The 51,864-nt window shown below is 47.8% G+C and overlaps 1 protein-coding gene across 6 annotated transcripts; it reads right to left on the bottom strand.

Moving 5' to 3' along the window:
• Nucleotides 1-11,420: 11,420 nt before the first annotated feature.
• PLEKHB1 (pleckstrin homology domain containing B1) lies at nt 11,421-27,323 on the bottom strand. Of its 6 annotated transcripts, none has more exons than XM_005579041.4 (8): nt 27,276-27,323; nt 24,858-24,933; nt 23,809-23,961; nt 22,611-22,713; nt 21,494-21,533; nt 18,628-18,732; nt 13,363-13,462; nt 11,421-12,735 (listed from the first exon to the last, which is right to left on the bottom strand). In XM_005579041.4, exons 1-8 carry the CDS (start codon nt 27,291-27,293, stop codon nt 12,599-12,601), a joined length of 732 nt encoding a protein of 243 aa, XP_005579098.1. In that variant the 5' UTR covers nt 27,294-27,323; the 3' UTR covers nt 11,421-12,598. The 6 variants fall into 6 exon arrangements, with proteins under 6 accessions (XP_005579098.1, XP_005579099.1, XP_005579101.1 ...); XM_005579042.4 differs by lacking the exon at nt 27,276-27,323 and adding an exon at nt 26,175-26,290; XM_005579044.4 differs by lacking the exon at nt 18,628-18,732.
• Nucleotides 27,324-51,864: the final 24,541 nt, after the last annotated feature.

The following is a 51,864-nucleotide window of genomic DNA, read 5'->3' as shown; positions in this document are numbered from 1 at the left end:
AAAAGCAGGGCAAAGCTCCCCTTTGCCTTCTGCCATGATTGTAAGCTTTTTGAAGCCTACCAGAAGCAAATGCTGGCACTGTACTTCTTGTACAGCCCACAGAACTGTGAGCCAATTAAACATTTTTTTTTTTTTTTTGAGACAGAGTTTTGCTCTGTCACCCAGGCTGGAGTGCAGTGGCCCGATCTCAGCTCACTGCAAGCTCTGCCTCCTGGGTTCACGCTATTCTCCTGCCTGAGCCTCCCAAGTAGCTGGGACTACAGGTGCCTGCCACCACGGCCGGCTAATTTTTGTATGTTTAGTAGAGACAGAGTTGCACCATGTTAGCCAGGATGGTCTCGATCTCCTGACTTCATGATCCGCCTGCCTCGGCCTCCCAAAGTGTTGGGATTACAGGCGTGAGCCACCACGCCTGGCCTTTTTTTCTTTCATTTTTTATTTTTTATTTTTTGAGATGGTGTCTTGCCCTGTCATCCAGGCTAGAGCGCAGTGGTGCGATTTCAGCTCACTGCAGCCCTTGCCTTCCAGGTTCAAGCAAGTCTCCTGCTTCAGCCTCCCGAGTCGCTGTGATTACAGGTGCACACCATCACGTCTGGCTAGTTTTTGTATTTTTAGTAGAGACAGGGTTTCACCATGTTTGCCAGGCTGGTCTCAAACTCCTGACCTCAAATGATCCGCCCGCCCCAGCCTCCCAAAGTGCTGGGATTACAGACGTGAGCTACCGCACCCAGCTTAAACCTCTTCTTTATAAATTACCCAGCCTTAGATATTCCTTTATAGCAATGCAAAATGTACTAACAGAAAATTGGTACTGAAAAGTGGGGCATTGCTATAAAGATACCTGAAGATGTGGAAGAGACTTTGGAACTGGGTAATGGGCAGAAGTTGGGAAAGAATTTAGAGGGCTCACAGAAGATGGGAAGATGAGGGAAATTTTGAAATTTCTTAGAGACTGGTTAAATGGTTATGACCAAAATGCTAATAGAAATATAGACGGTGAAGACCAGGCTGATGAGGTCTCAAATGAAAATGAGGAATTTATTGGGAACTGGAATGAAGATCACTCTTGTTAACACCTTAGCAAAGAACATTAGCATTGTGTTCATGTCCTAGGGCTTTGCAGAGGGTTGAACTTAAGAGTGATGACCTTCTGGCCAGGGATAGTGGCTCACACCTGTAATCCCAGAGGCCACGGCAGGTGGGTCACTTGAGGTCAGGAGTTCGAGACCAGCCTGGCAAACATGGTGAAACCCCATCTCAACTAAAACTACAAAAATTTGCTGGGTGTGGTGGCGCACACCTGTAATCCCAGCTACTACTATTGGGGAGACTGAGGCAGGAGAATCGCTTGAATCCAGGAGACAGAGGTTGCAGTGAGCCGAGATCGTGCCACTGCACTCCAGCCTGGACGACAGAGTGAGACTCCATCTCAAAAGAATAAAAAAACAGTGATGACCTTCAGCTAGGGTGTCTAGCTGAAGAAATTTCCAAGCAGCAAAGCATTCAAGGGGTGGCATTCCTGCCTCACAGCCTGCAATCAGATATGAGAGCAAAGGAATATCTTAAAGTTGGAAGATATATTTAAATGGGAAGAGGAGCATTAAAATTTGGAAAATGTATATCCTAGCCTTGTGGTAGAGAAGGAAAAAACATTTTCAGAAGAATACAAGCAACAGCTTGCTAGGGAAATTTGTATGACTAAAAGGGAGCCAAGTGCTAATAGTCAAGACAGTGGGAAAAGGCCTCAAGGCCATTTCAGAAGTCTTTGGTCAAGTCCCTCCCATCAGAGGCCTAGGAGGAAAGAATGGTTTCAGGGCCCAGGCTCAGGGCCCTGCTGCCCTGCACAGCCTCAGGATACTGCTCAAAGGGCCCCAGATATAGCTCGAGCTGCTATTCCAGGGGGCACAAACCATAAGCCTTGGTGGCTTTCATGTGATGTTAACCCTGCAGCTGTGAAGAATGCAAGAGTGAGGGAGACTTGGCAGCTTCCAATGAGATTTCAGAGGATGTGTGGGAAAGCCTGGGTGCCCAGGCAGAAGCCTGCCACAGGGCAGAACCGCCACAGAGAGCCTTTACTAGGGCAATGCAGAGGGAAAATGTGGTATGGGAGCCCCCACAAAGAGTCACTACCAGGGCGATGCCAAGTGGAACTGTGGGAAGAGGGGCCACTGCCCTTCAGACTGCAGAATGCTACAGCCACGAGCAGCTTGCACCCTGAGTTTAGAAAAGCTGCAGACACTCAACTCTAACCTGTGACAGCAGCCACAGAGGTGGAGCTGCCTAAGGACTTGGGAGGCCAACCTTTGCATCAGTGTGCCTTGGATGTGGGATTTGGAGTCAAAGGAGATTATTTTGGAGCTTTAAGGTTTAATGTCTGCCCTTCTGGGTTTCAGACTTGCTTCGGGCCTATTGCCTTGTTCTTTTGGCTGATTTTTCCCTTTTGGAATGGGAATATTTACTCAGTGCCTATATAACCCTTGTATCCTCAAAGTAAATAACTTGTGTTTTTGGTCGGGGGGTGGTTGGTGGTGGTGGTGGTTTAGACAGGGTCTTACTCTGTCACCCAGGGTAAAGTGCAGTGGCATGATCTCAGCTCACTGCAACCTCTTCCCTCCCAGGCTCAAGCAATCTTACCACCTCAGCCTCTCAAGTAGCTGCGACCACAGGCACGTGCCACCATGCCTGGCTAATTTTTGTAGTTTGGGTAGAGATGGGGTCTCACTATGTTGCTCAGGCTGGTCTTGAACTCCTGGGCTCGAGCAGTACACCTGCTTTAGCCTCCCAAAGTGCTGGGATTACAGGTTTGAGCCAATAACTTGTTTTTGATCTTACAGAAAATCATATGAGGAAGGAACTTGCCTTCAGTCTCAGATGAGACTGTGGACTTTGGACTTTTGATTGAGTTGATGCTAGAAGAGTTAAGCCTTTAGGGGATGATTTTTTTTTTCTTTTTTTTTTTTTTAGACAGAGTCTTGCTCTGTTGCCCAGGCTGGAGTGCAGTGGAGCTCAATCATGTTGAGGTCAGAAGTTTGAGACCAGACTGGCCAACATGGTGAAACCCTGTCTCTACTAAAAATAAAAAAATTAGCCAGGTGTGGTGGCGCACACCTGTAGTCCCAGCTACTCAGGAGGCTGAGGCAGGAGAATCACTTGAACCTGGGAGGTGGTTTCAGTGAGCCAAGATCATGCCACTGCACTCCAGCCTGGGTGACAGAGCAAGACCATGTCTCAAAAACAAAAAACAAAGTCGCGGCCGGGCGCGGTGGCTCAAGCCTGTAATCCCAGCACTTTGGGAGGCCGAGACGGGTGGATCACGAGGTCAGGAGATCGAGACCATCCTGGCTAACACGGTGAAACCCCATCTCTACTAAAAAATACAAAAACCTAGCCAGGCGAGGTGGCGGGCGCCTGTAGTCCCAGCTACTCAGGAGGCTGAGGCAGGAGAATGGCGTAAACCCGGGAGGTGGAGCTTGCAGTGAGCTGAGATCCGGCCACTGCACCCCAGCCTGGGCGACAGAGCAAGACTCCGTCTCAAAAAAAACAAAAAACAAAAAACAAAGTTGCTTGGTATCATTTAAAGTTAAATATGTGTTTGTCATATAACCCATCTATTCCATTCCTCAATATTTACCCACAAGACATGAAAGCATGTGTCCATACAAAGACTTGTACACAGGCTGAGTGTGGTGGCTCATGCTTGTAATCCCAGTACTTTGGGAGACTGAGGCGGGAGGATCACGTGAGCCCAGGAATTTGAAACCAGCCTGGGCAATACAGGGAAACCCCATCTCTACAAAAATAAAAATATTAGCCAGGTGTGGTGGCACATGCCTGTGATCCCAGTTACTTCAGAGACTGAGGTGGGAGGATTGCTTGAGCCTGGGAGGTCGAGGCTACAGTAAGCTGTGATTTTGCCTCTGCATTCCAGCCTGTCTCAAAAAAAAGAAAACAAAACTTGTGGACAAAATTAATAGTAGCTAGTATTAGCCAAGAACTAGAAACAACCCAAATGCCTGTTAAAAGATGAATGTATAGGCCGGGCGCAGTGGTTCACGCCTGTAATCAGCACTTTGGGAGACTGAGGCGGGCAGATCACAAAGTCAGGAAATCGAGACCATCCTGGCCAACATGGTGAAACTCCTTCTCTCCTAAAAATACAAAAATTAGGTGGGCGTGGTGGCGTGTGCCTATAATCCCAGCTACTCCGGAGGCTGAGGCAGGAGGATCGCTTGAACCAGGGAGTCAGAGGTTGCAGTGAGCCAGGATCACACCACTGTACTCCAGCCTGGACGACAGAGTGAGACTCCATCTCCAAAAAAAAAAAAAAAGTTACTCTTCTCACCTACTGCCTTTCTGTCTCTATTCTTTGAAGGATATCTGTATGTGCAGCCCATATTTCAGGAGTTGGGATTTGTTCTTCTTTAGGGGGGAATAGCTATGTAAATTGTTTGGAATTCTGCAAGGGAGATTTGTCTCTTCTCCCCCATTTATTTATCTGTTCAATAATTTATATCAGTATGGACTCAAAAGTATCCATGGACTCATGGATTCTTATTTTATACTTTGGGTTATAATCTAATACTACTTTATTTGGTTGCCCAAATTGTTCCAGCTCTTTCAGTTATTTTGCCCCTTTGATGTACCCCCCATTGATGTGCATTTGTTTTGGTCTTTTGAGTACTTCTTTATGGCAGTACATGATGCTCCAGAATCATCATGGATACCTCTTTATCCAGTCCTGTAATCAGCCATTTCTCTAAGGATCTCTGATTTATTTGACTGGAGAACTGGTATTAGAAATGAAGATGTGGGGCCAGGTGTGGCGGCTCATGTCTGTAATCCCAGCACTTTGGGAGACTGAGGCGGGCGGATCACGAGGTCAAGAGTTGAGACCATCTCTGTCTGACATGGTGAAACGCCAATCGTGCCCAAATACAAAAATTAGCCGGACTCAGTGGCTCACGCCTGTAATCCCAGCACTTTGGGAGGCAGGCGGATCACAAGGTCAGGAGATCGAGACCATCCTGGCTAATACGGTGAAACCCCGTCTCTACTAAAAAACACAAAAAATTAGCCAGGCTTGGTGGCGGGCGCCTGTAGTCCCAGCTACTCGGGAGGCTGAGGCAGGAGAATGGCGTGAACCTGGAGGCAGAACTTGCAGTGAGCTGAGATCTCGCCACTGCACTCCAGCCTGGGCAACAGAGTGAGACTCCGTCTCAAAAAACAAAACAAAACAAAACAAAACAAAACGAAAATTAGCTGGGCATGGTGGCGGGCGCCTGTAGTCCCAGCTACTTGGGAGGGTGAGGCAGGAGAATTGCTTGAACCTAGGAGGCAGAGGTTGCAGTGAGTCGTGAGTAGAGATCGCGCCACTGCATTCCAGCCTGGCGACAGAGCGAGACTCCGTCTCAAAAAACAAACACACACACACAAAAGATGTGGGGCTAGGTGTGTTCATTTCTTTTTGTTTTCTTTTCTTTTATTTTTTCTTTTTTTGTTTTTGTTTTTGACACAGAGTCTCGCTCTGTCGCCCAGGCTGGAGTGCAATGGTGTGATCTTGGCTCACTGCAGCCCCTGCCTCCCAGGTTCAAGTGATTCTCCTGCCTCAGCCTCCCAAGTAGCTAGGACTAAAGGTGGGTGCCACCACACATGGCTTGTTTTTTTGTTTTTTGTTTTTTTTTTTGAGACAGAGTCTCTCTGTCACCCAGGCTGGAATGCAGTGGCACGATCACAGCTCACTGCAACCTCTGCCTCCTGGGATCAAATTATTCTCCTGCCTCAGCCTCCCCAGTAGATGGTATTACAGGTGCACGCCACGTCGCCCAGCTAATTTTTGTATTTTTAGTAGAGATGGAGTTTCGCCATGTTGGCCAGGCTGGTCTCGACCTCAGATTATCCACTTGCCTTGGACTTCCAAATTGCTGAGATAACAGGCGTGAGCCACCGCGCCCAGCCTAGGTGTGTTCATTTCCACTGAGGTGTTTTCTTTGAGGCTCTCTCAGCTGGCAGATGAAGGAAATATATGTATGTACTGACATGTGTATAGACACATATCTGTAAATATTTCTGTATATAATCCCATCTCTATGTCAAGCTAGACATGAGTTCATACTGATGTCTCCAACTCTAATCCATTACCACATGAATCATTCTAGCTTCCTCCCTTTGCTTATCTGTAAATTTCTACTTCACCACTGAGAAACCTGGCTTCCAGTTGATCTAGGGACTCCAATGTGCATGTTTGACTTATTAGCGTATACTTAATATTGTACTACTTCACATAAGGTACAGGAAACTTGCCAGAGTATCATTCTATTGTCCCACCCCCACTCCCTGTCCTCTCTGCTTTTTTGATGTATTTTTTATTACATTCATAATTTTGCATATACTTGTAAATAATTAATTCTATTGACTATCATTCCATTTTGTGATTGACTGTCATTCCATTTTGTGAATACTACCAGTAGATTTATCCTGTAGAATTTAAGTTTTTTCCATTGCTATTATAAACACTTTTCTACCTACCTTTTGGTGAAGGTAAGTACACAATTCTGTTGGGTGCACCCTAGGAGAAGAGTTGATTGGTTATAATGTATGCATATGCTTGGCCTTACCAATCAGTTTCCAAAGCAATTGTACCAGTTTAACTTTACAGTTCTTCCAGCAGTGTATGAGACTCCATATCAGTACTTAGTGTTGTCTGTCTTTTTCATCTTTGCCCATTTTAATTCAAAACTTTTTAAAAACCATGTGTTGACTAGACAAAACAATGTTTGGGCCAGATGTCGTCCATTGGCCACCTCCAGATTAGACTGTTTTGTCTATGAGGATTAATGTCTGTCTTAATGTGTGTGTGAATAATTTAAAAATTGTCTGCTGGACAGCTGGAAGGATTAAAAATTCATGTTACAGTCCTACTAGTCGAGAGATTTTGAAGCAAACTGCATTGGGAACATCTATTTGCACTCATTGCTTTTTTCAGTGAGCTGACTGGAAAGCACACTGGCAGAAATGTGGAGAGGTTTTTGGAGAAAGCAAGAACAGAGGACAGGGGTTTGAGGTGAGGAAGTGGGAACTTCTGCAAGTGAACTAAAAACCTGTGCCCTTACTGAGGGGATAAAGAGTAATTTTGTTTTATTTTTTCATTTCCTTCTTTTTCCTTTGTTACTCCACCATTTCTATGAAGTCTGATGCACATGCTTTGATGGGGCTGGTGAAGACATGGAGAATGAAAACTAGGACAGTAAAGGAAAACCACCCCACATTGATCCCATACTTGGTGTCCAGTTAGAGAGAACAGGCATCCATTTAAGAGAATCTTGCTAAGATGTCCAAATGGTAACCAGTAGGGTGTGGGGGAGAGCAGCTGGCCAGTGGAGAAGGCCTCCTTCCTCCCCTGATATACTAGAAGAAGGTGATGTGTGTTTTGTTTGTTTGTTTGTTTGTTTGTTTCAGTTTGTTTTGAGAAGGAGTCTCGCTCTGTTGCCCAGGCTGGAGTGCAGTGGCACCATCTCAGCTCACTGCAACCTCTGCCTCCCGAGTCCCAGCAATTCTCCTGCCTCAGCCTCCTGAGTAGCTGGGATTACAGGTGCCCACCACCACACCTGGCTAATTTTTGTATTTTTAGGAGAGACGGGGTTTCACCAGGTTGGCCAGGCTGGTCTTCTACTCCTGACCTCAAGTGATCCACCTGCCTCAGCCTCCCAAAGTGCTGGGATTACAGACATGAGCCACCACGCCCCGCCAGAAGGTGACAATCTGAGAAGACAGAGGCTGACATCTGCTTTGCAGTTGGAACTTTCTATATTCAGCACACGTTCCTGCCTAAGCATATCCTGGCCTTAGCTTGTCCTCTTTTCATCCCCAAGGCTGGTGACCAACTTAGAAAGGGTCAAACCTCAAGGTTCTGTGCTTCAGGTTTAAGGGTGATAGACTGATTGGACCATGATTCTGACAATGAAGTCTCCTCATGACCACTTAAGATGTCTCCAGACCTCTGTGGGAAGTTCTAAGGTTGGGGAACACTGTGATATGAGGTCAGAAGTAAATCTGGGACCCAATCCTGGGAGGTCTCAGGAGGCAGATCTCAACTCCTGATGAAGGAGGTCTCACAGACTGAGCTATCCCACAAGGGCAGGAAAGGGAAAAGGTAAGAGTTCTCCCAGTCCCTATGGGTGGCAGAAGGCAGTAGAATGGTCCCTATCAGGTGGGGCAAAAGGGAGACAAATCTGTTTTAGAGGGCATCTAGGGTCATTTCCAGCCAGGTATTCTGAATGTAGGGCTCTAGTTCTGAGACTGAGTCATATACCTGATTTTGGAGAAGCGCTCACTGCCGGGATGCTCAGAGTGCCACAGACCCTCGCTGTCTATAGAATCTCCTCTAGTAGGGGCTGATGGAGGCAGGTGGTCTCAGGAATGGATGTGGAGTTGAGCACCCCCAGTGAGCTGGCTATGAGCAGCCAGGTAGTACCTGGGCTGCCCAGACAGTTTGCAGAGATGGTTTTGTCTGGGTTAAGACTGTGTTGTCTATGAGAATGAATATCTTTGTGTGTGTGAGATCGAACTTCCAGGTTCAACCATGTCCTTCCTTTGCTTCACATTTTTGGAGGCATTCCATGGCCTGAGAGTTAGTATATAGTTCAAGCTCCTTCCCTGGCATCCAAGGCCTCTGATGGTTTGACTCTGCTGACCCCCATTTCCACCCATCACACTGCAGATCCAGCCTCACCCAGAGACCTCTTGGCACTGACTGAGTGCTGCTTTAGTTCTTGTTTCCTCTTCATCTAAGTTAGCAACTCCCACAAGACCATAGTTGGAAAAGCATTTGTCTTTTCAGTCAGCTTAAGACACTTCCACCCATACCTGGGCTAAGGGCTCCTTTCTCTGTGCCCCTACAACCTCAGGACTACCAGTTCCCACAGCCCATGTTGTCATAGTCTGTGTCCATGTCTAGGGTAGACAGACAGACAGACAGACAGACACACACACACACACACACACACACACACACACACACACACACACACAAAGGCACATGCACAAACTCCTTCAATAGGGCCCAAATCTCATTCCTCTCCCAGTACCCAGCTCTCAGCCCTGTCTGCCCACAAAACCTCTCAGAAAAGCATTTGCTAAAGGAAAAGAGAAGAAATGTTTGTGTTATATAGTTGACCTCCTCTCTGGGAATTATTTTCCTGTCAGGTAATGAGCCACACAGGATTTATAGTGTAGAAGCAGTGTGCTATGGTAGACAAGGTTAAGTGACCTGCATTTGAATCCAGATTCTGACACAGCATGCATGACTTGGACAGTCTACTTTCCTTTTCTGCATCTGTTTCTTTGTAGGTAAAATAGGGATAGTAACGCCAGGCCCATGGGGTTGTTGCAAAGACCTATAAGATAAAACAGGGAAGCTTTGGGCAATGAATGGCAATGCCCCCAGCTCTGTCTGATCTCAAATGCCCTGCCCAGCCAGCTCCCTGATCATTGTTTAACCCACATTCTTGGGAAAGGACTCTGGACAGCTTGGGCTCTTCCTACATATTGATCTCTAAAAGTCCTGAGGCTGTGCCGGAGAGGTCATTCCCAGAGCCAAACTCAGAGATGTCCCTGCAGGGGCATGCAAGACACCCTCTAATGAGATGGCATAATGGGGATGCCACTAAAGGACTGACAGCATAACTGGGTCTATCTGGGAGAAAATTAAGGCTGAGGCTGGGCTGAAGGTAGTGAGTTATCTCAATTGACTGTTCAGTCAGTTACAGATCAAACTCTGTTCTCTCTCCCCAATTGCCAGTGCTGCCAAGGAAGGAAGGAAGGAAGGAAGGGAGGGAGAGAGGAAGGGAGGGAGGGAGGGAGGAATGGGGAGGGGAGGAAAGACAAAAACAGAAAACATTAAGGCTGTGGGGAGGGGAGGGGAGGGGAGCAAAACAAAAGAAAAGAAAAAATTAAGGCTGAGGTTCCAAAGCATGCACTGGGTCTGATGCACTGCTGGGTCCCCTGAACACAGTACAGGCCTTAGGACACCCAGGGTATGTAACCTCTGACTGCACAAATGCTAACAGACTTGGCCTTCTCAAGAGGCTCCTTCTTGCATCTATGCTTGTCCTTAAGCTGGTGCCACATATTGGACTATGCCCTGTGTTCAGTAGCCTGGCCCAAGAGGTTCTTTATAGTTTGACCTCATTCACCACCTCTCACCATGCAACCTGCTATAGCATGAGACTGGTTCCTGAACTTCATGGTGTTCTCAAGCCTCTAACGCCTTTGCTCATACCATTTTTTCCATTTGTTCTGTGTGGAAAGCTCACCCACCTTTTTCAGATTGGCAAACTCCTACTCATTTTTCAAGGTTCAGACTAAATTTGCACTTCCTGTCCCAAATCTTTCCCTAGTTCCCTTGGCAGAGTTGCATGCCTGCTCTTCAGAACTCCAACTGCACCACGTTCCTCTGTAACCTCATTCAATCATTGCTGGTTTTATATATGTCTTACCTCTAAGTTGGTGTCTCTGGAACTGTGGCTGAGGTGAATTCCTGATATTTTTGCCAACCAGCTTTCATCTATTCATCCTACTTCTGGGAACAGTGCCCTAAATTTCCTCTGGAACACCATCCCACCCCTGCTGTAAGCCCTGTTATTTTAGACCATCCGTTTCCAGACCACTGGGGTTGATGCAGGGATAGCCACAGGACCCAATTTAGACTGATGTCCACCAGGCTCAGGACTTTCAGTCATACTGTTAGAAGAAGAGAAATTCTCTTGGCTGGACTTGAACTCAGGAGGGCATTAGCCTGGAGCTGCTGACCATCACTGCAACTTCCAAATGAGCCAGCCCCGCAGGTGTAAAGATGGAAATGAAGCAAAGTCTAAGTGACACTGTTTAAGCCCCTGGATCACACAGCTTTTGGACTTCTCAGTTATGTGGCTCAACCTTTTCCCTTTGGCTTAAATCAGTTTGAGCAGGGAGTTTCTATCTTACAGCCCCAAGAGGCCTGATGCAGGATGGTGGTGTTTCCTTCCCTGGCCACCTGGTTTTCTATGAGAACAATTCATTGATTCAGCTCTAGAAGGATGGGAACCTACTGGAAAAGACCCCAACATGAACAGGATTCTCAGAAAGCAGGCAGGACCTGGCTTGGATCATCCATCAGCTCAGACAACAGAGACTCCAAGGCAGTCCCTCCTCTTGAGCCCTCAGGAATGGTCAACTGCAACCAGCTACCTTAAGTGTAGGGGAAACAAAATCCAGAAAGGTTAAGTGACTTGCCCCAAATGACTCAGCTAACATGCTGTCATCAGTTCCACCTGATCTCAGAATCCGCACTCTTTTCACTAGACCGGATAAGGCACTAGTAGCTGCTGGGTCACGGAGAGGGAAACGGGGCCTTCTAGGGGAACAAAGCAAGCCACAGTCACTGCTAAAGCCAACCAAATCTTTATTAGTCTCTGCAGCAGAACTAATGGAGCCCCCATTTACAGGGAGCTTTAGTGGGCTAGTCTGGCTACCAGGCAGGGATGTTAGCATTTCTGTTGGTGATTGGGATAGAAAGGGGGAAGAGACTGGAAGGGGACCAAAGGGGGAGACTGCTGGACCACCTCAGGGCAGGCACAGATGGGGCTTCCTGGGCTGGTGTAAAGGTGGATCAGGCCCCAGAGAAGAACACTGCCATCTCCCTCAGAATGAAGGATGAGACAAAGCCTGAGAGGGTGACAGTCACAGCTACAAAAAGGGGGCCGAGCTCCTGGTATGAGAGCCATTTCCGGACTGAGGCAGTTTTCTGGGGCTAGAAGTCTCAAATAGAACTCACCTGTTCCCCAACGAGGGGCCCCAAGGTTCAGCTCAATTATTATCATGGGTACCAGCCAGGAAGCTGGTCGTGGGCAGGGGTGTTTTGGGTATGGACATATGTCAATATTCACAAAACAGGCAATGTATTATAGATGCAATCATGAAACTTTCCTCCAGGGAACGTTCACATCTCCCCTTTCACCCAGGAAGCTCCTTATCTAGAAGGCCCACCATGGTCTGATCCTGGCCTCCACCCCAGGCCAGATGAACTCCCATTTAATTCCTTGGACATGCCATGACATTCATGGCTCTGCACACTTGCCAATAACTGTTCTTCCAGCCTACCTGCCTTGCTCTCTGCCCCACCTGTCCCTGTCAAAGGACTGATAACTCTGCAGCTTTGTCAAGTTCTTGTTTACTCCTGTTCTCCCCACCAGGCCTCGAGCTCCCTGACGAGAGAGCAGAGAGCCCGATTCATGTCGTGTCTACGGAACTCGAAGCCAAATGAAGTCGTATTTGCTGTGCCCTGGTGTGTTTAGAGGAAATGTATCCATAAATGCCTATAACAGATTTGGGGGTGTCTGGCAGTAGATGTGAAGACTTCAAGCGACATTTGTACCTGGGATGACAGCTTCTTCCCATGTGGGGAGTGAGGGTAGGGAGTGGGGGGAATGGTCCAAACCCGGAAGGAGCTAATGGAGAGGAGAGGGCCAAAGTGGGACAGGGCTTGGATGGTAGAGAGCGGGGTCCAGGAGGAAGAAAAGTCTAGCAGTCCAAGCGCAGGGGCCAGTGCTGCAGGTCCCAGGGCTCAGAACCAGCAGGGCGACCACATGAGCGAGCCAAGCGCCGCCCCAGTGGCGGCTCCCGCAAGCATGCCCATGGCCAGAGGGGCGCCGGTGCTGTAGCAGGGATCCTCCCGCACTATCACATGCGTCACGCCGGGGCCTGCAGAGTGAGACAGCCCATGAGGGTCAGCGACTTAGGAGGGAGTAGAGTGATCTTCGCACCCTTCCTGCATCACTCCAGCCCAACCCAGTGTAAGGCGCCGAGCCCACTCTTCTGCTCCCCAGTCAAAGGAACAGATCTAGACGCAGGAAGAGCTCCACTTCATGGCTCCCAGGCCTTGGATCTGCTGCGGATGTCCCGGAACCTACGGGTCCACTACGGCACGCTAGGGCGGAGCAGCGAAGAAACCCTGAGATCGCTAAACACAACCACCAGGCACCTAACGATTCCCAACCGCCAGGCGTTCCCAACCGCCAGGCCCCAGAGCTGGGAGGAGGCAGCCGTTCCCGCAGTAGCCACCAGGGGCCGCTACCGGCTCAGGAATGGGTACCGCCGACCGTAGGGCTGAGAAGCCAGTCTGGAGGGGTGAGGTCAGCTCGGGGCGAACACTGGTCCCAGGGCTCTCCCAGTCTCAGGATGGAGAGGGGCTTGCAGAGGGTTCTACCTGGGAAAATCCGTGCACGCTAAAAGGATGAAGCCTGGTCCAAAACTGACGGACCGTGGGCTGGGCCCAGCGCTGAATCGGCGCGGGATCAAGGCAAGCCCCGGGGCACGCTGGAGACTTACCTGCGTAGGGCGGTCCGTAGTAGCTGCGGACATACGTGGCTTCGTGTGCGTTGGGGGGCACCACCTCGTAGTAGTCTTGGTACGGGCTGTAGACACGCACCTGGGGAATCCAGCCACGTCAGGTGCCCAGGAACTCCCTGGCCTGGGTTTGGTCCCCTACCCACACGCCGGGCTCAGGCCTCTCTGGGATGCATGGAGCCGCCTCCCCAAGTTTAGAAATGGGCCTCCAGCCACTAGGAAGCTATTGGAGAAAGGCCCTGCCTTCCCCACAAGGTCCACGGTCCTTGTCCTCTAAAACTTCCGCCCTACATCCAGCTCCCAGTGACGCCCATTCTCCTACTCTGGCCTCCCATCTAGCTCAAAAAATTCTCTATGGCTCCCAGCTTCTCCTCATAGATAGTCTAATATTCGCTAGCAGCTCTACAATGATGCCACTTGGAAAGATCCAGTTCTACTAGTCACAAGGAGGGGAACATGGCTAAGCCCCAACCCAGGAAATAAACAGGGGTTGGAGAGGAAGAAGGGAAAGGAAGGATAGGGATGGCAAGTAACTAAAATACAGTTAAGCATCTTTTAAACAACAGGGATACAGTCTAAGAAATGTGTCCTTAGGCAATTTTAGTATGTGAATATCATAGAGTGTACTTACACAAACCTAGATGGCACACACCTAGAGTATGTGGTATATCCTATTGCTCCTAGCCTACAAACCTGTTCAGCAGGCTACTGCCCTGAATACTGTAGGCAAGTGTAACACATTGGTAAGTATTTGTTATCTAACTAATCATATATAAACGTAGAAAATGTAATGCATTGCCCTATGACATTATGATGGCTACAACATCACTAGGTGATAGGAAATTTTCAGCTCCATTACAATCTTATGGAACCACCATCTATATGTGGTCCATCACTGACCCAAAATTGTTAGGCTGCACTAGACTGTAACGATTATTGAGCACCTACTATGTACCAGGTCCTGAAGGAAGTAATCAAATGTGTTACCGCCTCTAATCCTTAAAGCAGTTATTAGCTCCACATGACCGTAGGGTAGGGGACTGAGGCTCAGAGAATGGTCAGTGTTCTCTCTGGAATGCACTCCCTGCCCTCCCCTCTCTCCCATTAGATTTCTGCCAACCCTTCAAAGCCTAGCTTAACGGTCACCCACTCCACTCCAGGAAACTCTCCTGGTCTCAGGAAGAATGATTTTTTTTTCCCCTGAAATCTCTGGAACTTGCTTGTGCCTCTTGTTGCTATCCTTTCTCCTGGCCTTTCTTGCAGCCCAAATGTGAGCTGCTTATAGGCAAGGACTCTGATTTGTTTGTGTCACCGGCAGGGCCTAGTGCATATCAGGAACCAAGAACTATGTGCTGAATTAAATGGAAGCTCCAAACCCCTCATTTTACCCATGGGGGAGCAGACCTGGAGAGGGGTCAGGATCCCCTTCTCTTCTGGATCTTTCCACTTAGCCTCCCTCCACCCTGTGTCTCTCTCTAACTGGGATTCACACCTGAACAGTCCAGCTCCCCTTAGAAGTCCAGGTGTCTCAGACACCACTCATCTCAAGGTGATTGCAGCATTTCTCCATCTGCTAAAACTGTTGCTCTTCCCATAAATCCATTTTTCTTTTTTTTTTTCTGAGACAGAGTTTCATTTTTGTTGTCTAGGCTGGAGTGCAATGACACTGTATCAGCTCACTGCAACCTCTACCTCCTGGATTCAAGCAATTCTCCTGCCTCAGCCTCCCAGGTAACTGAGATTACAAGTTCCTGCCACCACGACTGGCTAATTTTTTTGTATTTTTAGTAGAGACAGGGTTTCACCATGTTGGCCAGGCTGGTCTTGAACTCCTGACCTCAGGTGATCTGCCTGCCTCAGCCTCCCAAAGTACCCAGCCCCATAAATGCTTCTCTCAATACATGCCATCACCATGCACTCAAATCAAGAAAGGCTAGGCACAGTGGCTTACGCCTGTAATCCCAGCACTTTGGGAGGCCGAGGCGGGAGGATTGCTTGAATGCAGGAGTTCAAGACCAGTCTAGGCAACATCGCAAACACATGGCTCTACAAAAAATTAAAAAATTAGCTGAGTGTGGTGATGCATGCCCGTGGACCCAGCTATTCGGGAAACTGAGGCAGAAGGCTCCTTTGAGCCCAGGAGATAGAGGCTGCAGTGAGCAGTGTTTGCACAACTGCACTCCAGCCTCGGCAACAGAGGGAGATCCTGTCTCAAAAAAAAAAAAAAAAAAAAAAAACTGGCCGGGCGCGGTGGTTCAAGCCTGTAATCCCAGCACTTTGGGAGGCCGAGGCGGGCGGATCACGAGGTCAGGAGATCGAGACCATCCTGGCTAACACGGTGAAACCCCGTCTCTACTAAAAAAAATACAAAAAACTAGCCGGGCGAGGTGGCGGGCGCCTGTAGTCCCAGCTACTCGGGAGGCTGAGGCAGGAGAATGGCGTGAACCCCGGGAGGCGGAGCTTGCAGTGAGCCGAGATCGTGCCACTGCACTCCAGCCTGGGCAGCAGAGCGAGACTCCGTCTCAAAAAAAAAAAAAAAAAAAAAAGGAGAAAGAAGGAAAGAAAGCAGGTTGTTGCCCTTGTCTTGTCTTCACACATTCACTTTCCACACAACAGCCAACAGTTCTCGTGATTTTATCTTCTAAATACGTTCTTCTGTCCATTCTTTTGGTCAATTCCAAGAGAATAGGCCACTGGTTTTAGCAACTTGGAAGTTGTGAGTGACCTTGAAAAAACTTTTCAGAGGAGTTGAAGAAAGGCTGAGAGGTGAAGGATGCAATCCCCATGTCATGACATCTCTTTGAAGAAGTTTGGTGGTAAGGGGAAGGTCTCCAAGCACACCTTGTGATTTCAAGTCTCCATGCCATTTTCCTTTGTTAGGGATGAGCTTCTCACCTCATTCAACTACCCAAGCTGTCTTCCAGATTCAACTCAATCATCACTCTCCCTGAACCTCAGGTTCTGTTGGGGCCCCATCTGGATACCCACAGCCCTTGGATGTCCCTGCATTACAGCACCGATCATGCTGTCTTCCCGTTGTGTCCCTGTGTCTCTCCCATCAGATCTGGAGATGCCTGTGAGGGCAGAGACTGGGTCTAATCAGATCTGACTAGAATGTGGCAGGTACCTAATGTTTATTGAACTCATTCCAGTGAATCAAATACAGGGCCAGATTGGAACTAAGGTTGCCCAACTCTGAGTTCAGTTTCAAGTCAGGGAAAACAAATAGTCCCAAGAAAATGCAAGAGGCTCAGACGAGCAATGCTGTAGGTCAGTGAACTCTCCGGTGCTTCCTCCCCATCAGTGATCCAATACAGATTTCTGGTAGGCAGTGCCAGAATCCGGGCTCCAGGCCCAAAAGGGGCTAGAGGGATTTAAGCACTCAGGTCCAATTTTATTGGTGGGGAAGTTGAGATCTAGAGCCTCCACCTTGCCCTGCTGCTACGCAGTAAGCCAGTGGCCTTGGGAGGCCCTGGAGAGGGTGGAACACCCCATGTCCCTCTAGGGCACCTGTTTTTACTCTCCAGGTCTGGGAGGCCCAGAAGTAAACTCCTGTAAGTCACCTGGCAACAAGTAGGGACAGCCCAGAGACCCATGGGCAGAACCTGAGGGTTTGAACCTGCCTCTCCCTCTCCAGAGGCCCAGCTACTTTGTGGGTACAACCAGTGTTGACCAATCAGGGGGTCGCATGCAAATGACTCCCCTTAGCCGAGCTGTTGTGTTATTAGGTTTACAGTCTGTTAAATCCTAGTTTTTGGCTTCCCCACTTTAAACAAACTTGTATTCTAGTTTGGGCATGGAGAATACCTCAGAACGATGGGCTGGGAGTCCCAGACCTGCCACTGATGAGTTGAGTGATCTTGATCAAGTTAGGTAACCTCTCCAAGCCTCTGAGGATCTAACAGTGCCACATCTATACAACTTGGTGGCCCAAGCACTTCTAGGCTTAGTGATTCTGCATATCAGAGTCATCAGGAGACTTTTTTTTTTTTTTTTTTTTTGAGATGGAGTCTTGCTTTGTTGCCCAGGCTGGAGTGCAGTGGTGCAGTGGGGCAATCTTGGCTCACTGCAACCACCTCCACCTCTTGAGTTCAAGCCATTCTCCTGCCTCAGCCTCCCGAGTATCTGGGATTACAGGCACCCACCACCACATCTTGCTAATTTTTGTACTTTTAGTAGAGACAGAATTTCACCATGTTGGCTAGGCTGGTCTCGAACTCCTGACCTCAAGAGATCCGCCCACCTTAGCCTCAAAATGCTGGGATCACAGGCGTCAGCCACCAGGCCCGGCCAGGAGACAGGTTTAAACTACAGGTTTCCTAGGCCTAGGCCCCATGCCAGATTAGAACATCCAGAGGTAGAACTTGTTAGTGCTTGTAAGTTCCTAAGCAATCCTGACACATAGCCACACTGAGCACCACTGTGTAAGAAGAGCTCAGAGTTGACTGTAAGATCACAGGTACTCTCACTCAAGACCCCTCCCGCCACCCACCCCATGCCAGGCCCTGTGCTGAGCACTGGGGACAGAGAAAAGATTCAGGTTCAGATCCTGCCTTCAAGAAACATTCAGGTTGAGGGGAGACAGATCTAGACTAAATTATTTGACTATGTAGTAGTATTGCTATAACAGAGGTTTTTCACTCCCTCCTTCCTTCCTTTGCTCACTCAGTGAACATTCCCTGAGCCCCACTGTGTGAGAAGGGTCAGCACAGACTCCCCATCACTGAGCACTAAGTGAGCATGTGCCATTTGCCTAGCCTTGTGCCAAGCTCCATAGAGGCAGCGCAGTCAGGCCTTGTCCTTGCCTTGGAGGAAGTTCTAGGCCTCATGGAAGACGACACAGACCAGAATAAACCAGTTCTGAAACAGGCAGAATGAAGAAAGCACTAAGCCTTAGTGCCACTAGGCTGTGGGAGGGAATGACGATGGCTGGTGGTCTAGGATGTCCCCACCGAGCAGGTGGCAGGCAGCCTCTGAGGTGAGCCTTACAGGACGGGTGTCAGTCTGTCCGGTGAACGAGGAAACTGCAGTCTCGCCAGCAGCGGGAACAGCATGTGCGAAGGCTGGCAGAGGGGAAAGGTCTGATGTGGCTGGGGGCAGAGGGTACAGCAGAGCCGTTGGTTTTTGTCCCGTGGGTGATAGGGAGCCATGGAATATTTGTCACAGGGAAGGGATGGACTGGGCCTGGTTTTGGAGGCTCATCCTGGTGGCCAGTATGGAGGCAGGGAGGGCTGAGCCAGCACTTACCCAGATCCGCCTCTCAACCTTACAGGGGCTCCACAAGCGGGTCACACACCTGACCTTGGAGCAAACCCGGCGGCTCCTGGGAGGGACGGTTGCTCCAGCTGGGGCCTGCTCAAGCCACAGAAACCCAAGAAGGGGGAGGGAGGAAGGGGGTGTCAGAGGCCCTCTACGCCTAAAGACACTCAGAGCTCTTTCCAGACCCTACCAGAGCCCTCCGCCAGCTGGGTTGTGGCAGGGAGCGTCCTCTTTCTCCTCAGCTCATGGTAACAGGGGAGGCTCAGAGAAGGCTGACGACTGCCAAAGTTACGCAGAAAAGAAGGACAAGTAGTCTCTTTCCAGAATTAGCCCACCTTCCCCTATTTCATGCTGCTGGGGCTCCCAGTCTCCAGGGAGGACAGGGCAACTCCCATCTATCCTGTAGCCTACCTGGTTCGCTTTACCCCAGCCTCGTCCCTAGCTGTGCCCCCAGGCCCTGTGTTCCCAGTAAAGCTGGTGTTAGGGGCTCCTGGAACCTCCACCTGGAGTGAGGTATGAACTCCAGCATGTCGGAGGACAAAGGGCAGGTCATTCCCACACAGGCTACAGAGAGAAACCCATAAACACAGAGGTGAACACACAGAAACAGGCAGACACAGGCACAAACACACCCGACTCAAATTAGCCCGGGCCCAGAGGGATGTGTATATGTGCAGTAGTGGGAGGTAGAATAGAGGCCAGGGCAGAGAGAAGGGACAGCAGAGCCACAGGAGATGGACAGGCAGAGAAGAGCGAGGCCGCTTCATAGAGTCACAGAGTGCAGACGGTCGCCTTTGCTTCCCTCCCTTCGCCTCTCTGTGGTGGAACTGATTCGCCCTACATAAAGAGGCTTCGGAGCTCCAAGCCAGGGGAGCCCGACCTGGGTCCCTCCACCCTGCAGACTACTGCGGTAGCCTCCTTACTCCCAGCTTCCTCCAATTCACCTGCCACTTGGGAGCCTGAGTCTGCCCCCAAAAATCTGACCACAGCCCTCCCTGTTGAATGCCCTTTATTGCTCCCCTACAGGCCTCAGGGAAAGTCCATTTCCTCCAACTGGACTTTGAGGGCCATCATGAGCTGGCCCTGGTGACCTCAGAAATCATCTCTCCTGTTTCATTCCCCTCATGAATTGCTCTCCAGCCAGGCAGACTCTGGGCCCTTAGATGCACACGTATGTGCACACGCACTTGTGCACTCACACATACACACACCACTTCTCTGTCTCTGCTCATGCAGTTACTTCTGCAGATAATGTCCTCCTTCCATGATAGGCTTTTCCACTGACTTAAGACTATAAGCTTTGGACAAGTCACCTCCCGTCTCTGAACCTTGGCTTCCTTATCTGTAAAATGGGACTGATAATGCCAATCCCTACCCAGCTGCCCTGCCAGGGTTATTGGAAGATGAAATGATGTCACTGGTGCCAGGGGCTTAGCATAATGCCTGGTGCTCAGCAGGTGGATGCCTGAGGAGGTTTCTAAATGCATCCAGGTCTCCCCTGCTACTTCCCAATGGACTTTCTCTGTAGGTGAGAGGGGGCTCCATTGTGCCACACAGAGAAAGAGCAAACACAGATTCTGGAGTCAGGCAGATGGGGGTGGAGGCCAAGCTGGGCCTTGGGCGGCTCTTCAAACCGCCACTTCCATCAGTCACAAGCTCTGTTGACTCCAAATCCTAAATACATCCTGTACTCATCAGCCTGTCTCGGCCAGCAAGGCCTTAGTCCAGATCTCCAGTCTGTTGCTGGGACACTGTCCCAGCCTCCTAAGTGGCCTCTGGGTGTCTACAGTCACCCTCTACAATCCATTCCGTACCTACCAGCCAGATTATCTTTTTTTTCCTTTTCTCTATAATAAAATTTCAGTAACTGACAGACTACCTTTTTGTTTTGTTTTGTTTTTTTTAATGCCCCAACGTTACAACAATTATCTTTTTAAAAATATAAATCGAGCCTGATCTGATCATGCCATCCGTCTGTTCAAACACTTGTCATGGCTCCCTGGTGCTCTTAGCAGAAACCAATCCTTCATACAGCCCACAAGGCCTGGTCGTGCCAACCCTCCTTCCCCCCTTACCTACTCACTCCCTAAGCACCAGCCACCCCAGCTGTCCTCCTACTCAACTTGCCAACGTCCTAACCTCTCTCAGAGCATTTGCACATGCTGATCCCTGTGCCTGGAATACTGTTCCCTTTACCCCTTCCCCACGCCTTTCACCCAGTCAATTTCTGTTTATCCTTCAGTTCTCGGTTTAAGCCTTGCCTGAACTACCACCTGGATGAAAGGGCCAGACACTGCAAATCTCTGTCAGAGCCGTTATACTGTTGAAATGGCATAATTAATTAGTTGTTCCATGTCTGGCTCCTCACTAGGCTGAGTCCAGGTGGGCAGAGCCCACATCTCCTTGGTTCACCTCTGATCCCTGGCACTTGACACAGCGCCTGGCCCATAGTAGCAGCTCAGTAAATATTTGTTGTGTGGATGAATGAGCTTCAGTCTTATCATCTACAGAGATAGAACAATAACCCCAACCACACAGGACTGTTGTGAGGAGCAGGTGGAATGATACCTGCACCACACCTGACACATAATAGTTGCTCGATAAAAGACAGTTCCTTTTCCCCAGCTCACGTGCCACTCCCTCCAGCAAGTCTCCATGGAGGCTTCTCTCTCTCCTCTGAGCACCAGTTGGCTGTCCCTTATCCTTTCCCACTTGGGACTCAGGCATCAGAGTTTGCACAAACCTATCCACATGAGACTGAGAACTTCTGGTAGGTGGAGACCGAGTCTGAATCACTCATGATTCCATGGCACACGGAGGTGGTGGGGAAAGGGGGAGAGAACAGGGAACTCACCGGGGTGGAGTTCGCCTCCAGCAGCGCTGTCTTCCATGCTCTGCAAAGCAAATCCCACCAGACCATGAGGAGGGAGTTTGGGGGTAGGTGAATTGGGCTCCCACATTTTAGACTCTCCTCTCCAACCCAGCCCCAGTCTCTCATGAAAGGAGAGATCTCTTGTCTCCCTCAGGAAGACAAAAGTGACCCCTCCCCTGCCCAGTCACATGGATGGAGCACTAAGTTAGGCTAATTCATTCTTCTCATCCCCTCTAGAAGTTCCAGTTTCCTCATCTATACAGTGGATGGTTGGGCTTGGGTGGTCTCTCAGGGGATGTCAGAATCTGACACTCCTGGGTGGGTGCTCTAGCCACAGCCCCCCTCCACATCCCAAATCTACAAACAAAACAGTTCCCCAAAGCTCTGACCCCAGAGCTCCAGGAAGGCCCAGCAGACACGGGACAATTGGGCCTTTGTTGGTTGCCATGGCACCTGGCTGGGTTGGACAAGGCAGCTCTGTGCTGTCTGCCTGGAGCTCAGCTTCCCCCACTCCCACACACCCATCTCTTTCACTCTCCTCCAGCGCAAAGGCCATGCACCCCTCAGCCAGAGGGTAGGAAGGGACGGAATGTGAGAGAGCGGATGGCGCCTGCGGAGGACACACCCAGGCTGGCCGCATGGATATGCATCTGACATTGGGGTGCCCCTGCCTGGGACGCAGCTGACTGCCTTTGTAGGCAGGTTGGGGGCTACCCCTCAGACCAGAGTCCCCCACCAGGGCATCTTCTAAGAAGACAGCAAGGGTGCCACTAGGCTGCTCTGCTGCTTTGCATCACCCTCAGGTGAGGGCTCACCTCAGAGGCTGCTAAAGACCAGGAACCAGACACCCGAGGCAGGTGTGCACACCTCCCCCTCAGCAATCCTGAGTTCACCGTAGACCACATGAGGAGTTCACTGTGTGCCAGGCCAGTCACCATGGGCCCTTCAAATCCACTCTACCCACCTCCAATGAGATACCCTTGCTGACTGGCCTTAGTGCCCTCTTCCTACGGTCAGAGAACCAGAAGGCCCAATGAGAAGGGGGCACGTGGTAACTTTCCCCAAGATTCCACCCCATCCTCTCCTGGGAGTGACTCACAGGGCATCATCCCTGGTCTCCGCACAGAGGTGCAGGCGGCCGCCTTCCCGTAGGTTCACAGTTAGCAGGCCATCTCGGCTCCGGCCCTCTGGGGGCTGCACATCTAGAAGCAGACAAATATAGGTTTCCACAGGCGCAAGCCCCGGGTCCCCCCAGTAAACCAGGAATAGGAATAGGAATTGACTTCTTTGGGCTCTGTTTACTGGCCACTGCCAACCTCCTCTGATCCCATATACCCTCTGAGGGATTCTACTCTACGCTTCTAACCTTTCCAACCTTTCCATGCTGACGCTTCCCTCAGCACGCCTCCCAGTTACCCAGTTAGAACTGTGGCCTGGGCCTTGGTGGAGGAATGTGGAGATTTGCTGTGACCCTGGGCCACTTCGCTTCTCTGGGCCTCCTAATTTCATTTCATCTTCATCCAGTACCGAGCGCCTGGAGGGCAGGAACTGTGCCTGGCTCACCTCTGAGACACAGCACAGAGGAGAAAGGCACTAAAGGACTGATTTCCTTTTCTTTCTTTTTCTTTTTTTTTTTTTTTGAGACAGGGTCTAGCTCTGTCCCCCAGGCTGTAGTACAGTGCCATAAACACTCTGCAACCTCTGCCTCCTAGGCTCAAGCAATCCTCCCACGTGAGCCTCTTAAGTAGCTGGGACTACAGGCACACACTACCACACCTGGCTAATTTTTGTTTGTTTTTGTTTTGGTAGAGACGGGGTTTTGCCATGTTGCCCAGGCTGGTCTTGAACTCTAGACTCAAGTAATCTACATGCCTCGGCCTCTCAAAGTACTGGGATCATAGCTTACTGCAGCCTTGAATTCCTGGGCTCAAGAAATTCTCCTGCCTCGGCCTCCCCAGTAGCCATATGCGACCACATCTCACCAATTTTTTTTTTTTTTTTTTTTAGAGACAGGGTCTCACTATGTTGCCCGGGCTGGTCTAGAACTCCTGGCCTCAAGTGATCCTCCCACTTCAGCCACCCAAAGTGCTGAAATTATAGGCATGAGCCACCACACACAGCCAAGGACCTATTTCTTAACTCACACCAAACTGAATTGGAGTTCACAGAGGCTCAGAAGCAATGTCTGAAATGCCTCTGAAAGCTGCAAAGAGGCTTCCAACAGCAGGTGTTCTCAGAGACAGTGGGAGGGCTCTGCCCACAGTCACGGTGCCACAGAGGAAGGGGCTTCTGCTCACCATGGCACTCTTGGCCGATCTTTATGTCACGGACATTGAAGTGGATGAGCACACGGTCCTCCTCGTCCTGAGCTGTCTCATCGTGGTAGTATCCCAGGGTCCCGTCCAGCCACAGGGCAAACCAGTTCCGCTTCCAGCGGCGGAGGATGGAGCCTGTACAATATTCCAGATGCACTAGGCAGGCGATCCCAGAGCCTGCTGGGGATAGGAGCCCCAGACAGACTCCCAAGTCCCCTCAGCCTCAGTCCCTAGTGTTATAACCACCTTTTTCTTGTCTATCTACCCCCTGAAATGAGGGCAGGACCTCTTTCTGTCTTCTCTCTGTCTTGTTCACCTCCTGCCTCCCATTGGGTCTGACGCATAGTAGAAGCTCGAGTCATACATGTGCTGAACAGGGAAATGAGTGACTGGGCCCATTACTTGGAAGCTGCTAAGGCCACGTCCCAGGTCTCTTCAAGGGCAAAGACCTCTCCCTACCTTGAGCCTCTATCTTCTCTCTCTCTCTCTCTCATTTTTCACTTTGTTCTGTACCTCATTCTGTGTCCAGCCCAGGGCTGGGGGACTGTGGACACACAGAGGGTCAAACCCAGCCCCCCTGGAGTTAGGGGACTGTGGATACACAGAGGGTCAAACCCAGCCCCCTGTCCTTGAGGAGCTCACAGACTGGGACCAGTCTGGGGTCAGGGAGTGGGGAGACCCACAGATAAAGACAGTTCTGTTCTAAGGAGATCACTGTAAGACGCCGTGAAAACCAAGGAAGGAGCCTCTAATCCAGCTTGACGCTATCGCAGGGGCAGGGGTGGGGGCCAGAGGAAAAGCCAGAGAAGTCTCCTCAGACAGAGGCCCATCTGAGATGGGTCGTGAGGAACAAGTAGAAGTTTAAACCATGTAGTCAGGAATGGGAAGGACCTTCAGGCAGAGGGAAGAGCGTGGACAAACAAGGGAAGGATGAAAAGGTCCTGGCTCCTTGGGAGAAGGGTTCCCTGTGGCAAGCCCAGTAAGCCACTTCCCTTACCCTGCCCCAGGACCAGGGGCCCAGGATCACTCACTCTGTCTCCACAGCCAGCCGCCCCTCACCAGGGCCATTTCTTCAAAAGGACTTTCCAGGGCGGAGTCAGGCGGGATCTGTCAGAGGAGCCACAGGAGACACAGGCCTCAGCAGCAGCTCCCTGGAGAGAAGCCCCCAGCCCTGCCGTCCCCGGGGAGCCACCCAGGAAATGTTTGAGGGAGGGTTAGTAAACAAACAAGGGCCAGGCAGCCTCGGCCTCCTCCCCATTCTCTGCTTAGGAAGAGAATGGGAGCACTGTCACTGTGGGGTCAGCAGGGCAGCCGTTGGTGTGGGGTTGGGGGTGGGGACCAGGAGCCTGGATTCCAGCCTCAGCTTCATAACTTTGGCCACATCCCTCCTCCCCGGCCCTCTGTCCTGGTCTGTTTCTAAATCTGTAGAAGTGCGTCTGCGAGGCAGGCAGAAGCTGGAGGGAGGAGCTGGCTAGCTCAGTCAGTGGAGCATGAGACTCTTAAAGTATTAGAAACCTTGGGATTCTGTAATGTGGAAGTGCAGAATATTAGAATCACGGCAATGGAAAGGCTCCCTCCCATTTGGACCCCACTAGAGCTGTTTACAAAGTGCTTAACAGAGGAGTTCAACAGCAGCTGTGATGGACCGAGCACTCTGTCTGGGTACCCCCTCTCAGTGCTTTCATCCATTATCTCATTTAAGCCTCCCTGCAGTCCTTATTATTCCTATTTCAGAGATGGGGAAACGGGGGCTGGAGAGGTCCAGTCAGTTGCACGGGGCCACTTGATCAGTAAGCAATGGAGCCCAGACTCACACCCAGCAGTCCTGGCTTCAAACCGTTATGCCAGCAGGAGCTTTGAGAACTTCCGATGCCAGGCCACACTCCGTAACAATTAAATCAGAATGTCTGAGGGCAGGAGGCAAGCCCTGGTACTCTTCAAAGATCCTCAGATGATTCCAATGTACAGCTAAGTTTGGACGTCACCGAACATACTACTCCCTCCCCTTGTCCCCATTATAACCCTGTTAGGAAGGGAATCTTTACTCCTATATTACAGATGGACAAACTGAGGGTCCGCAAATGACTCATCCATTTATGCGATGGAGCTTGCACTGGAATCCAGGTAGGTGACCTCTGTTCCTGAGGGCGACTCACTTGCCAGCGGGTGCCTCCGCCCCTCCCCCACCTGCTCACACCTGTTGCTGCGTAACAAGGGCTGGCACACCTGGGCTGGAAGGCCCGGCCTTGTCCTCTTGCCACTCCCTCCCGTCTCCACGGTCTTGACACAGATCAGACAAGAGGGCCAGGTGCAGACTCCTTTTCCAGCCCTCCCCTTGATGCACCCACCTTGTCTACACCTGTTGCGGATGTTGCTGCCAAACCGGCCGCTACTCGATGCTGCTGCCACCCAACCCGCTGCGCCTGCGCTTTGTGCGCCCGGGAGAGCCAGGGGCATTTCTCTCCTCCGGCAGCGCCTGGGAGCCCAGTTGCCCCCTGGGCCCCGCCCTCCGGACCTGCCCACCCCCAGGGAGGGGGCGTGACGTGAAGAGATGCTGACCCGAGGCATGCTGGGACTTGTAGTCTACCCCTCTAGAGCAGCCTCGCCTGCAATTTTACTTTTCTATTAAGACATTTGTTCACTCATTTATCATGAAATACTTTTTCTTAAGAATCAGTGAACTCAGTTCCTAGAAAAAAAGAAAAAGTAAAGTTGCAAGGAGAAGCCAGGCTCCTAGTTTTGAATGTTTTTTTGATGCTTCCCCTTTCCATCCCCAGCTTCCAGTCTAGTGAGGGAGATTACATGGAAACACACAATTGGATCACAGCGTGTGATTTAACAATGGAAAAGATGAGCCTAACTTTTCCCAAGGGGTTCAGGAAGGCTTCCCAGAGGAGGCCGAAAGGGGCATTGGAGGATGAGTGGCAGTTTCCTAGGGCGACCCGAAAGGTCCCCTATGAATACTGTCAGGATGTTGAAGAGAGCCCAGCATTTCCGTGTGTCTAGAACATAGAGCGCAGGGGTGGGGAAGGCATGGGGAGTGGCAGGCGATAGAGCTGCAGGGTTTGCAAAGAAATAGCACAGAGGCCTTGCATGACAGGCGGAGAGCTTGGATGTTAGGACGCAGTGACTGGAGCTGGGGGTGGGAGTTTCAAGATGAGGAGGGAGGTGTGTGATTAGGGGGTCGTAAAGTCCCCTCTAGGGCACAGTAAAGAATGGATTGGAGGGGGCCCACCTGGAGAAGGAAGACTTTCTGTATCTCACCTCGGACTGTGATCATTTCCTTCAATAGCTCAGCCCCGCAAACCCTCACCTACCAGGAGCCACAGGATGTCATTCAGAGACCAGAGGCTGTCAGGGCCTAAAAGACTTCTGTCCCGTTCCCTGTGTGGCAAGCGTGCCCACCCTGATCTGGGCCCTTCCTCCTGTCCCAGAGAACTCTTCCTTACCGGGGCTGCAGGGCTCATGGTTCCTGGGCGGCAAGGGCAGCATTTCCCAGAAGGCTCCCGTAGCGGGGCATTTCCCTGAGCGCCTTAGAGATAAGGGGATCAGGAAGGTGCTACCAAGTGGGAGGCTGGAGGGGGGAGGCAAGGAGGGAGTGCACAGACAGATCCCAAGGAAGGTCGCCCTCTTTTTCAAGGCTCCTCTCAGCCTTTCCAACTGATGGCTCTGACCCTAGGTTCACTGGTCATCCCTGGTTCAGAAGTGGTCTTGGCTCAGCTTCGCCGAGGTTCCTGGGGTGGGATGGGGTCGAGGTTGCGGGGGAGGACACGAACGGGGCCGGTAGTACTCCCTAGGTTGGGGGCGGGCCTACATCTTCATTTTCCGGCCTGGCAGGACAGCGCCCATCACCCCAGTCCTGGCTGCGCAGTCTGGCTCTTTAAGCCTTCCTCTCTTGCTCCTGAGTCTCTGTAATCCTGACCTCGAGCTACCCGCGCGCTTCGGCCCTTTGTGCCGTGCGTGCCCTGCTGAGGGATTCGCCATGGCCAATCCTATTAACCACTGAGCTCATCCCCTCTTAGCCGACCCAAGAACCAGCTCTCCCAAACCGCGTTTTCATCTCTGTGCCTTTCACTCAGTCTCTGGCTCCTGGAACGTCCCAGCCCCAGCTTGTCCTAGCTAAATTTTCCACCTCCACAGGAGAAGGAAGAAAGGAAGGAGTGGGAGGGGGAAAGAGGGAAGGAAAGAGATATGGAAGGAAGGAAACAGAGAAGGAGGAAAGAAGGGAGGGGAAAGGGGAAGGCAGGCAGGCAGGGCTGCAGCTGGCCTCAGAGGATCTGCGCCTGGGTCCTGCCCCGACCCAGCCTCTCTCCAGCTCTCCCTGCTCCCCTCCCCAATGGGCAGTGGGGCATCCTTCATGTCAGGGGGCGGGGATGGTGCAATCATCTCCTAGATTTCATTCTCCGGATTTAGCAACCAGATGAAAAAGGAAGATTCTCCAGCAGCAGTGAAGACTTCAGGGGAAGACTCTTCCCCCACCTCCCAAAGAGCGGGCACTATGACAAGAAAAAGGAGAAAGGACGTGGCAAACTAAAACCAGACACCACTACGGAATCTAAATGTAGCCGGACTTGGCCCATGTCTCTAAATGTTGGTCAGTGACCCTCTTTGAGAAACCAATAAAAAAGTTTAGGCTCTCCTCAGGAAAAAGTCTGCATATCATTCCTGGGAGTTCATAGACCTCTGAAGCCATGATAGTCATGGTTGGATTGTTTTTAATCTCCAGAGCTGTGTAGATGGGAGGAGAGTGTGAATTGACCAGTGAGAGGTATGACAGTATGTCAGCAATTCCAGCCGCAGCAGTCCTGGCTGTGAGACTTTATCTGTTTGTTTAATCAACTAAAACTTATTGAGACTAATAAGCCAACAAGTAACTTTTACATTTCTTTATGGCTGTGGTGCACAGAACCATTGGCAGAGAGGAAAAGATTTTGCCATTTCAAGTGTCCCTGGTGAAAGAACAGCCCACAGATTATACATTGTTTAGGAAATAATGGACTGGCTCATCAAATTCAAATTTACTACTTACATTTTCTAGAGAGTATAATATAATGAGAATAAGGTATATTATCTTTATTTAAAAAAACTTCACGTTTTTATCAAGATGCAATTTGAGCAAAAGTAAAAGTGCTTATGAAAATATTTTAAAATGATAATTTGAGTGAGATATAATTCACCTACCATAAAATTCACCCTTTTAAAGTATCAAATTCAGTGGTTTTTGTTTTTTGGTTTTTTTTAGATAGAGTCTTGCCCTGTCACCAGGCTGGAGTGCAGTGGCAAGTTCTCAGCTCACTGCAAACTCCACCTCCCAGGTTCAAGTGATTCTCTTGCCTCAGCCTCCTGAGTAGCTGGGACTACAGGCATGCGCCACCACGCCCAGCTAGTTTTTATATTTTTAGAGACGGGTTTTCACCATGTTGACCAGGATGGTCTCAATCTCTTGATCTCGTAATTCACCTGTCTTGGCCTCCCAAAGTGCTGGGATTACAGGCGTGAGTCACCGCGGCCGGCCTTCAGAGCATTTTTATCACCCCAAAAAGAAACCCTAGGCCAGACATGGTAGCTCACGCCTGTAATTCCAGCACTTTGGGAGGCCAAGTGGGGGGTGGATCACCTGAGGTCAGGAGTTTGAGACCAACCTGGCCAACATGGTGAAACCCTGTCTCTACTAAAAATGCAAAAATTAGCCATGCATGATGGCGCATGCCTGTAATCCTAGCTATTCGGGAGGCTGAGGCAGGAGAATCGCTTGAACCCAAGAAGTGGAGGTTACAGTGAGCCAAGATCATACCATTGTATTCCAGGCCTGGCAACAGAGCGAGTCTCCGTCTCAAAAGAAAAGAAAAGAAAAGAAAAGAAAAGAGAAAAGAAAAGAAAAGAAACCCTATAGTCTTTAGCAGTCACTCCCAATCTGCCTTCTCCCCAGCCCCTGGCAAAACTAATCTGCTTTCTTTCTGTACGGATTTGCCTATTCTGGCCATTTCATATAAATGGAATCACGGGCCAGGCACAGTTGGCTCAAACCTATAATCCTAGTGCTTTGGGAGGTGAAGGCAGGAGGATCTCTTGAGGCCAGGAGTTTGAGGTTATAGTGAGCTGTTACTGTACTGCTGTACTCCAGACTGGGTGACAGAGTGAGACCCCGTTTCTAAATAAATAGTTTTAAAAAATAAATGGACTCATCCAGCATGCGACCTTTTGTGACTGGCTTCTTTCACTTAGCATAATGTTTTCAAAGTTCATCCAGGTTGTAGCATGTTATCAGTATTTCATTCCTTGTTTTTTTTGTGTTTTTTTTGAGACAAAGTCTTACTCTGTCACCCAGGCTGGAGTGCAGTGGTGAGATCTCAGCTTACTGTAGCCTCAACCTCCCAGGCTCAGGCTCAAGCAATCCTCCCACCTCAGCCTCCCAAGTAGCTCAGACTACAGGCACATGCTACCATGCCTGGCTAATTTTTGTATTTTTGATAGAGACAGAGTCTTGCTGTGTTGCCTAGGCTTGTCTCCAACTCCTAGGCTCCAGCAGCCCTCCTTCCTTAGCTTCCCAAAGTGCTAGGATTACAGGCGTGACCCACTGCGCCTGGCGCATTCCTTCTTATTGATGAATAATATTCTATTTTATGGATATATCGTGTTTTATTTATCTGTTCATTTGTTGATAGACATTTGGGTGATTTCTACTCTTTAGCTATTATAATACTGCTGTGAACATTTGTGTACACATTTTTCTGTGGACATATATATGCTTTATTTTTTCTTGGGTGTGAAATTTCTGGATCATATGGTAACTCTACGTTTAACATTTTGAGGAACTGTCAAATTATTTTCCAAAGTGATTGCACCATTTTACACTCCCATCAACAACCTCTAAGAGTTCCGATATTTCCATGTCCTAGCCAACACTTGTTATTGTCTGTCTTAAGTATTCTCTTATTGTGGTTTTTATTTGCATTGCCCTAATGACCAATGATGTTGATCATCTTTTCATGTGCTTATTAGACATTTGTATACCTTCTTTGGGGAAATGTTTATTCTAATCTTTTGTCCATTTTTTAATTGGGTTATTTGGCTTTTGTTGTTGAGATGTAAAAAGTTTTTAAAACTAATACAGTAATTTTCTAACTTATTTTTAAGGCTAAGGTGTGGTGGCATGCACCTGTGGTCCCAACTATGAAGGAGGCTGAGGTGGTAGGATCGCTTGAGCTTGGAAAATGGAGTGCACCACTGCACTCCAGCCAGGAAGTGTAATGGTTAGTTTTATGTGTTAACCTGGCTAGGCTACCGTCCCCAGTTACTCAATCTAACACACTAATCTAGGTGTTACTGTAAAAAAATATTGTGTAGATTTGGTTGACCTACACAATCAGTTGAAGTTAAGTAAAGGAAATTCTCTTTGATAATTGGTGGGCCTCACCAATCAGTTGAAGGGTCTAAGAAGCAAAACAGGTTTCTCTGAGAAAGAAGAAATTCTGCCTGTGGATTGAACTATAGCCTCAGCCCCAGCCTGAGAGTTTCCAGCTTGCTCTGCAGATTTTAGACTTGCCAACCCCTCAATCATATAAGCCAATCCCTTAAAATAAATCTCTTCATATATGTATATATCTCCTACTATTTCTGTTGCTCCGGAGAGCCCTGACTAATGCAGGGAAGAAGAGGATGTCTTCCTTCCATTAACTCCCCATTCGAATCAATTGGAAACATCAGGTTTGGGAATGAAGGAGGAAGGCCTGGCAGACAAGGAGATCTGAGGGGAGGGTGTTGAGAGCCTCCCGTCTAGAGGAAATGGTACCCCATGTCTAGAGATGGGGAGCAGTGAAAATATTCCCTGAACAATACTCCATCTGGATCATCAGATGAATAAGGATTTCTAGAAGCTCAAGTTTAATCACTGTTTTCTTTATTCTTTGGTTTTTGTTTTTTTGAGACAGAGTCTTGCTCTGTTGCCCAGGCTGGAATGCAACGGCATGATCTTGGCTCACTGCAACCTCTGCCTCCTGGGTTCAAGCGAGTCTCATGCCTCAGCCTCCTGAGTAGCTGAGACTGCAAGTGTGCACCACCATGCCCAGCTAATTTTTGTATTTTCAGTAGAGACAGGGTTTTGCCATTTTGGCTTGGCTGGTCTTGAACTCCTGACCTTAGGTGATCCACCCACCTCGGCCTCCCAAAGTGCTGGGATTACGGGTGTGAGCCACTGTGCCCAGCCTCTTTATTATTTATCTCATCTTTGCTATCTCTAGTTTTGAGATGAGGAGCTTTCTTTCAGCCTCCTGTACTCTCAACTAACAATCATGAGCTTTTAGTTCAAGGGAAATAACTTGGTTTTGAGAAGAACAAATGATTCTGTTGCGCTTTGCTACAAAGTCTTTGACTTGCTTTCTGAAGGTTGTCAGCTCTTTATAACATGCTTATCTTGGCATTTGCTTCAGAAATTTCCTCCTCTTGCTCCAATAATGACCTTCCCAGACAGATCATTTATCAAGAGACTGCACTGCTTTGTCATGACAAAGTTCAGTCACTTCATTTCCTCTCTGCAGAAGATTTTAATCTGCACTTTCAATCGACGTTTGCTCAGCCTGAAGATTTTTTACCTGATCTGTCTTGGCTTTTCTGTTTTCTTCTTTTTTTTTTTTTTTTTTTTTTTTTGAGACGGAGTCTCACGCTGTTGCCCAGGCTGGAGTGCAGTGGCGCGATCTCGGCTCACTGCAAGCTCCACCTCCCGGGTTCCCGCCATTCTCCTGCCTCAGCCTCCTGAGTAGCTGGGACTACAGGCGCCCGCCACCGCGCCCGGCTAATTTTTTGTATTTTTAGTAGAGACGGGGTTTCACTGTGGTCTTGATCTCCTGACCTTGTGATCCGCCCGCCTCGGCCTCCCAAAGTGCTGGGATTACAGGCTTGAGCCACCGCGCCCGGCCTTTCTGTTTTCTTCTTTAGCAATGTTGGTGTAGACTTGATTTTTCTCCCATCTGGGATGTTTAAATGTACACTTGACTTTTCAACATCAATTTCCTCCCGGCTCCTCTTGTCTGGTCATAAATACTGTCTTCACCTGCAGATTCTAAGTTATTACCCATGTTCTCTTCTCCAAGGGAAGCTGTCACATTTTTATCTTTAGGCCAGGCATGGTGGCATGCACCTATAGTCCTAGCTACTGGGAAGGCTAAGGCAGGAGGATTGCTTGAGTCCAGAAGTTCAAGGGAGCAGTGAGCTATGAGAGCGCCACTGTACTCCAACCTGAGCAAAAGAGATCTTGTCTCAAAACAAACAAACAAACAAACAAACGGAAAAATTCTGCCCCAAACCAAGATTACTGTTAACACATTAGTATCACAACATACATTAACTCTCTCCCATTGATTCCCCAGGAGAGTAAATCTTAGTCTTACATTGTCAGATACTTCTCCACAGAATTTTGTTGCAGTGGGCCAGTTGTGGTGGCTCATGCCTGTAATCCTAGCACTTTGGGAGGCCAAGGCGGGTGGATCACTTGAGGTCAGGAGTTCGAGACCAGCCTGGCCAACATGGTGAAACCTTGTCTCTACTAAAAATACAAAAATTAGCTGGCTGTGGTGGTGCATGCCTATAATCCCAGCTACTCAGGAGGCTGAGGCAAGAGAGTCGCTTGAGCCTGGGAGGCAGAGGTTGCAGTGAGCCGCGATCACGCCATTGCACTCCAGCCTGGGCAACAGAGTGAGACTGTCTCATTAGGAAAAAAAAAAAAAAAAGAACTCTGCTGCAGCATCTCCTAGATTTGTCCGCCGTACAGATTCGTGGTGGAGGTTGCAGTGAGCCGAGATCCCGCCACTGCACTCCAGCCCAGGCAACAGAGTGAGACTCCATCTCAGGGAAAAAAAAAGTGAATGAGGGAGTGAATGAAGCCATCATTTGTCATCTATGAAGATTCACATATAATACTTTGTTGACTTGACAGATAATTCTTTTAGGAAAACTTAAAACTCCTTTCAGAACTCAGTGTCGGACGGTGGAGGGAAGACAAGGTGGTGGCAACTTTGGCCTGGGTTTCTCTCTCCCTCTTGCCCCACCCCCCACACCCACTCTTGCCACCTCCACTATGAGACTTTGAACAAATTGCTGAACATTTTTAAGTCGCCTTTCCTCCTCTGTAGGTGGAGAGAGCATTGCCCTCCTCATGTGAGTGTTGGGAAGATTACGAGGATGACACAGAGCCCAGCACTCCAGGTAAGGGCTTCACTACCTTTTAGTGAACTTCTTTATTCCATTATCCAAGGCATCAGTAACTCCTTCTATTAGACAAATGTTTGGTTATTTTACCCAAGTTGAGCTAGAACATTAAGAAAACAAAATAGCTGCTATAAACTTAAAAAAAAAAAAAAAGAAAGAAAACTCTTTTTACTGCCAGAAATAATATGTCTAGTAAACAGAAGAGATTCTAGTAAAAACTTCTAGAATTAATAAGAGAATTGGGCAAGGTGACTGCATATAAGATAAATATAAAAAGCAAAACACCGGCCAGGCACAGTGATTCACGGTTGTAATCCCAGCACTTTGAGTGGCTGAGGTGGGTGGATCACCTGAGGTCAGGAGTTCAAGACCAGCCTGGTCAACATGGTGAAACCCCATCTCTACGAAAAATACAAAAAGTAGGGCTGGGCATGGTGGTTCACGCCTGTAATCCCAGCACTTTGGGAGGCTGAGGCAGTTGGATCACAAGGTCATAAGATCGAGACCATCCTGGCTAAAACGGTGAAACCCCATCTCTACTAAAACTACAAAAATTTAGCCGGGACATGGTGGCATGCACTTGTAGTCCCAACTACCCAGGAGGCTGAGGCAGGAGAATTGCTTGAACCCAGGAGATGGAGGTTGCAGTGAGCCGAGATTGTGCCATTGCACTCTAGCCTGGGTGAGAGTGAGACATCGTCTTAAAAAAAAAAAAAAAAAAAATTACTGGGCGTGGTGGCAGTCACCTGTAATCCCAGCTACTTGGGAGGCTGAAGCAGGAGAATTGCTTGAACCTGGGAGGTGGAGGTTGCAGTTAGCCAAGATCGTGCCATTGCACTCCAGCCTGGGCAACAAGAGTGAAATTCTGTCTCAAAAAAAAAAAAAAAAAAAAAAAAAGCACAAAACCTGTTTTTATTTTTGTTTTTTTAAAGAAAACTTTACAATGAGGAATAAAAAACAGCCGCAGACTGTTAGCTCCCCTTCCCTCCATTCCCTTCCCTGGAACACTGGCCCCCTAGGCCTGGTTGGTTGAGCAGATTTTCATTGCCTTTATATATTTGGTTTGGGACAAGGAGTGGGGTTCTTGTGAGGGGCTATTTTATCTGACTTTTCTTGTCGTTCTCAGCAGGAGCACTCAATGCCAAAGGCTGCTTTATCATACTTGGAAGCAAAAGTGTCTATCTCTTTTTTTACTCTTAAAATGAATACCTGGAAACAAAATGGCTGTGGGGATTATACTTATGATAGCAACCCAAACTATGAAATACTTCAGAATACATTTTCTTTAGAAGCGTATTGAACCTATAAAAAGAAAACCACAAATTAAAAGATATAAAGATTTGAATGAATGAAAAGACACGTTTTTGTATGAAAAGATGTAAATTCATAAAAGTTCTTTAAAATTACTATATAAATTTCATGTAGTTCCAGCTAGAATATTAATAAATTTCTTTTTTTTAAAGAATTGTCAAAAGTATGAAAAATAAGAACAGAGGAGGAAACCTGTTCTCCAGAAATCAGGATTGACCAGAAAACCACTGTAATCAGAGCAATTGGCAGCAGAGACTGCTAGTCTACCCTCAGTATTCATTCTTCCTTAGAACCCTAGATCTACATCTGGGTACATAGCCACTTGGAATAAAGACCACATCTCCTAGCCTATCTTTGAACTTAGTGTGGCTATGTGAGTAAGTTCTGGCAAATGAAATACTGGTAGAAGCGTCCTGTGCAACTTCAGAAAATGTCCTTAGAGGGAGAGAGACATCGTTCTTTGTCCCTTTCACCTTCTGTTGGTTGGAAAGCAGCCATTTTGGCTGGAACTGGAGCAGCCATCTTGGACTAGGAGAAAAAAGCTATACGTTGATGGTGGAAGAACAACAAGACAGACGGAGCCTGGGTCCCTGAAACTGTGGAAGGGACCCAGGACTTATCTCTGGACTTCATTAATGAGAGAGAGAAATAAACGTTTATTTATTTAGTTTAAGCCACTATTACTTAATTTTTTCTGTCAATCACAGGCAAACCTGATTCTAATTGATATTAAATTTGGTACCTGGAAAAAGACTACTACAAGTGACAGAACCTAAATGCTTAATTAATGAATGCAGGTGGGTGGCAGATGGCAAGGACTCAGACATTGCTGACTGGGAAGCTTGTGATCCTTGTTATGCAGTAGTCAAATATTTGATCAAAACCATGTGTTTCAGTTAGCTATTACTGTGTGGCAAACGACCTCCAAACTTAATAGGTTAGAACAACAAGCGTTTTATTACCTCTCACCATTCTGTGGGTTGACCGTGATCGCTGGATGTTTCTTCTGCATCTCACAGGGGTATTTCATGAGGTTACAGTCAGATTGGCGCTGGGGATGAATATGAAAGTTGGCCTCATTCACGTGTGTGGCACCAGGATAGCCAAAAGCTGTGACCTCTTCTTCCATGTGGCTTAGCCTGGGCATCATAACATGGCGGCCGGATCCCAAGAATGCAAAAGTGGAAGACCTTCTTAAGGCTTAGGCCTAGAACTGGCAAGTGTCACTCTGCCACATTCTATTGGTTAGAGTGAGTCACAGGCTCAGCCCAGATGTAAAGGGAGGATACTACACAAGGCTGTGAATATTGGTAACATGATTCTCTGGAGACAATCTTCAGACAATAGCTACCTCACCTTGGAAGGCAGATCATGGACTGACTGAGGTTATAGCAATGCAATGGAGCCATGTATAAATGATAAGGAAATTCAGGGCTGGGCTCAGTGGCTCACACCTGTAATCCCAGCACTTTGGGAGGCCAAGGTGGGTGGATCACCTGAGGTCAGGAGTTTGAGACCAGCCTGACCAACATGGTGAAACCCTGTCTCTACTAAAAATACAAAAGTTAGCCAAGTGTGGTGGCACGTGCCTGTAATCCCAGCTACTCCAGAGGCTGAGGAATTGCTTGAACCTGGGAGGCAGAGGTTGCAGTGAGCCAAGATTGCGCCACTACACTCCAACCTGGGCAACAAGAGTGAGACTCCACCTCAAAAAAAAAAAAAAAGATACAGAAATTCAGAACGTTTCTGTTGTCTGGCTTCTTCTTGCTACTTTTAGCAAGTCCTGTGAGAGAGAAAATCAAGCTAGAGTTGGCTTCTTTGCACAGCTTTGCTAAGGGAGGAACTCTTTGCTATAACCTATAATCTGGGTTGATTGAGAATCCTGTAATTTTGAGTTCTGCAGACTTGAAAAAGCCATTGCTTCCACACTGAAGCAGTTATAAGTGGTAACTGCAAAGTGGTAGCCTTAGCAGGAATTAAGACTGGCGCCCTCTTTAGAAAAGCTGTGAGCCTGTTGGCAAAGAAGGAATTAAAGATGGTGCTTTCCCACTCAACCCAGTTGTTTCAGATGGCTTGAAGAAAACTATCATTAAGTTTGGGGAATAGCTAGTAAGTAAAAGATCAGAGTTTTCAGGCTTGGAAGCCACGTCTAGATAAGATTTTTGCCTACAGTTACTCATGTTGGAACTGACCAGAACAAAATGGATTAAACGCCTACGACATTTTTGAAAGAATAGTGCTATCAATGAAACCCCAAACTGTCTGCAAGAGCCTGTGACTGCTCAACCCTCAAAACACTCCTTGGGCTCTCAAACCTGCCCCAGCAGGAAGTGAACTTGGGTGCCTGTGAATTGCCCAAGAAGAGAACATTCTTCATGGATGGCTTGTGTGCTGCTTCTCAGCAATGTGGCCCATCTAGGAATTAAGTGAGGACTGTTGACTTACTCATTAGTTTAACCAAATGCTTCCATGTACCAGGCATGGGGTTAGTACTGGGGTTGCAGTTGTAAAGGGAGGAGCAGCAGCTGAGGGTTTGGGGTGGGGGGTGCTCGGACCCCTACCCACTCAGACTCATCATCCACAGCTATGTCTCCTTGGGGAGGCCCTTTTGAAGGGATCCAAAGGCCCCACCTCTCCCGCTGTTGCTGATCTCACTTCTGGGTATCCTGGCTGCACCAGCTTCCTTCTACATCCTAGATATGTCAACTTTGTTGGATTTCCCAGCTCATCCCTGTATTTGGGTCTGCCATTGACATTTGCTAATACACTGGTTAAATAGGTTGCATGGGTTGGAGGGACTCATGGCCCTGGTGCCCTCAGACAGATTATCCCCAAGATTGGACTGTGCAAGGCAGTTGCTTGCAATCTATTAAGCCATGGCCCTTTTATTTTATTTTATTTTACTTTTTTTTCTGAGACAAGGTCTTACTCTGTCACCCAGGTTGGAGTGCAGTGGTACAATCATGGCTCACTACAGCCTTCACCTCCCAGACTCAAGCGATCCTCCCACCTCTGCCTCCCAAGTAGCTGGGAATATAAGCATGTGCCACCATGCCTGGCTAATGTTTTATTTAAACTTTTTTTTTTTTTTCTGTAGAGATGAAGTTTTACTATTTTGCCCAGGTTGGTCTCAAACTCCTAGGCTTAAGCAGTCCTCCTGCCTTGGCCTCCCAAAATGCTAGGATTACAGGCATGAGCCACTGTGCCCAATGAATGGCCCTTTTACACAGTGCAAAAAACTCCACATGCCACCCAGGCAACCCATTCCACATTCAATGACCGGTGACAACAGCAAGCATGTTTGAGATTATGTTTTTAGTTTTATGCTTTAAAAGTAGGGGTATGAATAGTTTAGACATGAACTCTAGTCATCTAGTCATAACATGGCATAAATCCCAACTCTTTATAGATAAACATGCCTGATCAGGAGGAACTCTAAGAAACAGCCTGTATCAGGCAGGGCTTTTGGTTGTACACACAGGAAGTTGGGTCTTGCTTAGACAATAGGTATGTTCTGTCTCTCTGCCCCTGGTCTTCCTGTGTCTGCTTCATTTTCTCCTACCTACCAGCCCTAGGAGAAAAAAATCCCAGAGAAGGATACTGATTGGCCCAGCTTCTGTCATGGGCTTATCTTCTGTTTGTTTGTTGTTGTTGTTTTTGAGATGGAGTCTTGCTCTGTCACCCTGGCTGGAGTACAATAGCGTAATCCCAGCTCACTGCAACCTGGCCTTCTGGGTTCAAGCAATTCTCCTGCCTCAGCCTTCTGAGTATCTGGGATGACAGGTGTGTGCCAACACGCTCTGCTAATTTTTGTATTTTTAGTAGAGATGAGGTTTCACCACATTGGCCAGGCTGGTCTCAAACTCCTGACCTCAAGTGATCCACCCACCTTGGTCTCCCAAAGTGCTGGGATTATAGGCATGAGCAACCGTGCACAGTCTGTCATGTGCTTATCTTCTAGCCAATGGGCAGGTTCTGTTTTCCTACAAAAGGATAGGAGGGGAGGAAGGGCTGCTGGGAGGACTTAAACAATAGCCTACACATTTGAGCAGAGACAGCAAGGCTCCAGGGAGCGGAACTTTACTGAGAAGGAGTTACTTGAATGGCTACTTTGGTTATGTAAATATAGCATAAATTGATACCAGTGTTCTGAGAGAAGGGTGATACAGGCCTCTGGTGTCTTTAGAAGACCTCTCCTCTTGCCCATTGATCTGGTCGCTGGAAGGAAGTGGAAAACTTTACATTCCAGACAATGAACCTTCCAGAAGCATTAAGGTCATATTGCTATAACATTCTTGGTTGATCTGATATTAGCTGAACCTGCAGGAAAAGACGTGAAGGGCCTTGAAGTCTCTTGCTGTAAGGAATACTGGAAACATATGCCTCTCTTCTGCTCAGCTCATGGCTGGAGCTGGAGCTCCACGCCTCACTCTCCTCCCTCCAGAGAGAATGAATTTCTGTGTTTTGAGAATACATGCAGTGACTGAACAGGAGAAAGGAACTCAGAGAACCCAGCCTGCTCATCTGGCTGGGGGCAGCACTCAGCAGCAGGGCCTGAGTTGGAAGAGCCCCTGTGGTCTGTTTAGGGCTGTGAATCGACCATGGTCCAGGGATCCTTGCACTGGGTGGAATTTGGGAGCAGGACTATCCTCTTCGAGTGAAATATGCCTCCAGAGTTCTTGGACAATTCTAGGTCTGGTGACCAAGAGAGATATGCTAAAACCCGTGCTATAAAACAGAGATGAATCAATTGACTGTGTGATCCAGCAATCCACTTCTGGGGATGTACACACACGCGAGTTGAAAGCAGGGACTTGAACAGATATTTGTACACCCATGTTCATAGCAGCATTATTCACAATAGCCAGTAGGTGGGAGCGACCCAAGTGTCTATCAATGGACCCCTCTTCAGAATAATGCTTTGTTTTGTTTTGTTTTTGAGACAGGGTCTCAGGCTATCACCCAGACTGGAGTGCAATGGCAGTGGCACTATCATAGCTTCACTGCAGCCTTGATCTCCCAGGCTCAAGTGATCCTCCTGCCTCAGCCTCCTGGGTAGCTGGGACTACAGGCATGCACCACCACGCCTGGTTAATTTTTTTTTTTTTTTTTTTAGTAGAGACATGGGTCTCACTATGTTGCCCAGGCTGGTCTCAGACTCCAGAGCCCAAGGGATCCTCCTACTTTGGCCTCCCAAAGTGCTGGGATTATGGGAGTCAGCCACCATGCCTGATCCAGAAGCATGTCTTTAAGTATGAAAAACACATAAGATTAAAAAGTTTGAAAGTTGATCATGCAAACTGGGTCATTCTCATAATACCCAACTAAAACAGAGTCAAGAAGCCAGGGGGAGAAAACACTTAGGACACATTACATTGCACTAGAGTATAATTCCCTGCAAGCCTGGCTGCTGAAACTGCCTGCTGTATATAACCTGAGACCAGTTTGATCTATAACTGCTGAGATAACTTCCTGAAACTCTAGGACTCATTTTGCCCACCGCCATCGCTTACCAATCAGAACTTGCCAACTCCCCAGAACCTTCTTAGTGCCAAGGAACTTTCTCAGAGAGCAATATGTAACATTTTTCTTGTTTTATAAAACCTCCAACCTTCTCTTTGCTCTTTGGTCATACTAAAGAGCACCCAGTCTGCATGCATGCCCCAAATTGCAATTCTTTTTTCTCAAATAAAATTTTAAATTTAGAGATTTATCTCTACTTATTTATTAATTATTATTGTTATTACTATTATTATTTTGTAGAGACAAGATCTCCCTATGTTGCCCAGGCTGGTCTCAAACTCCTAGGCTCAAGCAATCCTCTGGTCACCTCCCAAAGTATTCGGATTACAGGCATAAACTACCAAGCCCGATCTGTCTCGACATTTTTATTTTGACTTCAACAAAAGAAAACTAATATGACTGAAATTTAATTATCAAGATGTTTTTAAAAGCATACTTAAGATATAGTAACAGATGTGCTTCTTTCTTCACACATTCAATAACCAGGCCTAGCAGCATGTCTAATAAATCCTAATTTTGAAGGAATAATGAGTATGAAGGATATTTAAAGATACCTGGAACAACTGTAATGTAGTGTGAAAATAGCTGTGACTTCTGTTAATGACATAGTCACAGTTACTACTGATACCGCTGCAGTTGATTGTCTACATTCGTAATTGAAGGAAATGCTGATTTTCATTATAGGTGAGAAAAGAAAATAACTTTTATCTGAGGAATGTGAGTCCTTTTAAATTATCAGATCCAGGCTGGGCACGGAGGCTCACGCCTGTAATCCCAGCACTTTGGGAGGTCGAGGCGGGCAGATCACAAGGTCAGGAGATCCAGACTATCCTGGCTAACACAGTGAAAAAATTAGCCGAGCGTGGTGGCTGGTGCCTGTAGTCCCAACTATTCAGGAGGCTGAGGCAGGAGAATGGTGTGAACCTGGGAGGCGGAGCTTGCAGTGAGCCAAGATCGGGCACTCCAGCCTGGGCAACAGAGCAAGACTCCATCTCAAAAATAATAAAATAAAAATAAAATAAAATAAAAAACTTCCAGAGAGACATTAAAATGAGACAGCAGGCCTGGTGCAGTGGCTCACGCCTATAATCCCAGCACTTTGGGAGGCCGAGGCAGGCTGATCACTTGAGGTCAGGAGTTCAAGACCAGCCTGGACAATATGGTGAAACTCCGTCTCTACTAAAAATACAAAACTTAGCTGTGCATGGTGGCGCTCACCTGTAATCCCAGCTAGTCGGGAGGCTGAGGCCGGAGAATTGCTTGAACCCAGGAGGTGGAGGTTGCAGTGAGCTGAGATCACGCCACTGCACTCCAGCCCGGGCGACAGAGCAAGACTCCATTTCAGAAAGAAAAAACAAAGACAGCATACCATGTACCCACAAAAATTAAAAAAAGAAAGAGACAGCAATCTCATCCTACTTTCCCCTTGAGATATGTATTCATCTCTTACAACTGCTTGCTATTGCCACAAGTAGCTAGAAGTTAACCTAATAATGCCACACTGGACCCTGTAACCCATACTCTATAGCTTAACAATGTATAGTCAATTGCTAATCAATGTTCTTTCTATAATCCAATGAGAATTCCTGACAAACAACTTTGCATCTGCACACAAAAAAATGCCCTTTTTTGCCTTAAAAAATCCACTTGTAACTGCTGCTAATTGGAGTGTGTATTCACGGCAACTTTAATCTATGCTCCCGAGTTCCAAGCTTGGCCCATTTCTCTACTCATTTTGCCTCAGCTTCTTTTTTAAGTTGACAAGTGTTAGAGAATATTAAACGTAATTCTTTCTCCATCCAAGTTCCCAGACCTCATAATTACACAAATCAGTGGATTCCACATTAAAATGCCCCCCCCCTTTTATTTTTAGAGACAGGGTCTTGCTCTGTCCCCCAGGCTGGAGTGCAGTGGCACGATCATAGCTCTCTGTAGTTTTGACCTCCTGGGCTCAAGTGATCCTCCTTCCTCAGCCTCCCAAAGCACTGGGATTACAGATGTGAGCCACTGTACCTGGCCTAAAATATCTTTTTCTAGGGTTGTGCTCATAAGCATTATGATATCTGCTCCATTTATTAAAGTGACCCTGTTTTCTGGCGGTTGCCTGGCATCCCAACAGCCTGCGGCCCAACATATCAGATGCATCTCTTTGAACATAGAGAACAGCTCAAACACCACAGCCCCAGGAAGTCCTGCCAGAATACCCAGCGTTCTCTGCCTGTGCTGTGAGCTTCCTCCAGGTTCCCATAGTCAAGGGCTTCCCTTTATTATACCACAAGGTAATGTTACTGTTCATGTCCTCCTTTTTTTTTTTTTTTTTTTTTACAGTTTCTCTCTGTCACTCAGGCTGGAGTACAATGGCACAATCTCGGCTCACTGCAACCTCCGCCTCCCAGGTTCAAGCGATTCTCATGCCTCAGCCTCCTGAGTAGCTGGGGCTACAAGTGCATGCCACCACGCCCAGCTAAGTTTTGTCTTATTAGGAAAGACAGAGTTTCACCATGTTGTCCAGGCTGGTCTTGAACTCCTGACCTCAGGTGATCCACCCACCTTGGCCTCTGAAAGTGTTGGGATTACAGGCATGAACCACCACGCCCAGCCGTTCATGTCCTCTTTAATCTTCATTCCATCCACATGTATTTATTGAACTCCTATTGTATACCAGACATTATACTAGGTACAGAGTATTGATCAGTGAAAAGACAAAGTCCTTAAGTTCTGAAAAGAGGAGAGAGGAAAAATAGAAGACAACCAATACCTGAGCAAGATAATATGATGAATACCAAAGGAAATAAACAACATGTTGTAATAGAAATGATGGTACAGTGGGCAGGGGAAATTATGGTCAGGGAAGCCTTTCTTGAGGAATAATTATCTAAGCAATTGCACAAAAGGGAAAAAAAGGAGTGAAACCCCAAGAGGAAGAGCAGCCTAGTCTGAAGAAACAGCTGTTCCAAAGGCCCTGGGGCAGAGAAGAGCCTGCTCTCAAATGAGAACAAAGAGGCTGTACCTTTGGGAATAAAAAAGTGGAGAGTGTCCGCTTACGGTGGCTCACACCTGTAATCCCAGCACTTTGGGATGTGGGGGTCCGTCCCGCAGACCCTAACCCAGTGATGGATGAATAACATACCCTGACACAGATATTATGCTTGTCAGTCCAGCTGAGAGTTTGGGCCACTTGCAGACTCCCAGGAGAGTGCTGTAAAGAGTTGCAACTGCAGCCCCTACTCACTGGCCCTCCCAGCATTTATTCAGCACACATTAAATGACAAAAGTCTCACATAAACACCACTAGAAGGTAATTACCGTTGCTGATCCCCAGAGTAGAGAGCAATCATGGACCCATGGATGGTCAAAGGTTAGTCTTAGGACCACATGAATAAACAAGTTATTTAGATAGACTCCTCTACATTCCTTTGTTAATTACCCTTGTTATAGCTCAAAGAGGATTAGGCTGCCTTCAGCCATAACTCTATCCTGAGGTTTTCACAAAATCCTTCTGGCCTTCCAAGAAGGTTTGTGTTTATTTTACAATTTTTCCCACCATCCTGACTGAATCCCTACATTGGAAGGCCGAGGTGGGCTGAACACAACAAGGTCAAGAGATCGAGACCATCCTGGCCAACATGGTGAAACCCCTTCTCTACCAAAAATACAAAAATTAGCTGGGTCTGGTGGCGTGTGCCTGTAGTTCCAGCTAAGTAGTAGGCTGAGAGGCAGGAGAATCGCTTGAACCCAGGAGGCGGAGGTTGCAGTGACCTGAGATCACGCCACTGTATTCCAGCCTGGCAACAGAGTGAGATTGCGTCTCAAAAAAAAAAAGCAGGAGAGTGGAATGAAATTGTTCAGAGAAGAAAACATGAGCAAACACATATTGAATGCGTGGAAGGCCTTGGAGGGTTTTCAGCAAAGAAATAACATGATGTGATTTCTGTTTTTAAGCTCCTGCTACCTGCTGGGTGAGAATGGCTTTAAGTGCAACCACAGTGGAAGCAGGGAGACTAGTTAGGAGGCAGGCAGGAGATGGATGTGACTTGGAAGGGGGGTGGTGGCAACAGAGATGGTGAGAAATAGATGGATTTTGCATGCATTTTGGAGATTTTGGTAACTTGCTGATGGATTGGGTGTAGATCTTAAGGGAAAAGGAGAATTTAGGAAAGACACTCAGGTTTCTGGCTTGAAGTGGAGTCATTTGTCTGTGAATATTTAAATATATGCAAAATATTTATAGAAGGACACCTAAGAAACTCCATGGGAGGCATAGCAGATTGCAATAGACACAAAATTCCTTGCATTCCCTGTATGCACAGAGCTTTGTAATGTGACTTTGCTGCTTTTCTCTTCAGGAGTGGAGTCTATATTATTCCTCATCCTCAAATTTGGCTGACCAGGTGACTTACTTTGACCAATAGAATGCAAGTGAAGTGCTGTCAGAGTTCTGGGCCTACGTCTGAAGAGGCCCTGCAACTTCCACCCTTTTTCTCTTGCTGCCTTGAGGCTGCCACATACAGAAGTCCAGGCTACCCTCCTTAGGATGAGAGACCTCAGGGAGAGGGGCCCAGCAGCCAGCCAGTGTGAACAGTGTGAACAGTCACACTAGTGAGTGAGGCCATTGTAGTTGTATCCCCACCAGTCTATCAGAGGACTGAAGCAGCATGATTCATTCCAGGCAAGCCCAGCAGAAGCACTGCTCTGCTGAGCCCAGCACAAATTACTGACCCACAGAATCCTGAGCAAAAAAAAAAAAAGGTTGTTAAAAAAATTTTTCTTACCTGGGCGTGGTGGCTCACACCTGTAATCCCAGCACTTTGGGAGGCCAAGGCAGGAATATCATTGAGGTCAGGAGTTTGAGACCAGCCTGTCCAACATGGTGAAACCCCATCTCTACTAAATATATAAAAATTAGCTGGGCGTGGTGGTGGATGCCTGTAATCCTACCTACTTGGGAGGCTGAGGCAGGAGAATTGATTGAACCCGGGAGGCAGAGGTTGCAGTGAGCCGAGATCGCACCACTGCACTCCAGCCTGGGCGACAGAGTGAGACTCCATCTCAAAAAAAAAAAAATTTTTTTTGTTAAAGGTTGTTGTTTTAGGCCACTATGTTTTTATGTTTTGGGTTGGTTGAATACACAGTAATAGATACCTATTATGGGAGGGAACTGAATGATTTCAATGGTTGGAGAATATGAATGGGAAAGAGGAGGGTTTTTTTGTGTGTGTGTGAAGACGGGATCTCCCTCTGTCACCTAGCCTGGAGTGGAGTGGTGGGATCATAGCTCACTGCAGCCACGATATCCCAGGCTCACGCGATCCTGCCACCTCAGTCTCCTGAGGAGCTGGGACTACAGGTGTGTCCACTATGCCTGGCTAATTTTGTTTATTTTAGTAGAAATGAGGTCTTGCTATGTTGTCCAGGGTGGTCTCAAACTCCTGAGCTCTAGTGATTCTCCCACCTTAGCCTCGCCTCCCAAAGTGCTGAGATTATAGGCATGAGTCACTGTGCCTGACCAGGAGAGAGATTTTAATTCACCCTTTTGTATCGTTTGAATTTTAAAACTTGTGAATGTATTAACAATTTATTCTCCTCAAAAAATGTATACTACATTCAATGCATAAAATACATCTCTATTTTGAACATAAAGAGTGTAATTTTTAAGTGATCCATCATTACCATAGATTTTTTCTTTTTTTTTTGAGATGGAGTCTCACTCTGCTGCCCAGACTGTAGTGCAGTGGCACCATCTGGCTCACTGCAACCTCTGCTCCCGGATTCAAGTGATTCTCCTGCCTCAGCCTCCCCAGTAGCTGGGATTATAGGGATATGCCTCCACCACTCTCAGCTAATTTTTGTACTTTTAGTAGAAATGGGGTTTTGCCATATTGGCCAGGCTGGTCTCGAACTCCTGATCTCAGGTGATCAGCCTCCCAAAGTGCCAGGATTACATGCGTGAGCCACCATGCCTGGCCAATGCCATTTTATATAAGGGATTTGAGCATCTGTAGATTTTGGTATCCATTGGGGTCCTGGAACCCACCGCTAACCCCACTGTATATATTTACATACAGTAAATGTATTTGCAGTTGTTTTTTTATTTAAATGTACTGTTGTATTAACAGAAAATTATTCATTTCGTCCCCACTAAATACATTTGAACGAGTATTTAAGGAATGTTATATTATTTTACTTATTTATTTCTTTGAGACGGGGACTCACTCTGTTACCCAAGCTGGAGTGCAGTGGCGCGATCACGGCTCACTGCAGCCTCGAACTCCTGGGCTCAAGGAATCCTCCCGCCTCAGCTTCCCGAGTAGCTGGGACCGCCGGCGCACGCCACGAGCCCAGCTAATTTTTAATTTTTTTTTTTGGTCTCACTATTGCCCAGGTTCAAACTCCAGAACTCAAGCTATCCCCCTACTTCGGCCTCCCAAAGTGCTGGGATGACAGACGTGAGCCACCACGCCTGGCCAAGAATGTTATTTTAATGGCCCATCAAGTTATTTGTCTTCACCAGGGTACCCCGAGATCTCCATCTGGCTCTTCCGCTTTAATGGGATAAAAATATCAAGCTGTTCCTGGTTGAAGCCAAACCCCTGCCCCAGACGAAAGGCATTACTTCCCCCTTGTGGCCATATTTGGTTGCTGCACCCAAGTCAGATACCCAGCACGTAGGACTTTACAATGCATTAGCCAAGGTGAAGAACTGGATAAACTGGGCTCCTTCTGCGCTGGATTTTATTTTATTATTTTATTTTATTTTATTTTATTTTATTTTATTTTATTTTATTTTATTATTATTTTTTTAGATGGAGTCTCGGCTGTGTCGCCCAAGCTGGAGTGCAATGCCACGGTCTCAGCTCACTGCAACCTCCGCCTCCCAGGTACAAGCGATTCTCCTGCCTCAGCCCCCCAAGCAGTTGGGACTACAGGCGTCTGCCACCACTCCCGGCTAATTTTTGTATTTTTAGTAGAGACAGGGTTTCACTATGTTGGCCAGGCTGGTCTCAAACGCCTGACCTCAAGATCCGCCTGCCTCGGCTTCCCAAAGTGCTGGGATTACAGGCGTGAGCCACCGTGCCCGACCCTGGGCTGGCATTTTAGAGCAACTCTTCAGGCCAAAGTAATCTGACAGTCCTTAGCCTGGCTAGAACTTATAAAGTCACCCCTGTGCCTGGTAGATGATTTCTACTAGCAGCCTGTGCTTCATGGAGAGGAGATGGGTTTGGATGGGGAGTGGGGAGGAGCAGCTGAAGGTTCCCTCCAACAACCAGCTATTACAGATTGTTTGGGAGGACCTTGGGCCTGCCCATATGGCTGAAGTCTTGAAGTCTAGACTCTTCAGAGCCTCTCCTTCCTCTCAGGTCCTGTTGGAGAAGGAGTCATATGTGGGTTTTCAATAAAAACTAGGGGACAAGGTTGGGCGTGATGGCTCACGCCTGTAATCCCAGTGCTTTGGGAGGCCAAGGTGGGCAGATCATAAGGTCAGGAGATCGAGACCATTCAGGCCATCATGATGAAACCCTGTCTCTACTAAAATACAAAAAAAAAAAAAAAAAAAAAAAATTAGCCGGGCATGGTGGCACGTGCCTGTAGTCCCAGCTATTCTACTCGGGAGGCTGAGACAGGGGAATTGCTTGAACTCGGGAGGTGGAGGTTGCAGTGAGCCGAGATTGCGCCACTGCACTCCTGCCTGGCAACAGAGTGAGACTCCATCTCAAAAAAAACACAAAAAACAAAAAACGAAAAGGAGGGGACATGGCTACGGGTACCCTGGAGGTCACAGGCTGTGACCCACCAGTGTGAGGAAGCACAGAGAGGAAGACAGGAGCAAACACATATCGACTGCAATGGAAAGCCTTGGAGAGTTTGACATAATGTGACTCATGTTCTCTCCTCTCCTCTCCTCTGCTTGCTTGCTTGCTTGCTTGCTTGCTTGCTTGCTTGCTTTCTCTCTCTCTCTCTCTCTCTCCCTCCCTCCCTCCCTTCCTTCCTTCCTTCCTTCCTTCCTTCCTTCCTTTCTTCCTTTCTTCCTTTCTTCCTTTCTTTATTTCCTTTCTCTTTTCTTTTTTTTTTTTTTTCAGGATCTTACTCTGTCACCCAGGCTGGAGTACAGTGGTGCAATCACAGCTCACTGCAATCTTGAACTCCTGGGCTCAAGTGATCTTTCTCCTCAGCCTCCCAAAGTGCTGGGATTAAAGGTGTGAGCCACCATGCCTAGCCTGAATCATGTTTTTAAAAGCTCGTTCTTTGGGGAGGTGGGAGGGACTGCTGATTTATTAAGATGAACCATGGTGGATGAAGGGCCACAGAAAGTGGACCCCTGGGGAGGACTCCTGAGTAGATGGCACTGCTGGAGCTACAGACCCTGCCCCTCCCCTGCCTCTCACACTGGATGCATCCTGAGGAGCATATCTGGTTAAGAGGACAGAGCCAATTGCAATCAGCAGATATTGACACTGGTCAGTTCAAGTTTGTGTCTATTCTGCTGTCTCTATCTCTAGGTTTCTTCTTTGTATAGCACTTTGTCATGCAAAGAGGTTATGGGATGCTAACTACTAGCTCTGCTCAGTGGTGCAGATATAAAATAGGATCTAATAGGGAGAAATGAGCAAGCAGAGAAGTAGGGCACAAGCAATCCCTGGAACGCTCATTACCCCACTTTCCGTAATACTGAAATGGGGAAGGAACATATTTTGCTGACATGAATGATAGAAAAAGGAACTTATAAATAGGATCCACAGAGGGGAGGCAACAGCTGTGTGACTATGTCACATTAGAAGCTCCCATGTAGAAGAGTGACCTTATTAGAATGGGGGAGCCCCTGGAACCCAGTGGCTGATAACAGCAGCCAGTTCTTCCATTTGTCTAATTCAAACTTGCTGAACTAGAAGTCTGCGGAGATGAAACTGACTTCTAAGGACATCCAGATGTATCTCTTCTCACATGTAAAAAAAAAAATGTATCAAATAGAACATTTTTGGCTGTAACTGACTCTTTCTAACCAAAAGTGACTTGAGCCATCGAAGTTTTTGTACCTTGCTTAACAAGAAGTTAGCAGAATAGTCCTTGGATTGCCTCAGTGGCTCAACCTGTCATCGAGGGCCTGGCCATCTCTCCCCTCTGCCACTCTCTGTGGCAACATCTTCCCTGAAGGTTGCGAGATGGCTGCTGCAGACCCAAATATCACAACATGACCTGACAACACCCAAAACCTAGATGGGAATATCAGAAGAGCTTCCTGCCCTGTCTCTCCTGTTTTTTTTCTTTTTCTTTTTTTTCTCAAGTAAGAAAATCTTTCTTAAAATCCTGCCCCTCAGCAGACTTGCCCTTTCATTTCATTGGTCAGAACTGGGGCCAAAAGACACCACTTAACGAACCACAGAGGAAGGAGACAGTACTACCGGGGCTGGATTAGACCAATCATGACTCATGCTGTCAACGGGGAAGAAAGAAAATGCCTGTTGGGAAGTGACCAATAGTGTCCATCATAATAGTTTTTGTTCTTTTCTCTGATGACAGAAGTCATGTATGTTCATTATAGAATATTTGGGAAACCCAGAAAAAGGTGAAGAAGAAAATAAAATCCCCTCAGATTCCACCACCCAGATCCAACTACTGTCTTACCTACTTTGCACTGGTTTTATCCATCTTTGTACTCTAGTCTTTCCATCCTTGTTCTGTACCAGCCCTTGAAATCTGCCCATCTCTCTCAAACCACCTTCCATTCAGCACATGGTCCCAAACTTCATTCTTTTTTTTTTTTTTTTTTAAGATAGAGTCTCACTCTGTTGCCCAGGCTGGAGTGCAGTGATGCAATCTCGGCTCACTGCAATCTCTGCCTCCCAGGTTCAAGTGATTCTCCTGCCTCAGCCTCCCGAGTAGTTGGGAATATAGGCATAAGCCACCATGCCCAGCTAATTTTTGTGTTTTTAGTAGAGATGGGGTTTCGCTATGTTGGCCAGCTGGTCTCAGACTCCTGGCCTCAAGAGAACTGCCCACCTCAGCCTCCCAAAGTGCTGGGATTACAGGCATGAGCCACGGCTACTGGCCTTCTCCCTCACTCTTTTTTTTATTATTATGAAAAAATTAATAAATAACAGAGTATGTATAATCGGGAGGCTGAGGCAAGAAGACAGCGTGAGCCCAGGAGTTTGAAGCTGCAGTGAGCTGTGATTGTGCCACTGCGCTCCAACCTGGGTGATAAAGCAAGACCTCATTTCTAAAAAAATAAAAAATAACAGTGTATGTATAATAGATGTGTGAAGTTTAAAGAATAATGGTGTAATGAACACTTATGAACTCATCACTGAGCTTGAAAAATGGAGAATTACTAATACTCTGAAGCCCTGTGCGCCCTCCCCAGTGACATCCTTTCTTTTCTTTTCCTGAATTTCCCGTTGCTGATTATATTAGTCAGTTGCCACAAAATGCCATGTGTTGCCTCAAAACTCAGTGAGGGCTGGGTGTGGGTATGGTGGCTCACGCCTGTAATCCTAGCACTTTGAGAGGCCGAGGTGGGCAGATCACTTGAGGTCAGGAGTTCGAGACCAGCCTGGCCAACATGGTGAAGCCCCCATCTCTACAAAAAAAAAAAAAAAAAAAAAAAATTCAAAAATTAGCTGGGCATGGTGGTGTGTGTCTGTAATTCCATCTACTCGGGAGGCTGAGGTGGGAGGATTGCTTATAAGGAGGTGGAGGTTGCAGTGAGTCGAGATTGCGCCACTGCACTCCAGCCTGGGCGACAGAGTGAGACTGTCTCCAAAACACAAAAACAAAAAAACTCAATGAGCATTTACCTCACTCTCAGAATGGCTTCAGAGTGGACTTGTTTTCTCTGAGTTACTTTCTCTTCCCTTCTCCTTACTGTCTTTCTTTTTTTCTTTTCTTTTTTTTTGAGACGGAGTTTTGCTTTTGTTGAGGGGCTGAGATTACAGGCATCTGCCACCATGCTCGGCTAATTTTTTGTATTTTTAGTACAGATGGGGTTTCACCATGTTGGCCAGG

Source organism: Macaca fascicularis, chromosome 14 (genome assembly GCF_037993035.2).
Source record: "Macaca fascicularis isolate 582-1 chromosome 14, T2T-MFA8v1.1".
Taxonomy (NCBI): Eukaryota; Metazoa; Chordata; class Mammalia; order Primates; family Cercopithecidae; genus Macaca; species Macaca fascicularis.
Note: the sequence above shows the minus strand (reverse complement) of the source record. Positions and strands in the feature narration are given on the sequence as shown.

Bases quoted from the DNA above. Each gene is read 5' to 3' on its own strand.
- PLEKHB1 (XM_005579041.4), bottom strand. The intron at 22,714-23,808 runs GTGAGCAGAAGC...GTCTGCTTCTAG, and splicing joins GATCGGCCAAGAGTGCCATG to ATGTGCAGCCCCCAGAGGGC. The intron at 18,733-21,493 runs GTGAGTTCCCTG...TGGCTTGAGCAG, and splicing joins TGGAGGCGAACTCCACCCCG to GCCCCAGCTGGAGCAACCGT.